We start from the raw sequence: 72,089 nt of genomic DNA, 5'->3' as shown, positions 1-72,089 counted from the left end.
GGGGGAATTTGGACTGACCACCATGTAACGGGGGATTTTACGCCCCCACCAAAAGAAAATAGGGATTTCTACACTGACACCAATGTAATAAGCCCATATACACCATCATTGTAAGGGGGACTTTAAACTGACAACCATTGTCAAGAAAATTTGTACTAACCACCAATGTTGGGGGGGATTTACACTAACCACCAGTGTAAGGGTAAGTCTGCACTTACCACCAATGTAAACGGAAATGTACACTGATCAGCAATGTTATTGAGAATGTACACTGACAACCAATGTAATGGGGGATTTTACATCAGCAGCCAATAAAGGGGAATTTCTACACTTGTCACCAATGTAAAGGGGATTTACACTTTCCACCACTTTAAAGGGGGCTTCTACATGGACCACCAATGTAAGGGAGGATTACAAACTGACCACAAATGCAAGTTTGGATTTTTTTAACTATTACCAATATAAAGAGGAGTTGCTACACTGACCACCAATGTAATGGGGATTTACACTGACCATTAATGTAATAGGACCATTCACAGTAAGCACCAATCTAAAGAGGGATTTACACTGACCACTAATGTAAGGGGGACCTTCACACAGGCCACTAGTGTGAATGAAAGGATTGTACACCAAGCCCCAATGTAATGAGAAGATTTACACTGACCACCAAGGTAACTGAGACATTTAGCCTGCGTTCACATTTGTGTGTGTCTGGAATACATGCAAAATCGCTTTCCTGAAACCACAGAAATATGCTGCTCTTTAGCAGATACACAGAAGTGCCATTGATTGATTCTTAATGACATCCTCATGCATCGGCCGAAATGTGCGTATTTACATGCACCAAAATTCAGGGTGCTGTGGCACTATGTTCTTTTGAAGAAGGGTTTCCACCTCTAATTTTCTTACCTTTCCAGAACAGGCTGATGTTAGGTAGGCTTAATGACTATAGTTATAGGCAAGACTTTCAAGCATGCTCCTTTACCCCCCCTTAGTGGGCAGCATTCAGTATAGGTGATTGTGGATGTGACCACAGGGGGACATGATATACATATGCCGTCGCTATTTACATAGGTTATTTACACGTAAACACAGGATCTGCAGGTAAGTCATCTGTATATGGCAATAGGGCAGAGCTGGGCAGCAGCAACAGAACTTTACACTGAGATATATGGACACAGCACAGGACTAAAACTTCAAGGGATAAGGGAATTTAATTCAATCTAGTTTTTTTTTGAGAAAGGAAAAAATGTTCACTAGACAGTTATGTCATTCAATAACACAAAAATAGAAATAGACATCATTGCAATACTGGTAACATATCGTCTCATGGTTTAGACAATTTGTGAGTTAGATTGATTTAGTTTGGTATATAAGCCTGTATAGCTATATCGTCTAACCTGACTTATTAAGGGTAGGTGAGCACCACTATCCACTCAACGAGTGGTGTCCACCTATTACAAACAAGTTAGGGCTTTTGTTGCTGTTCTAAACGTGTTTTCCCTGAGGGAAAAGCTCTGTGTGTGCCACACTACCGGTCTGATGAGACTAGAGATTATGATTCAGGTGATCGTGTAACACTGCAACATATAAAGGGAAAGGAAAAAAGAAGAGTGGGGATAGAGGGGAAAAGGTAGTAAGGAATATAGATATTAGGAGAAAGACATTCCACTCTGGTTACACAGTTGCGTTGGTGGAGTCCACTGTAGCCCATGGAATAAATTCCACGTAGTAACGAAACATAGACCACGAGGTCCAGGTCTTGGAGAATTGCTCCTCCTTACCTGTTTCCTGGGACAACATTCGTTCCAAGCTATTGATTTTGTCCACTTCAATTATCCAATCCCCCAGGGAAGGCATGCTCGTCGACTTCCAATGTCTGGGCAGAACCGTTCTAGCTGCCACCAGAAAGTGACGCAGAACATCTTTTTTGACTGATTTAAGCGGTCCAGGGAGCATAGATAGCAGAACTACCTCAGGAGAGGGTGTAACTGAGGTCACCATGAGTCTGCAGTACAAGTCGAGGATCTTTTTCCAGAACCTCCGAAACGGGGGGCATTCCCACCAAATGTGGAGTAAGGTTCCCTTGGATGACAAACAACTCCAGCAGGTATCCGGGAGTGCCGGGTTTAACCAGTGCAAAGTTGAGGGGCATCTGTACCAATGGGTCACAATCTTTTCTTGCGCTTTGGAGGCTAAGGATATTTTGTGAGTCAAAATGAAGTACTTTTGCCTATCTACAGGTGAAATGGAGTGACCCAAATCTACCTTCCAGGCCTGTGTGTATGGGGCAGTCTGGAGCAGCATGCTCTCCAAGTCTGTTAAGTCAGTAAGTATATCAGGCAAGAATGGGAAGGTTTGAATAAAAGATATCACCTGTTGCCTCTGCAGCCAATGCATCAAAGTATGGGAAGATGGGCCGGAGGGAACGTCTTGAATCAGAGAAGAATCTGAATGCAGGACTTGGGCAAGTTGTCTGTGGTCCTCCTTACACCAAGGGCCACAACTCACTCCCTGTAGGGCAGGTGGAAAAGCCAGAGTCCCAAACTGTGTAGTCATGGGTCCTTTCAGAGGAAATAGTGTCTTGGAGGAATTCATTCGGGTCCAAATTTGTATGGTTTGTCGGGTGAGGTCGCTCAGGGGTATCCCTACTTTCAGGAATTCAGTAGGCATTCATGGTAGGGCGTGGAGATATATTGAATTGAGATGGCTCTCTATTTGTACCCAGAATTTGGTGGAGGAATGACGGAACCAGTTAAGTATACGTGCGAGTACTGCTGCTCTATAGTATATAGAGTCATCTGGAGCTCCAGCTCCACCACGAATCTTGGGGAGCGATAGAGTCTCATAGCGTTTCCGAGGATTAGCCCCCCCCAGATAAAGGAGGAGAACAGTTGGCGGAGCTTCTTAACCACTTGAGCCCCGGACCATTATGCTGCCTAAGGACCAGAGGTCTTTTTCCAATTTGGCACTGCGTCGCTTTAACTGCTAATTGCGCGGTCATGCAATGCTGTACCCAAACGAAATTTGCGTCCTTTTCTTCCCACAAATAGAGCTTTCTTTTGATGGTATTTGATCACCTCTGCAGTTTTTATTTTTTGCGCTATAAACGGAAAAAGACCGAAAATTTTGAAAAAAAATGATATTTTCTACTTTTTGTTATAAAAAAAATCCAATAAACTAAATTTTAGTCATACATTTAGGCCAAAATGTATTCGGCCACATGTTTTTGGTAAAAAAAATGTCAATAAGCATATATTTATTGGTTTGCGCAAAAGTTATAGCGTCTACAAACTAGGGTACATTTTCTGTAATTTACACAGCTTTTAGTTTATGACTGCCTATGTCATTTCTTGAGGTGCTAAAATGGCAGGGCAGTACAAAACCCCCCTAAATGACCCCATTTTGGAAAGTAGACACCCCAAGGAAATTGCTGAGAGGCATGTTGAACCCATTTAATATTTATTTTTTTTGTCCCAAGTGATTGAATAATGACAAAAAAAAAAAAATATTTACAAAAAGTTGTCACTAAATGATATATTGCTCACACAGGCCATGGGCCTATGTGGAATTGCACCCCAAAATACATTTAGCTGCTTCTCCTGAGTATGGGGATACCACATGTGTGGGACTTTTTGGGAGCTTAGCCGCGTACGGGGCCCCGAAAACCAAGCACCGCCTTCAGGATTTCTAAGGGTGTAAATTTTTGATTTCACTCTTCACTGCCTATCACAGTTTCGGAGGCCATGGAATGCCCAGGTGGCACAAAACCCCCCCAAATGACCCCATTTTGGAAAGTAGACACCCCAAGCTATTTGCTGAGAGGCATGGTGAGTATTTTGCAGTTCTCATTTGTTTTTGAAAATGAAGAAAGACAAGAAAAAACTTTTTTTTTTTCTTTTTTCAATTTTCAAAACTTTGTGACAAAAAGTGAGGTCTGCAAAATACTCACTATACCTCTCAGCAAATAGCTTGGAGTGTCTACTTTCCAAAATGGGGTCATTTGGGGGGGTTTTGTGCCACCTGGGCTTTCCATGGCCTCCGAAACTGTGATAGGCAGTGAAGAGTGAAATCAAAAATTCACGCCCTTAGAAAGCCTGAAGGCGGTGCTTGGTTTTCAGGGTCCCGTACGCGGCTAGGCTCCCAAAAAGTCTCACACATGTGGTATCCCCGTACTCAGGAGAAGCAGCAGAATGTATTTTGGGGTGTAATTTCACATATTCCCATGGCATGTTTGAGCAATATATCATTTAGTGACAACTTTGTGCAAAAAAAAAAAAAAAAAATTTGTCTCTTTCCCGCAACTTGTGTCGCAATATAAAATATTCCATGGACTCGACATGCCTCTCAGCAAATAGCTTGGGGTGTCTAATTTCCAAAATGGGGTCATTTGGGGGGGTTTTGAACTGTCCTGGCATTTTATGCACAACATTTAGAAGCTTATGTCACACATCACTCACTCTTCTAACCACTTGAAGACAAAGCCCTTTCTGACACTTTTTGTTTACATGAAAAAGATATTTTTTTTTCCAAAAAAATTACTTTGAACCCCCAAATATTATATATTTTTTTAAAGCAAATGCCCTACAGATTTAAATGGTGGGTGTTTCATTTTTTTTTTCACACAGTATTTGCGCAGCGATTTTTCAAACGCATTTTTTGGGGAAAAAACACACTTTTTAAAATTTTAATGCACTAAAACACACTATATTGCCCAAATGTTTGATGAAATAAAAAAGATGATCTTAGGCCGAGTACATGGATACCAAACATGACATGCTTTAAAATTGCGCACAAACGTGCAGTGGCAACAAAATAAATACATTTTTAAAAGCCTTTAAAAGCCTTTACAGGTTACCACTTTAGATTTACAGAGGAGGTCTACTGCAAAAATTACTGCCCTCGATCTGACCTTCGCGGCGATACCTCACATGCATGGTGCAATTGCTGTTTACATTTGACGACAGACCGCCGCTTGCGTTCGCCTTAGCGTGAGAGCAGGGGGCGACAGGGGTGCTTTTTTTTTTTTTTTTTTTTTTCTTTATTATTTTTTTGCTTTTTTATCTTATTTTTAAACTGTTCCTTTCATTTTTTTTTTTTTAAATCATTTTTATTGTTATCTCAGGGAATGTAAATATCCCCTATGATAGCAATAGGTAGTGACAGGTACTCTTTTTTGAAAAAATTGGGGTCTATTAGACCCTAGATCTCTCCTCTGCCCTCAAAGCATCTGATGACACCAAGATCGGTGTGATAAAATGCTTCCTCAATTTCCCAATGGCGCTATTTACATCTGGCGAAATCTAAGTCATAAAATGCTCGTAGTATCCGGTTTCTTAGGCCATAGAGATGTTTGGAGCCACTCTGGTCTCTGATCAGCTCTATGGTCAGCTGGCTGAATCACCGGCTGCATTCTCAGGTTCCCTGTTGAGACAGGAGAGCCAGAGAAAAACACGGAAGACGGTGGGGGGGGGGCATTCCCTCCCACGGCTTGTAAAAGCAGTCTAGAGGCTAATTAGCCGCTAGGATTGCTTTTACATGAAAGCCGACCGCTGGCTGAAAAGAATGATACCAAGATGATACCTAAACCTGCAGGCATCATTCTGGTATAACCATTCAAAGTCGTGAATGGCGTACCTGAAGACAAAAAAATGGTTAACAATAAAGCACAGTAAACGGTAAAGTATAAATAATTACATACCTGAAAAACAAACATGATAAAACATAATAACAATAAAACATTGCAGAATAGAATACAGTAAAAAAGAGCAGAACAAGAGAGAGAGAATAGAGAGAGAGAGAACAATAAAACGACAACTATTTTTTTTTATTTTATATATATATTTTTTTTTTTTACACTTTTTTTGTAACTAACTTTTATAACGGTAACCGGTTCCAGGTTCGGGTCTCTCAAAATGCGATGGCATCTTGGGAGACCCTGTGAAAGTGTGCCTAGTCTGTGCAATGCTGTACCCTACGCTAATACTCAACTAGTGAATGGTAGCGTTCAAAACATTCACCAATGCAAAGACCAGGATTGTCAGGACAGGAGGGACAATAATACCGGGTGTCACGCCTATATCCGCGCTTGCTACAGACACAACATCTTTTTTGGGGGGCGTTGGGTAGGGGTACTCGGGAGGACATAAAGAAAATGCCTCTCATGCAGCCGACTGCATTTTGTTGGGGATGTGAATGGGGGAAGTACGGGCGCTGCAGAAGTGGTGGGTTCCCAATTAGGATTGGCGAATGCAGCAGGAAGGACACTATGGGCACGACGGGCCTGTGTTTGTCTTTTTGGTGGCAGCGGGACACTACTTGTGCTTGCCACCTCACCAGCTTGAACTGCACTTATGGGACTCGCCACGTCACCACGTGTTACTGCAGTGCTGGTTTGACTACGACCGGGGTGTACTAGGCCGCTGGCGCTTGCCAGTTCAATAAAAAGCTACCAAAAAAACTGTTAGCGATCGCAGGGATCAGGCCTGACTCTGCGAACGCTGCAGTTTAGTTTAGTGTTTTGTAAGTGACAGTGATAGATCGATACTGCACTTGGGTGGGCTGGGCTGGGCCGGGCGGAGGGGCAAAATGCAGGTGCTAGCAGGTATCTGGGCTGATCCCGCTAACACTGCGTTTTTGGGAACCCTAAACTGCTGGGGACGCTAGTATAGATCTGATCGGATCAGATATTGATCCGTTCAGATACTATACCACTAAGGGAGGCGTATGCTGCATGCGTGGGTGTTAGCGGTACTGGCGCTAATCTGACGCTGCTTGGGGCTGGTGCTTGCCAGTTCACCAAAATACTACCAAAAAAACTGTTAGCGATCGCAGGGATCAGGCCTGACTCTGCGAACGCTGCAGTTATGCATTTAGTGTTTTGTAAGTGTCAGTGATCGATCGATACTGCGCTTGGGTGGGCTGGGCTTGGCCGGGCGGAGGGGCAAAACGCAGGTGCTAGCAGGTATCTGGGCTGATCCCGCTAACACTGCGTTTTTGGGAACCCTAAATTGCTGGGGACGCTAGTATAGATCTGATCGGATCAGATATTGATCCGTTCAGATACTATACCACTAAGGGAGGCATATGCTGCATGCGTGGGTGTTAGCGGTACTGGCGCTAATCTGATGCTGCTTGGGGCTGGTGCTTGCCAGTTCACCAAAATACTACCAAAAAAACTGTTAGCGATCGCAGGGATCAGGCCTGACTCTGCGAACGCTGCAGTTATGCGTTTAGTGGTTTGTAAGTGACAGTGATCGATCGATACTGCACTTGGGTGGGCTGAGCTGGGCTGGGCGGAGGGGCAAAACGCAGGTGCTAGCAGGTATCTGGGCTGATCCCACTAACACTGTGTTTTTGGGAACCCTAAACTGCTGGGGACGCTAGTATAGATCTGATCGGATCAGATATTGATCCGATCAGATACTATACCACTAAGGGAGGCGTATGCTGCGTGCGTGGGTGTTAGCGGTACTGGCGCTAATCTGACGCTGCCTGGGGTGACGCATATCACCGCCGGGCGATCAGGGGGCTAAACCTTTATTCAGTAATAAACGGCGGGTGCCCTGATTTTGCCTGTCCGTGCCACCTTGCCGACGTAAATCGGCGTGAGGCGGTCGTCAAGTGGTTAAAGAACCAGGAGGGTATGGAAATGGGGATTGTCTGGAACAATTAGAGAAACCAAGGGAGGATGTCCATTTTTAGAGCATTCACCCTGTCTAGCCATGATAGGTGTTTCTTCGTGTAGTTTGGTAGATCTGTCTTGGTTCTAAGCAGAAAGGGAGCATAGTTCAGAGAGAACAATTGAGACCCTTCTGTGGGTATTTGGATTCCGAGGTAACGGATGGAAGTAGAACCTGTTTTAAAGGGAAACTTAATGGAGACTTGGCAGAGGGCTTCCTGGGACAAAGAGATGTTCAGGATTTCTGACTTAGTATGATTCACTTTGAAATTGCTCAGCTTCCCAAACCTCATTAATTCCCGCATTATATGTGGTAAAGATAGATGGGGTTGGGTTACAAACATTAACGGGTCATCCACAATGAGAGCCAGTTTGGAATAAGTGGGGCCTATCGATAAACCCGAGATGTTAGGGTTATTGCGCAAGGCAATTGCCAGGTGTTCCATGACAAGGACATAGAGAAGGGGAGATAGAGGACAGCCTTGTCGTGTCCCATTATGGATGGAAAATGTAGGTGACAACGAGCCATTCACCTGAATTCTAGCAGAAGGAAAGGAGTAAAGGGACATAATTCGAGCATAGCATTTTGGGGCCCAGACCTATCTGTTTCAGAGACATCTGGAGGAATTGCCAGTTGACCCGGTCAAATGCCTTTTCCGCATCGACCATCAAAAGGTATAGAGGGACATCATGGGTGTGGGCATAGTTGGCAAGAAGCAGGGTTTTTAGGGTGTTATCCCTTGCCTCGCGACCACTTACAAAACCCACCTGATCCAGATGTATGAGGCGGGGGAACAGCGGCTGCAATCTAGTGGCTAAAATTTTGGCATATATTTTCAAGTCCACTCCAATTAACGATATGGGCCTATAATTAGCGCACAAAATATGGTCCTTATCCGGTTTTGAGATAATGGTAATGTGGGCTTCAAGCGTTTGTGGAGGAAACGCAGAGCCTTCTGATAGGGAGTTGAACACCTTAGCCAAGAAGGGGGTCAGTAGAGGAGCAAATATCTTGTAGAATTTAGGGGTGAAACCGCCGGGCTTTTACCAGACGGGGTGGCCGCTATTGCCCCTAACATTGTCTATCAGTCTCAGGGGTAAGGGTGGGGCTAGAGGAGACTCCGGGCGATAAATTGTATAGTGTTTGGTAGAAATCTCGTAATGTTTGTGATAACTTGGAGGGCTCACTTAGCATTTCTCCAGAAGGGGCCCGAATCTGGGGTATAAATGTGGAAGACATGTTTGGGTGAAGGGTGCGAGCCAACGGTCTACCTCATTTATCTTGGAATCGGTAGTAATGTAATGCAAGTCTGTCCGCATAGGTAAGAGCCGAGGCCTCATACAAGTCCTTGAGTTGGGATTGAGCCATTGAGACCTCTGTAAGAGTCATCACCATTGGGGCTCGTCTGTGTTGGGTCTCAAGGTCTCAAAGCTTTTGCATTGCTGAGGTTATTGCGGCTGAGCGAACCTTCTTCAAGCGGGTCCCCATCTGAATAAAGATTCCCCGCAGGACAGCTTTAAGCACCTCCCATTGTAAGGGTAGTGAGGTAGTGTCCGATGCATGATCTATTAAGAAATTAGAAATGGTTTCTGAAACCTTGTGTGAACAGTCAGGGTTTGTGAGAAGCGAATCATTCAGCCTCCACATCCACTCCCTCACTGGGGTGGAAGGGATCATTAGTGTCAGATAAATAGGTGAGTGGTCATACCAGACCATTGAGTCTATCTCACATTCAGGTGACCAATCCAAACAGCTGTGGTCAAGAAGAAAATAGTCAATACGACTATAAGAGTGATGGACCTGTGAGAAGTGGGTATTGTTCTGTCTCTGGGACAGCTAGCTAAACCTACTTATCCCAATAACTGTAGATACCATATTTCTTTGATCTCAGTTTTATTAGAACAAGCCAGGTGAAACTACAAATAACAGAAATAGACTTCAATAAGTATAATATTGCATACAATACAGCATACATTGCAGAAACAACGATGTACAATACAAGATGTGATAGTAAAAACTTACTTTTTAAGTTCTCTAAGGGGTCATGACGATAGATTGAGAAAGACATGACTTTCTTCCTGCAATGTGTTGAAAAGAATGATGGCTGGCTCACTTCCTGTTAAGATTCTACCCAGAATTCCCTGCTTGCTGACAACTTCCTTAATTACACATACAATAAAACAATAAAACAGAACTGCAGCAATACCAAAAAGGAACGCTAGATGGAGCCTGCACACCACATATGATTGTCTTAAGTAAATTACACATTTTGCATGTAAATTTAACAACACAGGTACAAATAAGGTAAAAATAATCAGCAAGACATCTGGTGGACAGAACAGGTATAGTTGCGATTTTTTGGGAACAGAACCCGCCAAATGTCGATTAGACGGAGGTCCTAAATAGCCTGTTTGAATGCTCTTAGCTTAGTAAAGGAGATGGATGAGCAAGAGGTCGATGAGTCCTGGAGTGGATCCAGGGGGGGGGTTAAAATCCCCACCTATGATTAGTTTACCTTCTGCAAATTCCGACAAGATTCTCATGTACCACAGAGCAGGCGATATTTGATTAGTGTTTGGTAGGTAAAGGTTGGCAATACTGAATTTCGTGCCCCATAAGGAGAACTTTACAAACACATACCTTCCCTGGGGTTCCGAGAGCTGGTCTATCAGGTCAATTGGAAGCGTTTTGTGGAAGGCAATAGAAACACCTTTGGTTTTCTGAGAGGGGTTTGTACTGTGGAACTACCTGTTAAAGTACCTGTTGGAGCAGGAAGGGGTGGAGTTCATGTGGAAATGAGTTTCCTGTAACAGTAACACATTTACCTGTTGTTTATGCATTTGGTAGAGGATTTGCCATCTCTTAGATGCAATATTGAGGCAATTTACATTGTAGGAGCAAGATTTCAGTCGAGGACGAGATAGTACTGTGTGGGCCATAGTGGACTGAGAAAAAGAGAGTCAGATTATAGACAGCAGAGGGAGGAAGAGGGTTGGGGGGGAGCTTGTAAGGTGGCAAAAATATACCAGGACAAAACTAGGTAGGTGGGACACCTAAATAAGGAGCCTAACACATCTAAGGGGTCCATGAAAACGGGACATCATGTGAAAAATCACGTACGAAGGCACAGTTTGTACCAGGCCTATTGAGGGTGGGGGGGGTCAAGATGGAGAATCTGAGCCATGAGCCCAGTAGTATAACAGGCATATATATCTTAACTGAGGCACATCAGTAACAAAAAATAAGAGGAAAACCGCGCTAAAGAAATAGTTATATTCAAAACTTGTAGCTGCACGAATAGAACACCAATATCTGTGTAAAATAAATCAAAATAAAACAAAAAAACGTGCGCTCATAATCATTATGACAATGTCAAAACAATCTCGACCTGTGCAAATGGTTCAAAGCGATAAATATACAAAAATTATTTGAATCAATACAATTCAAATAAAACATAAAACAAAAAGTTATCAGTGAGTGATATATAGTGGAATATGTGCAAATGATCTTAGAACATATATCAGTACACTCCTTAAACTTTCCGCACCAGATAAGTGGTTAGAAAATCATTCCTCAAAAATCAAAAAAAGTTTTTAAGAGAAACAAAAAAAAGGGGGGGTTGTCCATAGAATGGTTAACAAAAGGAAAAGTCCCATAGATGAATAGCTGCTTCATAAGGGTATAGGGAGATATCCACGATCCATCAGATCAGACACCAAACAAATAAATGGAGATGAAGGGAACATGTAGACACAAATTAATGGAATCCAATAGCATTAAAAGGTGGACCCTTACCCTCAATGGTGGACCTCCCTTCTGGCGAGGTCTTACGAGCAAGCAGACTTAGCCCTCTGCAGGGACTGTAGGCAGATGGTCTCCGGATCCACTGATGTGCCGTGCGTCTCCGACCTGGCATAAACCAATTCGTCCACCTGAGGAGGGGTGACAAGCCCACTTAACCCAGAGGGAGGTGGGTAAAAAATAGAAGAGGGGCTCCAATGGTGAAGTATATATTAAAAATGTATTGTTAATAAAAACACCAGAGCAACACAGAGTACACTCCGTAAAAAGTAATTACAAAAATAGCCGGCATATAAAATAGCAGACACGGGACCACGGGACCCAAACGCCATGCCTTGCGCATAAGTTCTTCTTTAATAGTGTAATAATGAACCCTGCAGAGGACATCGCGTGGGGGGTCAATATGTTCTCTCCTTGGTTCCCCCACTCTGTGCATCTAGTCTAGTTCAATGGGGGATGAAGCCTCTCTTCCCAGGACTATGTTGAGGATGGCAGTGACAGAAGGCTTTAAGTCTGTACCCGCCGTGGCCTCCGGTATGCCTTGTAGCTGTATATATTATTCCTGTGGCTCCTTTTTTCTCCGTCTTCTATGCGCAATTGATGTTGTCGTATACTCTGCCCCTCATCCCACTCCCTCTGTCTCCTCACGTATCACTAATTTACTATCAGATATATCAGTCTGGATGTCACACCACTTCCTCAAACTCAATCTATCCAAAACCGAACTTATAATTTTTCCTCCCCCATATGCCCCTTCCCCTGATCTCTCTGTCAAAATCGATGGCAAAACTATAAGCCCATCCCCACATGCCAATGTTCTAGGTGTAGTCCTAGACTCTGAACTCTCCTTCAAGCAACATATCCAATCACTGTCCAAATCCTGCCGCCTCAACCTCCGCAACATCTCTGAAATACTCCCCTTTCTAACCAATGACACAACAAAGCTCTTAATTCACTCGCTGGTCATCTCTCGCCTCGACTACTGCAACTCCCTTCTCATTGGCTTACCTCTAAATAGTCTATCACCTCTTCAATCTATCATGAATGCCGCTGCCAGACTCATCCACCTTACCAATCGCTCTGTGTCTGCCACTCCTCTCTCTCAATCCCTCCACTGGCTTCCGCTGGGCCAAAGAATTAAATTCAAAATTCTAACAACTACGCAGAGGCGGCTCTAGACTTTGTGAGGCCTTAGGCAAAACTTAGACATGAGGCCCCACTCACACCCATAATGGGAAAAATTATTCAATCAATAAAAAATTAACGGTATAAATCGCCTACATTAAGAGCCTTAAATACTATGAGCTATGAATTCACAGTTTCTATAATTTTCTCTAACCAATTATCCTTTAATCAAATATCATTAAACATAGGGTATGTATATATTTTTTTTTATTACATCTACACAAATATAGATACAATTTGTGCAGCTGCTACTAGCAATGTGTTTAAGTTATAACAAAAGTCAAAAACCGTATTTCTTCATTTACATGAAGGTCAGGTTAATATAACCCAACACAGAGTTCCCCCTCACATCAGAGTCGGCAGGATTCCCCCTTACAGTGCAAGGGGAAATTTGATGTAAAGGGGAATGCTGCAGATCATGATGTAAGAGGGAATGCTGCAGACTAGTGTAAAGGGGAACTCCGATGTATGGGGGGCTCTGGTGACCAGAGATCACCTTCCACAGAGTGAATGCACTACGGTAAGGGGGGTTACTGATACCAGAGGGGACTTTTATATCAGTGCCACCACACCTTACTGTATTCACTCCCCCCTTACATCAGTGATCCCCCTCAGACTATCCTTGCAGCACTGTCCCTGACCTCCTCTCAGGTGCACCTTGCAGGGCTCAGTCAGACGGTCCTCTCTGGACTTCAGCTTGGTGGCTCTAGTTTCATCCTATATTATCCTCTCCAGAGTCTACACACATCTGACTCCTCACGTGACCCCCGTCCTGGCAGCGCTCTACTGCTCTTGACTCCTCTGTAGGCTCCCCCCCCCCAGAGACTGCAGACATGATACAAGAGATGGTCAGAGACTGTGCAGACATGATATAGGAGATGGTTAGAGACTCTGCGGATATGATACAGGAGATGGTCACAGACTGTGCAGACATGATACTAGAAATGGTTAGAGACTACAGATATGATACAGGAGATGGTCAAAGATTGTGCGACCATAATACAGGAGACAGTCAGAGACTGTGCGGACATGATACAGGAGATGGTTAAAGACTGAGCAGACATGATACAGAAGATGGTCAGAAACTGTGCGGTTATGATACAGGGGATGGTCTTAGACTGTGCAGACGGGCACCAAACACTAGAGCCATAGCCATAGATGATCCCGCCACACAGACAGGGTGCAGACCTGAATAAAGAGCTTGTGAGCTGGTCTGGAGAGAGCTCTGGTGACTGCTGGGCTGGGCTGAACACATCAGTGCAGTATGATGAACTTTCTAAACCTGCTCCACCCACCTCTACTGCTGCTCAGACTGTGCAAGCCTCGATCCAGCCAGGCCAACCCAGGAGGATCGTCCTTCTCCTGTATGTATACTGGTATGGCTGCAGCTACCGAGAGGAGGCCCGCAGTGTGCACAGACACAACCTCTGCTCAGGCCATTTCTACCGCACATAATGAGCATAGTGCAGCTCGCAATCCGACGCCCCTCCTTCCAGCTCTGGTGCCAGCATTCTGAAAAGGCCAGGAGGGTAGTGATCATGAGCTGTTCTCTGTGTGAGGGGGATATTACAGCTGGCCCAGGCTGGAACCTGCATGGCTTTACTTACCCTGCCAGCCTGGGGACACCGATCAGGGACATTCCCTCTCACACACTTTAGGCAAAGTTTGCCTAATTGGAGAGCTGCCTCTGATCACAACAGGTGTGTAGATTACAGTCAGGTGAACTATTTAGATGTGACCCCTGTGAGATTGTGAGACGAGCTGTGGATGGCTTTGCATGTTGTTGTTAGTATTTAGATTTTTTTGGTTAGGCCAGCAGAAGCCAGTGGGAAGATTGGAAAAGGGGGTAAGGGTGCACACTGAAAGAGTCCTAAATTGAAACCCCAGGAATTATCTTTATTGCCAACTTCCCTTGGTCCAGCTTGGCATAATGTAATTATCTATATTGCATATTTTACGGGCTGCTGGAGACGATGAAAGCCTACATACAGTTATACCCACAATATATCAGGTCTTGCTCAAGCAGCTTCCCCTCTGCACAATGAACACTTACGGTTGCTCAGCACTGCTGCCATTCAGAGAACACTTTGTATTTTGTGAATACAAGGCATCATTCACCCCTCCTCTCCACCTTGTCAAATCATAGAAAACTTCTTGTATTCATTATAAAAACACATTCTACAAGTCAGAGAAGAGATGGCAGCACCCATATTTCTATTTATCCTGACAGATTTATTTTTAAGGGGAAAGCTTGAAGTTTGCATTCTTTTAAATACTATAAGATTTACAAAACAAGACTGTAAAAGCATAAAGGGAGTCTGATCTGATAATCAAATACCTACCTTAACAAAAGTGCTGAAATCCAAACATCTTTTAGGTCTAGGCTTTACACATTAAGGTACTCCCTACCTGGAGTTGTCACCTTCTATTTCTCATTGCACACACTGTGTTTTGCGTTTTGCATGAATTTTAAAAGAATTCAGCACATCAAGCCATGCTTTAAAATGCAAATGTTCAATGCCAGCCTTACAGATCAACACACCCTGAGCCTGTCATGCTAATATATCTTGTAGTATGGAGTCTTGAGTAACAAGCTATGTACTATACCTGCTCCTTGGTCCCCTAGCCTACTAAAGGCAGCATGAGAAGCTGGCGACGAGTGATGTTGTCTTTGAGCTCCCTGCAGGCTGCAGTGCAATCTGGGAGTTGTAGTCTCTGCAGAGCACAGGCATCAGAGGGACAAGTCTGTTGTTTGTGCTGTGAAAAACTACAACTCCCGCCATGCACTGGGGCCGCCGACTTTGGGGGAAAGGCTAGGAGGGCGGCGCCACGGCAGTGGCGCCTGCTATTGGATGCAGCCGACTGAGCCGAGAGCCACCCGTGGAGGCTCATGAGCTCACACAGGCGGCGCTGGCATCAGTCGTGCAGCGCTCGCTCACCACAACGGCTTGCATGTACACACGATCATGGCTCACGGGGGATATTTCCTTCCACTCCCGAGTCCCCACACTTATGTCCTGTCAGGCAAATTAGACGGCCGCGGCCCGCAAGGCCCTTTTAGGGGGCGAGGCCTAAGGCAATCGCCTAATTTGCCTAATTAAAGAGCCGCCTCTGCAACTATGTACAAAGCCATCCACAATTTTGCCCCCAGCTACATCACTAGCTTAGTCTCTAAATACCAACCTACTCGTTCTCTTTGCTCCTCTCAAGACCTACTGCTTTCTAGCTCCCTCGTCACCTCCTCCCATGCTCGCCTCCAGGACTTTTCCAAAGCCTCTCCAATCCTATGGAATGCTCTACCCCAATCTGTCCTCTTATCTCCTACTCTATTAGCTTTTGGACTATTCCTGAAAACCCTTCTCTTCAGAGAAGCCTCCCCTACCCACACTTAACAACTGTATTTTCATTTTTTCCATCAGCTCATCCCCCACAGTTATTACCTTTTGTTTCCACTTGACCCTCCCTTCTAGATTGTAAGCTCTAACGAGCAGGGCCCTCTGATGCCTCCTGTATTGATTTGTATTGTAAGTGTACTGTCTGCCCTCATGTTGTAAAGCGCTGCGCAAACTGTTGGCGCTATATAAATCCTGTATAATAATAATAATATACGGTGCAAGTGCTCCCTGGAGGCCCGCACGAGGGATGTGATGCGGGCTGCATGGTCAGATTGAATGTCAGTTAGGGCAGACACTGCAGTCTTATTAGCTGAGACCTGCTGTTGGAGGGCCTGGAGGTCTTTGTGGAGTGAGGTCTCCATTTTGATCGCCCAGGACTCAAACTCCACTCGGAAGGCCGCCAGAAGGGTCGAGGCCTCAGATCTAGGCGATCCTCCTGAGGCTTGAGGGGCCATAACCCCAGGGCCCGTGTCCGGAAGCGGGGCAGCAGAGGTCCCAAACCTGGATGCCACAGGTGGTAGGTCTGAGTGCAGGACCGGGGAGCCATCCGATTCCTCGCTGCTATCTGTCGCCGGCTGAGCGGGGGGAGGAGGCTTGCCCTTCCCCGGGTTTTGAGCGTGCGCCATCTTGCCTTTGGGATTAGACTGAGATGTAGGTATCATTGGATCGTACCCTGTTGCAGATCCGTGGACGCAGTAGATCGAGAATCGTGTGCGGACATGCTTTTCAAAGATATGCGATGACTGAAGGATAGCCGGTCTGCAGCTCATTTCTTTAGCCATACATGGTCGGTCATGCTCCTCACAAAAAGCACACATTTTGTCTAACCACATCCATTAAGCCCCTCTCACTGCTAGGAGCTTGACCACGCCTACAATTTAGTACAACATAGCGTACCGCGGGTCTTTTCACTCCTCCAGTGTCCCTCATTCTGAAGTTCAAAAGTTGGGAGGTATGCCAGAACCCAGCAGATTGTGAAACGATGCCAGGTCCAAAGGCTTGCACATGCACAGGATATGTAATGCTGGGAGAGCAACTGTGGGACAAGAACATTGTGAGAGCGGAGTTCCTCTTTAAGGGTACTCCTTCTTAAAATTCACTCGTTGCAAGTCCTGTAAAACCAGTTCCTTAAATACAGTAATACTGGGAGCTGGTTTACCAGGAGGGTTGAACAGGGATGCATTTCTTAGTCCTGTTCCCCTTACTTGGGGTCCATCTTTTGAAGTATAATTTCTCATAATGGGGTTAGAGAGAAAATACCGTTTTATATTTAGTTTTCTGGTGTATTTTTGTATGTCCAAAAACATCTGGAATTTATTTAATGGCTTCTTGGGGGCATATTTTAAACCTTGATTTAATGTTAATTTCTCAGATCTAGTTAATTCTTCCCCACTGAGATTGAAGACACCCTCACATTTTATCTCCTCATTTTTTGGGGGGTAGTTGTGCTTCTCTCCTCGGCATCCTCTCTTAGTCTTCCTTTTCTGTTTTGGCCCCTTCCTAAAAAATTGTCCGTCTTAATTCGCAGGGGAGCCGCCCCTGGGGGAATATCTTGAATACGTGTCTGTGTATTCCCCAATGGTCTGTGTTCAGTATTGAAATATTGTCCTGTCTCTTCTGTGTTTACCCCATATCCCTGTAATGGGCCATATTGGTTCCTAATGGGTATGTCATACCCCCAAGGGGCTTGTGGGGAATATGGGGGTCATCTCTATATGGGTCCCTGGGGGGATTCTGCTGTGATCGGTCATCATAGTATCCCCAATGATCCATATCTGATTGTCTAGCACGGGGATGTGTGTATGGGCAAGAATAGTGTGGGTTAGTTGAGGGTAGATGTCTATTGCCCCTCCTACCTGAATTGTGACCTCTCGCCGGATTTTTAGTATACTGGTGGGTATATGGTGGATAGAAATTGTGTGATCTATTATTGGAAGGTCTATTAGTGTTATAGTTTCCACTCTTGGTAGGGTTAGAAGTTGCATTACCCCCCATTGGGCCTGGTCCTGGGTCTCTGGGGCGGGGGGTAGGTGGGCCTGGCAAGGATCTTAATGAGTCTATTGAGGAGGGTGCTGGTTCACTGACGGCCATTGTCTCCTCACTGGAATTGCACACATCAGATGCATTAACAAAGCTGTCACAACAGCTCTCCTACCATTTAAATACATTATGGGATTTATAATACTCCACATCCCTGAGGTATTTCTTTTGTTTTTTAATTTTCTGCTTTTCCTCTTCTTCTATCATAATTTCTTTCAGCTCTTTCATATAAATTTGGTATAATCCCTCTTTATTCAAGGGGGTTAATTTCTCTTTGGTGGTACCTATTTCCTGTTGTAATTTAGCTACTTTAGCTCTCTGTCTTGCGACCAAAAATTCAAGAAAAGCTATACCAGCATCATTAAAGTATAAAAACCATTCTTGAAGCTCGGTGTCACCTTTGTCTGGGTACACATGCCATCTGAGGCTCCTCGGGATCATTTTCTCCTTGAGATATCTCTCAAGGAAAACAATATCCCAAGTGGCATGTAACTCTGATATTAGCACATTTTTAAGTCGCATAAAAATGCCCCGTATCCCTTCCGTGGGTGAATTGGTTTGATCAAACACCTCTTCAGGGTTAATTTTCCTATTACAAAAGTCAAACACATCCATATTGCTACAATGTGACCACCTAAGAGTGTGTCAAAAAAATAAAATAAGATAAGATAAAATAAAGTGAATCTTTCTACAAACAGATACAATTATTTAAATAAACGAATTAAGCTGTGTCGGATGGGGGAAGCAGCGAGAAAGATATATTCAAAACTATGGGACAATATATGGTAAACGTTCCACGCTACCCCCAACTGTGATAAACCAATGTGAAATTCAAATTAGTGAAATTCTATTTTAAAAGTGCATAAAAAACACACAAAATCGCAAATATATGAAACATAAATAATCCTGAGTGCTGCAACTAAAAAACCTTGAACATGAGGTTTTGTACGGTATAAAGAAAAAAGTTCAGTGCGCTACTCAAATAATAATGTGAATATAAAGAAATGAAAAAAATGTTTTCTTTATTTTAACCTTTGATGGATTTGACAGAACCAATTTCAGTGGATGAGGTAGTTCATGCTATAGTGAAGCTGGCTACCAAAAAATCGCCTGGGCCAGATGGGCTGACAGCTGAATTCTACAAGTGTTTTAAGTCCATTCTGGCTCCCTTTTTAGAAGAGGTTTATATTAGCTGTCTAGAAGAGGGTTCGCTCCCTCCCTCCATGAGGCAATCCGCTGTGATTCTTCTGTCAAACGGTAAAGACCCCTCAATGATTGAGAACTGGCGCCCCATCTGTCTTCTCAATGTTGATAGAAAGATCCTGGCAAAGATTATTTTTTGGCGCTTGTCGTCAGTAGCAGGCGATTTGTTGTCCAGTCATCAGCACTGCTCGGTCCAAGGTAGAAGTACTTTTTCAGCGGTTTTAGCTGTCCGGGAGGCTTTGGAACGATGCAGGGTTGCCGGATGGAGAAAGTACTTGCTGGCAGATCAGGCAAAGGCTTTTGATAGAGTCAATCACGAGTACCTGTATTTGCTACTTGGTAGATACGGCCTGCAGGGGAGGTTTATAGATTGGCTGAAGACATTATATAGAGAGGCTGAGAGCTTCCCACTGGTTAATGGTTGGTGTCGCGGACACTGGCTGCAAGGACCTTTTTCTGTCCACATTCACCCTGTTATTTGGTATTTCTATATTAATCTTTTATTTTTTTTGAACTTGCCCAATACATGATTCTTGAAAGAGCTGATCACATTAACCTGCAGAGACGAACTGTCTGGTCACCAGGTCTGCCTTAAGTGTTGTGTTAATTAACATGTTAATTATATTATTGTCTTTTAAGTTTTTGCTAGAGGGGAGGGGGGAGTGTCCATGAGTCAGCCCTACCTCGTTATCTAACCCCTTGTGTTAAATGTGTATAAAAAGGCTGTGTTCTGTCCAATAAAGCAGTCAAGATTCTACAAGCTATTATCGACTAGACTTGTATTTACTGCAGCTATAATATTATATCTGTCTGATGGTCATACTGGAGTAAGCGGTGTTATTGACGGAGGCACTCAGTGGAGTGTGGGATAGGATCCGTCACAATTGGTGGCAGCAGTGGGATGCTCCTCTTGCCTAGGCACACCCAAATCACCACCGGGACCCCCTGCTCCTAACAGCAGATGGAACATCACTACGCCAGACTCAAGCGCAGCACCTTGAAGGATCTCTTGGAAGCCCGTGGAAAAGTCTCCAGCAACAAATCCAAAGCGACTCTCATCACCGAACTAATGGAGATTGACCAGGCCAGTAACCCACCAGCAGATACCTCAGAGGCGGCAAAGTTCCAGCGTGACGTCCAGTGGCGACTGGCCTTGTATGGTACTCACCCCCCGCAGGAGGTTATCAGTCAAGTGTTAACAGAGGTGTCCCAGCTGCGAATGGCTGAACTCCAGCGGGACCAAGGAGCGTCAGTTATGTTCAACCGGGAAGCTCCAGCGGCTCGCAAAAAGCTACCCTATGCCGCCTTCCGCATGTTTCAAGATGGTGAAGATGAGATGGATGTTTACCTGCAAATGTTTGAGCGTCAATGCGGTCTCCAAGGTGTCAATAAAGCAGATTGGGTCACGCTCCTGGTCAGCCGTCTCACAGGAAGGGCTGCAGAGGCGTACAATAATGTCCCTGATGAGATCAGCCAGGACTATGACCGGGTAAAAGAAAGACTATTGGCTCGCTTCGGCATTACTCCAGAGGCACACCGTTTGAGGTTTCGCAACCTCCGCCGAAAGGAGAGAGAGCCTTACACAGAATGGGCTCATCAAATGACCCGAGCAGCGGAGAGTTGGATGACCGGGCGCCAAGCTGTTACCATGGCAGATGCGCTCCAGCTAATCCTCCTGGAACAATTCTATGATCATACCCCACATGAAGTTAGAGACTGGGTAAAGGATCGGCGGCCAGTCACAGTAGATGAAGCTGCCACCCTAGCTGACCAATACGTGGATTCAAGGCGGACTGTACAACCAGAGCCTAAGACCCCAGCTCGGCCTGTCCCCAACATTCCACGGAGCGTTGCCCCTCCACACCAGCCGTCAATCCCCGGCCCCACTCAGCTACCATCTTCACGAGGAAAAGGGGACCTCTGCTACAGATGCAACCAATCAGGGCATGTTAGGAGGTATTGTCCGCAGAATGTTTCCCAGGACGCGCGGAACAACAGGCCCCTTGGACCTGCCCGGGCTGCTGCACACTGTCTGGAGAGAGATGATGTGACTTACCCAAGCGAGGAGAATATTGGAATTCTACATGAGGCAGACCCTGTGCAAGCTGCCACTACAGATAATCGTTTGCACCATCGACAAGCCGTGTGGATTAATGGTCGGGCTGCCCAGGGACTGCGGGACACGGGAGCTACTATTACCCTGATACAGTCCCGAATGATAAACCCGGCAGAGCAGACGGGACGGTCTGTGGCTGTGCGGGTGGCCGGGGGAAATGTTATGCGGGTCCCCACTGCCAGGGTTCACCTTGATTGGGGTTCGGGGGCCAAAGAAGTGGAAGTGGGAATAATGCAGAACTTACCTGCAGAGGTTTTGTTGGGCAACGATTTGGGACGTTTAAATTCAGCCTTCTCCCTGGATGTATCCCCGGAAGCCTATCCTGTTACCACCCGCCAGCAAGCCCGGATGGAGGTGCGCTCCCTCGAGGACGGGACCCAGGTAAGACCTGTCACCCCTGACCTAGACTGTACTACCCCAACTAACCCTATCCTGACTTGGGCTTCTCCCCAAGAATTTGCTCAGGCAACTCTTAGCGACCCTTCCTTAGCTAGCTATAGGGAAAGAGCAGGATTGGACCCTGGGGGGTTGGAGAGGGAGCGAATAGAGTGGGTCCAGGGATTACTCTATCGGGTTACTGAGGGAAAGACAGCCTCCCATCCACCCAAGCGGCAGCTGGTTGTGCCGCAGAAATATCGTCATGACCTGCTGCGCATTGGGCATGACATACCCTTAGCCGGACACCTGGGGATGTCCCGGACCCTCCACCGTCTGACTCAGTCGTTTTTTTGGCCGGGGATTACAGGGGATGTCCGACAGTATTGCCGGACCTGTGACACATGCCAGCGGGTGGGTAAGCATGGGGGCCCGCTGAAAGCTCCCCTACACCCTTTACCGATCATTGATGAACCCTTTAGCCGTGTTGCCGTAGACCTGGTTGGACCATTGCCCAGACCTAGTCCTTCTGGGAAGAGATATATCCTTACTGTGGTGGATTATGCCACCCGGTACCCGGAGGCCATTCCCCTGGCAAATATCCATGCAGAAACTGTGGCTGATGCTTTGCTCCGGATCTTTGCCAGGGTGGGTTTCCCTCGGGAAATCATCTCTGACCAGGGGACCCAGTTCACTGCTGAGCTCACTCAGCAGTTATGGAGGCTGTGTGGGATAAAGCCCCTACAGAGCTCTCCCTATCACCCCCAGACCAACGGACTGTGTGAGAGGTTCAATGGAACACTGAAACAGCTGCTTAGGACATTTGCAACCTCTCACAGGGATTGGGAGAGATATCTGCCACACCTTCTCTTCGCTTATCGGGAGGTGCCGCAGGAATCTACCGGGTTCTCCCCATTTGAGTTACTGTATGGGAGGCGGGTGAGGGGGCCCCTAGATCTAGTCAGAGCCCACTGGGAAGGGGGAATTGATCCCCAAGGGTCCTCTATCGTAGCATACGTTCTTGAGTTTAGGGACAGACTGAAGGAGCTCACGGACACTGTCCAGGAGAACCTTCGGGCTGCCCAAAGGCGGCAGAAACGATGGTACGATCGTACTGCTCGGAACCGCACTCTGGAGGTTGGGCAAAAGGTTCTTGCCCTCAGACCAACCAAGCAGGACAAGTTACAGGCCACTTGGCAGGGACCTTACCGGGTTGTGGCAAAGCTCTGTGACACAACCTACCTAGTGGCTAAATGTTCGGATGAAAGAGTCCGACGGACCTTTCATGTGAACATGTTGAAAGCATACTGGGAAAGATCAGGAGAGGTAGCCGCTATATGTGCTCCAGCTGTGGAAGATTCTGAGAATCTTCCCCTGCTGGTGCTCCCGGAGCTAAATAGAATTACTGCAGGGATAGAGATGATAAAGCTTGACGACCAGCTAGGGCCGACGCAGAGAGAACAAGCTAGACAGGTCCTTAGTCAGAGAAGGGAAATGTTCTCCACAGTCCCTGGGTACACTACTATGGCAGTGCACCGTGTGGAGACCCCGGGACAACTGCCACTAAGACAGGCAGCTTACCGGATACCTGACGCAGTGAGAGAGGGGATGCGTCATGAGATTAAGGAGATGCTTGAATTGGGAGTCATTGAGCCATCCAGCAGCCCCTGGGCTTCCCCGGTGGTCCTTGTACCAAAGCGGGATGGCACAACTCGCTTCTGTGTAGACTACCGCAGATTAAATGAGTGCACCACCACTGATGCTTACCCTATGCCCTGGGTCGATGATCTGTTAGATCGCATTGCTCGGGGAAAATTCCTGACAACCCTTGACCTATGCAAAGGATACTGGCAAATTCCTCTGGATGCGGAATCTATTCCGAAATCGGCGTTCATTACCCCATTTGGCTTATACCAGTCTAAAGTAATGCCATTTGGGATGAAGAATGCACCGGCGACTTTCCAGAGGATGGTAGACCAACTCCTGGATGGCCTCCAGGACTATGCTTGTGCATATCTGGACGACATTGCGATCTACAGTGATACCTGGGAGGACCATCTGGTTCATCTGGGTGTCGTGCTAGACCGCATCAAGGCTGCAGGACTAACCCTTAAGCCAGAGAAATGCAGCATAGGGATGTCCGAGGTACAGTACCTTGGACATCGAGTAGGCAGTGGACAACAACGACCTGAGCCTGCTAAGATTGAGGCCGTTGCCAAGTGGCCAACCCCCCGTACTAAAACCCAGGTCCTGGCGTTCCTCGGCACAGCTGGGTACTATAGGAAATTTGTCCCGCAATATAGTTCCATCGCTAAGCCCCTGACAGACCTGACTAAGAAGCACCTTCCCCGACAGGTACTGTGGTCCCCTGAGTGTGAAGCTGCCTTCCAACAATTAAAGAATGCACTAACTTCAGCTCCTGTTCTAGCTGCCCCTGACCCAACCAAACGTTTTTGTGTCCACACAGATGCCTCTACATTCGGTCTGGGGGCAGTACTGAGCCAAGTAGGACCTGATGGCGGTGAGCACCCAGTGGCCTACATCAGTCGGAAGCTGCTACCCAGGGAAGTCGGTTATGCAGCCGTGGAGAAGGAGTGTTTGGCGCTGGTGTGGGCTCTCAAGAAATTCCAACCTTATCTCTACGGACGATCTTTTACGGTGCTCACCGACCACAATCCATTAATCTGGCTTAATCGGGTCTCCGGGGATAATGGACGTTTGTTACGATGGAGCTTGGCACTGCAGCCCTACAATTTTACCATACAGTATCGGCCAGGAAAGCAGAATGGGAATGCTGATGGACTTTCCCGGCAAACGGAACTATAAAACTCTCCCGGACAGCCCCAAGCTGACCCGTGGTGGATCTAGTTGGGTCTGCCGGACTATGGGACAGGGGGGGGCACTGTCGCGGACACTGGCTGCAAGGACCTTTTTCTGTCCACATTCACCCTGTTATTTGGTATTTCTATATTAATCTTTTATTTTTTTTTTAACTTGCCCAATACATGATTCTTGAAAGAGCTGATCACATTAACCTGCAGAGACGAACTGTCTGGTCACCAGGTCTGCCTTAAGTGTTGTGTTAATTAACATGTTAATTATATTATTGTCTTTTAAGTTTTTGCTAGAGGGGAGGGGGGAGTGTCCATGAGTCAGCCCTACCTCGTTATCTAACCCCTTGTTTTAAATGTGTATAAAAAGGCTGTGTTCTGTCCAATAAAGCAGTCAAGATTCTACAAGCTGTTATCGACTAGACTTGTATTTACTGCAGCTATAATATTATATCTGTCTGATGGTCATACTGGAGTAAGCGGTGTTATTGACGGAGGCACTCAGTGGAGTGTGGGATAGGATCGGTCACAGTTGGGTTGGACGGCCTTTTGAGTTTGGCTCTGGTGTGCACCAGGGATGTCCTCTGAGCCCCCTGTTATATGTATTCGCAATCGACCCCTTCATAAGAAGGCTAGAGAGTGGATCTTTATGCGGGGTGCCTTTGGGCATTGCTGGTGTGCCGCCTTTGAAGGTCGTGGCCTATGCCGATGATGTGTCTGTTATTGTCTCTGGGACAGAGAAGGCGCAGGAGGCGGTCTCTATGATAGAGCAGTACACGGAGGCTTCTGGTTCTAAAGTCAACCATGAAAAGAGTGAAGTTTTCTGGATGGGTGAGGAGAGTGAAAGCTTCGAACTTCCAGGTGCCTTCCCAGAGCCCCAGCAGGAAATTAAAGTGTTGGGCTTCATATTTGGTCCTGGTGACTATGGTCATCGAAATTGGGAAAGCAGGTTGGTGTGTGCCAATGCCAAAGTAGCAAGCTGGAAGAAATGGAAGCTTTCCTTGAGGGAGAGGGTTGACTTGATCAAAACGTACCTGGTCCCAATCTTTTTATATGTCAGCTTCGTCTGTATCTTGCCAGCATCTCTCTATGAAAGGATGTACAGCTGTTTTTTCCAACTGTTATGGGGAAATAGGCTGAACCTGATCAAACGCAATGTAACTTTCCTGTCTAGGCGGGAGGGTGGCCTAGGAATGGTCAACCCAATAGTTTTTTTTTCTCTGCTCTTTTTAAAGTACAATCTTGGTAACATGCTAGCAGAGAACCCGCTGGGATGGGCATTTTTCAATCTTGTTTTAGGCCTTTTCTGCGATGCTGGGAAGATGGTGGGCCAGTGAAAAGTCTGAGTCCGACATGGCAAGCTCCCGGCTTATTATGCCCCGTGTCTGAAAATACTTTGGCAGTGGCAGGTGACAGTGGAGGATATCAAGTCCCTCCCCAGGAAGCTTCTGAAGAAGAGGATTTTGAGCTCTGCTTTCAGTGTGTCACTGGCCTTAAGGGATTGCCCAGGCTCTGTAATGAGGGAGGGGTTGCGTTTAATCAAATTAGAAAAAATCCCCTTGAAGTTTAGGGATCAAGCCTGGCTTGCTTTCCATGGAAGGCTCTATGTCAGAGGGACATAGGGACAGAGGTCCCGACTCGCTGGGATTTTGATTTGGATACACTGTTTTTTGTTAGTATAGTTTTCCGTTACTTCACATGGAATGCATGGTGCCAGATTACCCTGCGGAAGAAAGTCCTCTCTGTTGAGGTGGTGGTGCATGATATTCTGGGTGAGGTTGGGACAATTCAGGGTCTTGAGAAGGGCAGGGATCCTCGGGCGGTCTGGAAAAGGGCGCGGAGGAATATCAGACCTGCCTTTGGTGAACGACCCATCTCTGGGTGAGGAGCTCTTTTATTTTTCTGTTTATTTCACTCCCTTAGCTTTTGTTGGTTAGTATCTTTTTTTGAAGAAGGGCTGCATGCATAATGGGTGCGGGTTTGTTTCTTGACCTCACAGTTTTGATGTCTGGTGTAGTGGTGTGAGTTGTAGTAAGATTATCCCCAATAATGACATGTTCATGATGAGTTTTGTTTTTGCTGTAAAGTCATTTTTTGTTTGAGAGTAGATTTGCTATATTTATTTCCATTTATGTAAATATGTATATATTTACATATATTATATATATAGATATATATATCTATATATATATAGTGATTTTATGCTTATTGATTGCAAGACTTTTATTAAAGAAAAATTGGGAAGAATGTTCCTTACATTGTTGATCAGTGAGAAGAATGTTCCTTACATTGGTGATCAGTGAGAAGAATGTTCCTTACATTGGTGATCAGTGAGAAGAATGTTCCTTACATTGGTGATCAGTGAGAAGAATGTTCCTTACATTGGTGATCAGTGAGAAGAATGTTCCTTACATTGGTGATCAGTGGGAAGAATGTTCCTTACATTGGTTATCAGTGAGAAGAATGTTCCTTACATTGGTGATCAGTGAGAAGAATGTTCCTTACATTGGTTATCAGTGAGAAGAATGTTCCTTACATTGGTGATCAGTGAGAAGAATGTTCCTTACATTGGTGATCAGTGAGAAGAATGTCCCTTACATTGGTGATCAGTGAGAAGAATGTTCCTTACATTGGTGATCAGTGAGAAGAATGTTCCTTACATTGGTGATCAGTGGGAAGAATGTTCCTTACATTGGTGGTCAGTGGGTAGAATGTTCCTTACATTGGTTATCAGTGAGAAGAATGTTCCTTACATTGGTGATCAGTGAGAAGAATGTTCCTTACATTGGTGATCAGTGAGAAGAATGTTCCTTCCATTGGTGGTCAGTGGGAAGAATGTTCCTTACATTGGTGATCAGTGAGAAGAATGTTCCTTACATTGGTTATCAGTGAGAAGAATGTTCCTTACATTGGTGATCAGTGAGAAGAATGTTCCTTACATTGGTGATCAGTGAGAAGAATGTCCCTTACATTGGTGATCAGTGAGAAGAATGTTCCTTACATTGGTGATCAGTGAGAAGAATGTTCCTTACATTGGTGATCAGTGAGAAGAATGTTCCTTACATTGGTGATCAGTGAGAAGAATGTTCCTTCCATTGGTGGTCAGTGGAAAGAATGTTCCTTACATTGGTGATCAGTGAGAAGAATGCTCCTTACATTGGTGATCAGTGAGAAGAATGTTCCTTCCATTGGTGGTCAGTGGGAAGAATGTTCCTTACATTGGTGATCAGTGAGAAGAATGTTCCTTACATTGGTGATCAGTGAGAAGAATGTTCCTTACATTGGTGATCAGTGAGAAGAATGTCCCTTACATTGGTGATCAGTGAGAAGAATGTTCCTTACATTGATGATCAGTGAGAAGAATGTTCCTTACATTGATGATCAGTGAGAAGAATGTTCCTTACATTGGTGATCAGTGAGAAGAATGTTCCTTACATTGGTGATCAGTGAGAAGAATGCTCCTTACATTGGTGATCAGTGGGAAGAATGTTCCTTCCATTGGTGGTCAGTGAGAAGAATGTTCCTTACATTGGTGATCAGTGAGAAGAATGTTCCTTCCATTGGTGGTCAGTGAGAAGAATGTTCCTTACATTGGTGATCAGTGAGAAGAATGTTCCTTACATTGGTGATCAGTGAGAAGAATGTTCCTTACATTGGTGATCAGTGAGAAGAATGCTCCTTACATTGGTGATCAGTGGGAAGAATGTTCCTTCCATTGGTGGTCAGTGAGAAGAATGTTCCTTACATTGGTGATCAGTGAGAAGAATGTTCCTTACATTGGTGATCAGTGAGAAGAATGTTCCTTACATTGGTGATCAGTGAGAAGAATGCTCCTTACATTGGTGATCAGTGAGAAGAATGTTCCTTACATTGGTGATCAGTGAGAAGAATGTTCCTTACATTGGTGATCAGTGAGAAGAATGTTCCTTACATTGGTGATCAGTGGGAAGAATGTTCCTTACATTGGTGATCAGTGAGAAGAATGTTCCTTACATTGGTGATCAGTGAGAAGAATGTCCCTTACATTGGTGATCAGTGAGAAGAATGTTCCTTACATTGATGATCAGTGAGAAGAATGTTCCTTACATTGATGATCAGTGAGAAGAATGTTCCTTACATTGGTGATCAGTGAGAAGAATGCTCCTTACATTGGTGATCAGTGAGAAGAATGTTCCTTACATTGGTGATCAGTGAGAAGAATGTTCCTTACATTGGTGATCAGTGGGTAGAATGTTCCTTACATTGGTGATCAGTGGGTAGAATGCTCATAGTGGCTCGTATTGCACAAGAGTTCAGGAGAGTTTATAAGTGTTTTTTTTTTTTCCCGAAGCCTTCCCCTCTTCTCTTTTTTGACTATAATCAATGTACACTTGAAAACAGGCTGAAGAAAAAAAAAACGTCAAAAATCTTTTAAGCAATATTTTATATGGACACTAAAAAGTCTTGTCCTTCCCCCAGCTGATGAGTAGAAGAAGACTAAGCAGCTCACTTCCCTGTCACTCTGCTCTCTCCTTCTATGAGTATACCCCATGTTACTTAATGAGCAGCACAACTGATTGGTTCCATGTGCCACGTCTCCCTCTCACCATCTGAGCTCTGTTGTATCAGGTTTTCAAGAGGGTGATACCATGTAAAATTCTGTCACTTAAACTGCTCGTATATAAAAAAATAAATCCATTTGTATGTCACGGCTTCATTGCCTGTTTAACCCTGAAAAGGCCAAACCAATGTACAAAGTTGTAGGGTGGATGTGGATTCACCTGAATGGTCGCTGAGTGACAAATGTGACGGGGGGGGGGGGGGATACATTTTTGCTGCAGCATGTGTACAGCCCTGAGCACCTGTGTGTTTTTCTTTAGGTGGGCGGTCGGGGTAAGCGGGGGGTGGTAAAACCAGAGACCTGCGTGCCACCCTCAAATTTACCTCCAGGGTTCCGCAGGTTGTTTGTACCATTCCATTGATTTAGTGGGGGGGGGAGTATAAAAAATAATTATCTCAGCACAGACTTTGTTGCAGCATTCACAGGATTTGTGCTGTCATGTCCAAAGTCCAGTGTCCAGTTTTCTCCTGAGAATGTCACCCCCCCCCCCCCCCCCCCCCCCCTCTGTGGAATGGTACAGTCCTCAGGTATATAAGTCCAGGTACTGGCTGATCTACTCAGTCTGCTGAGAACTTTGTGAAAATGAGCAACCTTGGTGGAAGTGAGCATCAAAAATGTGGGGGATGGACTGACCCCAGGAAGCCTGATCCAGAAGATCAAGCTATACTTGACAAGGTAAGTAGTTGGGGATCCAATCCTAAGGGCTCGTTACCACCAATCATCTTCTGTCTTCAGCTCGTTCAGTTGAGTTTTAACAATGAATGTTAGAAGCTGATTGGCTGCCATGCACAACTGCTCCAGTTTTGATAAATTCCCCCTCCTATGTATTTTACATAATGCTTTATTTTGCATGTAACTTCTATACCTCCTGTGTTTGCTGTTCCATATTTCTGATGTATTAAATAAACAAATGTGTAGAGGGACATCTCTGTCTATACGGCAATCACTCTGCCTTCCTGATGGGAAAAGGCCATGTATTGTTTTCATTGGGACAGACCGGCCCCTAGAGCTGGACACACAGCTTACAATCTGATTGTATATTCTCCTCTGAGTATGAAATGTGAGAGCTCAGCTGAACCCCGTCCATTCATATTGTATTCAGTCTGACGCTACGATTTTCAGTTGGCTAAAAGTACAATCATATTGTATTATGTGTGGTCAGATTGAGGGTGGCGGCTCACTGAGAACAAAGGGGGGGGGGTATTTAGCTGAGCGGCACTGAAGCACAATGGACGTTACCACAAAGAAGTGATATGAAAGTGACCCTAAAATTGTATTAAACCAAAAATATGTATTACTGTATATTGCAGCCAATCCCTGGGTATGGTGGCTGCATTAGATTTTTTTTTTTTAGGGTGTGTGTGTGTGTGTGTGTGTGTGTGTGGGTTTTTTTTTTTTTTTTTTTTTTTTTTTATCACTGCCTGCAGCTATAGCCGCCAGCAATGATCATTGTGTTCTGCCAGTGGGGAAGGTTCTCTGCCGGCAGAACATTTTAGCACTGCAGGAGAGATTCCACCATCAACACTGCTTGTATTGATGGGAGAAATTGGCAATTTTCTTTCCTTTCCATCCGTTGTTGAAAATCAAATCCTCTATGGCTTGCCTTAGCAGGTCTTAGTGCCAAAAGCAGAAGGGTGAGACAGAGGAAAATTGCATAGTCTATGGGTGGCTCTACACAACCCACTATCTGGATTGACAATGCTGCTGTCCAAGGGTGCCTCCATTGCTCATCCATCCAGAGTGGAGACTCCCTATGTAATGTAGCTGGCAGGATCACCAGGTAAAATATTAAAGGAAAGAAGGTTAAAAAAACAAATGTAGCCACCATATTTAACCACCTCCTGCCTGCGCTATAGCCAACAGACAGCTACAGCACGGGCCCTAATTGCTGGGAGGGAGTCCATGTATGTCCTCCCGAGAATGCGCCGCCTGCACACCCCCTGTGATCAGCGAGTCAATGAGAATCGGCTTACCACAGATTGGTGCAAGGGGCCAATTCTGGCCTCTTACCATGTGATCAGCTGTCAGCCAATGACAGCTGATTACATGATGTAAACAGACAGGGGCGTAACTAGAAATCACAGGGCACCATAGCAAAATGTTGTATGGGCCCCCCCACAAAAAAATGAACTATGCCATTGAACAGATTACCACACCCATGTGGCACAGTACCCAGGCAACAGCGTATATTAATTTTGTACAACAAAGTATGCAGTATACTGTATGCAGTAGAGCTGGGCGATTTTGTCCAAAAAAAAAAAACTCGCTTCACGATTCGAATCGTGTGTGTGTGTGTGTGTGTGTGTTTCTCCCCTCCAGTAGTGCAGACCCCCCCCCCCCTTACATACAGCGCGGACAGTCTCCACTCCAGATACACACAGCGGTGTCCTTCAAAGCTCCAGCGCAGGCTCCTTATCTGTGGATGTAAACAGAGGAGGGGAGGCGGCTTCGGTCCGCGCTGCTGAGGGACGGCGAGCAGTGTTGGTGGTGCAGCTGCCGCTACGCTGCCCAAGGGTGTCACCCCCTCTGGCGGGTGTCACCCGGTGCGGCCCGCACCCATCTGGCAACACCACTCATGCGGGCCCCAACTCGGCTGCGGGCCCCATAGCGACCGTGTCGCTATGGCGGTAGTTCCGCCACTGTAAACAGATTGTAATTAGCGGCTTCTGTGTCAGAGGGACATCAGTCCTGATCACCGAGACACTGTTGCTATGCAGTGCCTACCAGTGCCCCTATCAGTGTAGTCTACCAGTTCCCATCAGTGCCGCCTCAATGCACATCAATGAAAGAAAATGTATGTTTGCAAAATTTTAGAACAAACTATGAAACCTTTTATTTTTTTTATCAAATTAAAAAAAATAGCAGTGATTAGCCACTTCAGCCTCGGAAGATTTTACCCCTTCTTAACCAGAGCACTTTTTTTTTTTTTTTTTTTTTTTTTTTCGCAAAAGATTGAAAAGAGTGCTAATTGTCAGAAACAAACTAGACTAGCCCCAATACTTGTTTCACACCTCATTAGCCACCTACCCTATTCAAAGTCCCATTCAGAGGAAATTTCCTTTCAATTTTATAACAAAAGGGTGACAATTTTGAGAAACACTTTTTTTTTTTTTTTTTCTTCTACTTTTTGCTATAATGAATTTCCCCCAAAAATGTATAAACAATTTTTTTCCTCAGGTTTAGGCTAATATGTATTCTTCTACATATATTTGGTAAAAAATTGCAATAAGTGTATATTGATTGGTTTGCACAAAAGTTATCGTGTCCTACAAAATAGGAGCTAGTTTTATGGCTTTTTTTTTTTTTTCGTGACTGAGGCGACACTTTTTTTGGGACATTGGCATTTATACAGAGATCAGTGCCTATAAAAATGCATTGATTACTGTCTAAATGTCACTGGCAGGGAAGTGGTTAAACACTAGGGGGCGATCAAGGGGTTAACTGTGTTCCCTAGTGTGTGTTCTAACTGAAGGGGGGAGGGGACTGCATTGGGAATGACAGATTGCTGTTCATACTCTGTATGAACAGAGGATCTGTCTCTTCTCCCCTCAGAACTGGAAACTGTTGACACACAGGTCCCGGTTCTTCGTGTGTCAGCGATGATCGCGGGAGCCTGGTCGTGATCGCCGGGCACTGGTATCGGCTCCGGGGGCGGAGCAGCGCAACGCCCTTAGTGGCCACAGGGCGAAGCGATGTAACCTGTTTCGCCCAGCTGTACCATTTTGCCACAGTACAACTGCGGCAGATGCTTGGCAAGTTTTTTTTAAATGCCACCAAAAGCTTTATTTGTTTGGAAAAAATGATAAAAATTTCATGTGGGTACAGTGTTGCATGACCGCACAATTGTCATTCAAAAGTGTGAGCAAGAAAAGCTGAAAATTGGCCTGGACAGGAAGGGGGTAAAAGTGCCTGGTGTTAAGGATTGTAAGCTGAAATATGACGTTTTGGGGTTAAATGGCACTTTAATGAGTTGTATGGAGTTATGAAGCCATAAAAGGGGCAATAAGCTGTCTTCTATAAAGCAGGAAACTTATCTTTCCAATAAATTACAATCACAACCAGGGAAATGTGAGAGGAGCAACTTGTCTGCAACCAACATAATTCAAAGCTTCCTTCTATCTGGCCACAGACCCCATCCCATGCACTGATCATGAGTGAATACGGCTCCATTCTCCATGGCCAACTGACCAGTATGTAGGGATAATAATTAGAGTAGGTGGGAGGAGAGACCCTCTAAAAGTAGGACACTAGATGTCTGGTACCACATCCTATAACACAAATTGAACAAAAAAAAAAATTGAGGACTTTAACAGTACCACTTGAATAAAATGTCAAATTATATTTGTAAGGAATTTAATGTTGAATATAATTTTTATTGAGTTTTTCAGAAACCTAGCAATATAAGAACTTCTATCAGGGGGGGATAGGTAACAGAATAATGGAAAGGGAAATGGGATAGATTAGAGGAGGAGGTCCACTCCTTCCCCCCCCACAGTACAAAAAGGTACAATTTAAAGTAAACTTAAGTGCTTAAAACAGTTTTTCGTAGAAAAATGTCTCTCTGTGCAGTGTCTTCTCACTCTGGACACCACCAGGAACTTGTCACCATCAATCAAACTGTCGTGGGGGGGTATAGTCGGATGGGGGAGCTAAGAAAAAAAAAAAATTAGAAGCAAGTCATCAGCGTAGAGACAATTTACGAGGGGGCTGAGGGTGTGGGGATTCTGTGAATAGAATTGTTACAGCGAATGTCTTGGGCCAAATGTTCAACAATGATTGCAAATAATGACGATAAGGGGAATCCCTGCCTTGTGCCATTTCTTATCCCAAAGGTCTCCGAGGCCTCACTATTGATGACTGACCGATACTTTTGCTGAAGTGTTTGAGTATAATAACAACATTATTTCTCCAAGCGTCTTCCAGGACAGCCCATGAGACCTTGGGCTCCTCCTACCAGGACAGGAAACACGTCACCCCCACCAGATAAAAGGGCGGTCCTCCAGGCCCATGTCAGTTATGTGTTTCCTCCGGACGGGGGGTAACATGTTCATGGAACCTGCTCCCATAGGCCTTATAAGCAGGGGCTTTGTATGGCCTTTTTCTGGGGCATATCACTTACCTCTTCCTCTGCCAGAAGCAGCACACCACTGGGGAGCTTGGCTGTGTTGCTGTTCTCTGTCCTCAGTGCCTGGAGAGGGCCAGGACCTGTGTGAGGTCGTGCCCCTAGCGCAGTGCATTGCACTCTAGCTCAGCTGAGCTTCGGTTGTCCTTCCCTGCCGACAGCCTGGCTGATCTGAGCAAGGAATGGAGGAAGCCGCAGCTTTCGAGGGGGCGGAGCTATTGCGCTCCAAGCTGGCCCACAGGAAGTGCCTGGAGAGGGTTACTTCTGGGGCATATGACATCATCGGGCGCCGGAGACGAGGTTCCAGTCTTCATAAACGGCGCGAACAGAGAACGCTGGCTGCTGGTGTTTCTTGGTGTTAAGCAGCCAGGCTGTGGATGACCAAGAGGGGCAGAATGGATCCTCCTGCAGTACCTGCACAGGCAGCGGATGCAGTTCCCAACACCAGCACCTCACAGGTAAGCCTGGGGTGTTCTGTCACCACCTTGCTATCCCTGTGAGTGTTCCCTCCCCCTCCCCCCTCTGTAGTAGTGGGTGTAAGGGGACACATTTCCTCCCTCCTGCACGTGGTGTTACGAAGTGATTGTGTGGCTTTAATTACATTGTGGGTCATTTATTTTGTCTTGCAGACCAAGACTCAGGACAAGGCCAAAGCGCAGCCACTTAAAAGGAAATGTGCGGTTTGCGCAAACAAATTGAGCTCCTCATGGAGCAAAGCAGTTTGTCGCACCTGTATAGAAGGCCTAGTAAAGGATGACCCGGTTGCCCTCTTGCCAGAAGATGCTTACTTCTGTTGGGGATGAGCTTGCGTCCACCTTCAGTTCCTTTAGAACGCTTATTGACAAGCTCCAGACTCCAGCAGAGAGTCCGTCTTCACTGAAGGCGTCAGTAAGCACTCCGCAGCAGGCAGAGAGTGAAGACTCTGAGGCTGAGGTCAGATCTACCCGTTCTTCTCTGGAAGAATCAGGGTCAGATACAGAGCCCAGAGATAGAGAATCCACTCGAGGCTCAAGATTTTAAGTTATCTGTTGAGGATGTAGATGACTTATTAAAGGCTATCTATACTACCCTTGAATTAAAAGAGGAAGAGGTTCAGTTATCCAAACATGATCTTATGTATAAAGGATTACATAAGAGAAAATCAAGAGTGTTTCCAGTTCATAGTTCTCTGGTTGATACTATTAAACTGGAATGGGATAATCCTGAGAGAAAACCATTCTTCTCTAGTAACCTAAAAAGGTTTCCTTTTGATGAGGACACTGCGCAGCCATGGAATAAGAATCCCAAGTTAGACGCACCTCTTTCAAAAGTTTCAAAAAACTCGGACCTGGCGTTTGATATGGGTACGCTTAAGGATCCGATGGACAAGAGGGGGGATATCCTTCTCCACAGAGCCTGGGACTCAGCAGTTGGAAACCTGAAACCAGCTTTGGCTTCCACTTGTGTGGCCAGAAATCTGGAGGTTTGGTTGACTCAGATTCAGTCACATCTGTCAGCAGGTACCTCCAGAGAGCAAATTTTAAAGTCTTTTCCTCTCCTATTTCAGGCAGTGGGTTTTTTGGCAGATTCTTCCGCTGAGTCGGTAAGAATGTCAGCCAGGACTTCGACTCTAGTGAACTCGGCCAGGAGAAGCCTTTGGCTTAAGACCTGGTCAGGGGACTCGGCCTCCAAGTTGCGCCTTTGTGGCCTTCCTTTAACTGGCGATCATTTATTTGGCCCAGGTCTACAGGAGGCACTGGAACGCATGGCTGATAAGAAAAAGGCGTTTCCAGAGAAAGAGTTCAGACAGCCAGAAAATTTTTTCGTGGCCAAAACGGGCAACAGAGTCCTAGAGAAAAGGACAGCAGGCCGAAAAAGCATTGGACTGGGCACAAAGGCAGAGGCAAAGGGGAGTGCTATTTAACCCTCCTCAACAGCCTGCCAAGCCGCAGTGACTTGTGTTCCCCGGTGGGAGGGAGATTGAGGGCCTTCATCCCACAGTGGGCAGCAGTCACTCTGAGCCCCTTCGTCCTGGACCTAGTGACCAACGGGTACAGGCTGGAGTTTGTTCACCAACCACCAGAACGTTTGTTGGTCACATCTCCTCCACAAGATCGGGAGAAAGCGAGGGCTCTGGGTCTCCAGATCGGAGACTTATTAGATCAAAAAGTCCTGATTCCTGTTCCGCGATTGGAGCGGGGCAAGGGATTCTATTCCCATGTATTTGTGGTCAGAAAGCCAGCAGGAAAGTTTCGACTTATCCTGAATCTCTGGACCTTAAACAAGTCCATCAGATACAAGCATTTCTGTATGGAGACGGTTTTTACAATCAAAAACCTACTATACCCAAACTGCTTTATGGCCACGTTGGACTTAAGGGATGCTTATCTTCACATCCCTATCCATCCAGCCTTCCAAAAGTTTTTGAGATTGGCAGTGAAGACGGGTATGGGGACCCGACATTTTCAATTTCAGGCCCTCCCCTTTGGTCTTTCCTCAGCCCCACGCATCTTTACGAAGGTGTTGGGGGAAGTGCTGGCTCCTCTAAGATTAAAGGCAATAACGGTTATCCCTTACTTAGACGACCTCCTGATAGTGGCAAAATCATACCAAAGGCTGTTGGAAGATCTCCAGGCTGTACAGGACTTCTTACAGTCCCTAGGCTGGCTAATAAACAAAGAAAAATCGTCCTTGATTCCGGCCCAGAAAGTAACTTATCTGTGTTACGATTTTTGCTCCGTGAACCAAAGAGTTTTTCTTCCTCAGGAGAAGATTACCAAAGTGTTCCAGACTATGTCAACATTGCAGACCAACCAGTCGGTCTCTCTGAGACAGGTGTTGAGGGCAGTGGGTCTTATGACCTCATGTTTTCCCGCAGTACCATGGGCGAGACTCCGTCAGCGTCCGTTACAAAGGTTTCTTTTAAGAAACTGGGACAGGGACGTAAGGTCCCTGGAGTCAAGGATCTGGCTTCCCGACAGGATAAAAAGAAGCCTGTGGTGGTGGAGAGCTGGTCAGCACCTAGCAGGAGGTCTCCCATGGTCCTTTCCCATTTCCCGAAGGATTACCACGGATGCGAGTTCCTGGGGATGGGGGGCCCACCTCAGCAATGCAGTAGCACAAGGAGAGTGGTCCCCAGAGGAGGCAAGGGCCTCATCCAATCAAAGAGCTGCTTGCAGTCCAGAGAGCCCTCCAGTCTTTTCAGATGGAGATCAGGGGTCACAACCTCCAAATCCTGTCAGACAATATAGCGACAGTCGTGTATATCAACAAGCAGGGAGGCACGAGAAGCCGGAGGCTTCAGTCCATTGCCCAGGAGATCCTTTCATGGGCAGAGGGGAATCTAGCCTCCATTTCTGCTGTACACCTGAAGGGGAAAAACAATTGCCTGGCAGATTATCTCAGCTGTCACAGGATAGACCGAGACAACTGGTCCCTTCATCCCGAAGTCTTTGCAGACCTCACCAAGAGATGGGGTTATCCGGTAGCGGATTTGTTCGCAAACCGAAACAACCGCAAGACGGAGATATTCTTTTCCATGAACCCGGCAAACCAAGCCTTGGGGATCAATGCTCTGGCGAAGCCGTGGCCTCCAGGCCTATGTTATGCCTTTCCGCCAATCAGGCTGATTCCAGAAGTCCTCCGGAAGTTTCGGGTGGAAGAGACAGATCTGATTCTAATTGCCCCGTTTTGGCCCAAGAGGCCATGGTTTTCCCTGCTACAGTCTCTGGTTTCAGAGCCTCCGTGGAGACTTCCGAAAAGGGAAGACCTATTATTGCAGGGTCCTGTATCACACCCTCAGGTGGTTTCCTTAAACTTGACGGCCTGGTATCTGAAGAAAAGATACTGAGCGCCCAAGGGTTCTCTGACAAAGTAGTCAGGACTCTCGTTAATTGCAGGAAGCCAGTTACTAGAGCCATATATTCCAAAGTTTGGAAAAGGTTTAACTCATGGTTATCTGAAAATGATAGATTAACTCATATTCCGTCTATTTTGGAATTTTTCCAAGAGGGTGTCGACAAAGGTCTTTCTGTTAGTACCTTAAAGGTACAGGCGGCAGCTATTAGTGTGTTCCTCCAGTTTTCTCTCCTGGAAAATCCCACTATAGCCAGATTTTTCAAATCTATCTCTAGGGCCAGACCAGTAGTAGTGAGAAGTTGTCCAACGTGGGATCTGTCCCTAGTACTTCAAACTCTGGTAGAATTTCCGTTTGAACCTCTGGAAAGTATGTCAGTTAAGTTACTTACATTAAAAACTGTTCCTTATAGCGGTTACCTCAGCTCGTAGGGTAAGTGAGTTGCAGGCCCTATCAGTTAGGGAGCCCTTCCTCACGATTTTTGAGGATCGAGTTGTGTTACGAACCGATCCAGGTTTTTTGCCCAAGGTGGCAAGTACATTCCACCAATCTCAAAACATTGTATTGCCAACCTTTTGTAGTTCGCCACAGGGCGACTTAGAAAGAAAATTTAGTTTTCTAGATGTAAGAAGGATTCTCTTGGTCTATCTTGAGGTCACGAAGACCTTTAGGAAAACTGATGCCTTGTTTGTCCTCTTTTCTGGAGTTCACAAGGGGAATAGTGCATCTAAAGCCACATTGGCTAGATGGATAAAGCAAGCCATCTTGGAAGCTTACAAAATTAGGGAGGTCCCTACACCTTTTTGTTACTGCACACTCAACTAGAGCCTTGTCTACGTCTTGGGCTGAGAGGGCTGGTGCCTCACCGGAACAAATTTGCAGGGCTGCCACTTGGTCCAGTTACTCGACCTTCATTAAACATTATCGCCTAGATCTCCTATCAGCTCAGGAGCAGGCGTTTGGTCGTAAGGTCCTTCAGGCAGTTGTCCCTCCCTAGACTGGTAAGTTCTGGCTCATCGTCTCATGGGCTGTCCTGGAAGACGCTTGGAGAAAAGCTGAGACTTACCGGTAACTCCTTTTCTGAGAGTCTTCCAGGACAGCCGGATTCCCACCCGGTATTGTCTGAAGTTATGTGTATTATGCATATGTTTTGCAGGTTCCTACAGTTCTTGAATACTGACATGGGCCTGGAGAACCGCCCTTTTATCTGGTGGGGGTGACGTGTTTCCTGTCCTGGTAGGAGGAGCCCAAGGTCTCATGGGCTGTCCTGGAAGACTCTCAGAAAAGGAGTTACCGGTAAGTCTAACTCAGCTTTTTGGTCATTGTCTGTGGGCCTATGCCTATTTGTTGTAGGAAAGGCCAACTCACTCTGTCAAAAGCTTTCTCAGTGTCGCACCAATAGGCAGGTGGGGATGTTTTGGCGTATGATATGAGGTGTAGGGTTTTTGTGGTGTTATCCCTAGCTTCCCGGCCCAGAATAAACCCTACTTGGTCAGTATGGATTATGGAGAGCAACAGGTGGGCTAGACATGTGGCTATAATTTTGGAGAAGAGCTTTAGATCTATGTTCAATAGGGATATGGGCCTATAGTTGCTGTATTGTGAATGGTCTTTTCTGGGTTTGGGTAGTACCACTATCTGGGCTTGAAGGAGTTGTGATGGCAAAGGATGTGTCTCATCCACCTCAAATGCTCTTGCCATGATCGGGGCTAGTTTAAGACTTTTAATCGTGAGTAAGAAGTCAGAGGAGGTTATGGTTTGTTCCAGAGTGTCTGCCCCCGAAGGAGATATTCTAGATAATGCCGTATCCTGTATATATTGATGAAGGTCTGAGGGTAAAGAAGTCTGTATCTCGGGAGGTAGTAAAGCGAAGAATGGAAATCCTTGAATTCTGAAACTATTGCGGAGTTCTTGTATTTCTTTTGTTGGGATGGGGACATGTGGGGAATGTTTTTTGTCTGTCTAGGGTGGACAACCTGTGCTAAATGTTTCCCACATTTATTAGCTTGTGAATAGTAAGTGTGATGTCCCTTGTTAAAGGCTGTCAAAGACCTTTCTGCAAAAAGATGCAGTAGGTCCCGCCTTCTATTGGAGAGTTCTACTAATGTTTTGGGATCTACGGTGCGTTTGTGTGGTTTCGGGGGAAGCGATGTATGTCCTCTGTGCGGGCTTTTTTCAGTCTGGGGCCATGTTGAACGAAAATCCCATCGCAACACGCATTTCAAAGTTTCCCATTTGTTCATGGCAGATGTCTCATCCTGTATGTGGGTCTGGGCAAAGTCTGTAATAGCTTTTAGACACAGCAGCAGTGCATACAGTGTCATTCAGTAGGTTATCGTTCAATCTCCAGGTGTTTCATCGTGTGTGTTGTGGTAGCCTACCAAGGGTGATGTGCACCGAGGCATGGTCTGACCATAATTTTAGACTGATCCCACAAGCAGGGTCTAGATCCAATAGTGTTTATGAAAGGAAAATTTAATCTATCCTGCTGTAAGATGTATGTATGTAGTTGCCCCCCCAAGATCAAATTGGGAGTCCCAAAGGCCTTCAGGCGGGCTGTCACGGAGGAAAAGTGGAGCTGGTCTTGATTTGGAAGATAAACTTTGGCAATTGTGAAAACAGTCTGCAAATATTGCAATTTCAAAAACCGCAACCTGCCCTTTGTGTTTGTCGGTATCTAGTACTTCTGGGGTAAAGGAGCTGTGGAAGGCCACTGAAACCCCTTTCGTTCTAGACATGGGGTTAGTGCTGTGGAATCATGTTGTAAAGTGTTTGTCTGGAAGTGGTGGGACTGTCTGAACGAAAGTTTCCTGTAATATTTGTGTCTTGGCTTTGTGAAAGTGAGGTAGTATCTGCCTGCGTTTTTTCGGGTGTATTAAATCCTTGACAATTTAGTGAGGATATCTTAAACTCTATGGTGGTCGCCATAGTGTAAGGATCGCAAAGTGGTGAAACAAATGTCTGTGGGTCCTGAGGTGAAGGGGTCTAATGTTGAGTTGTAGAGCTGAGATAAGAGGGGGAGAAAAGGGGAATATGTAAAGAAACTAAGGAAAGGTATGGGATGTGTGCACTGAGACAGTAATAAGTATGTTAATACTCTGTATATGTTGAGTGCAAAAGAGATTTGGAAAAGGGGTCTTACAGAGCAGTGCATCAGTTTGAGATATTGCTTATGACTAAGCATGTTGTTGCTATCTATAGGTAGACTGCTCCCTCTAGTGTCCATTTTAGGGTAAAGAGAGTGGGCACTACAGATTAAAACTAAACATACCAGATACATTAAAGACGCTGTGAACCCTATTGTGGGGAACGTGTTTGGTCTAACTGGGGGTGCTCCTCCCCCCCATCCTAATCGTGTTTAGTTTTGCTCAAATTTTTCACATGGCACTGTAATCTGAATCGCTATTAATCGAGCTAAAGGTGGTTTTCACAGGGTCAACAAATATCTGACAACTGTGCATATAACAAAGATAAAACCTATAAAACGAGTAACTGATAACATGTTCAGAACATTTAAACTAAACCCTGAGTGCAGCTGCAATAACCACTACAGCTGACGTGGTCATCTCTTCCTCCCTCCTGGAGAGAGCAACTGTCGATGGGGTCACCCGGAATCCTGGGTCAGAGGTGGGAAAGAACAAAAACCAGGGGAGAAAAAAGTCAAGTCCCAATTAACTTGAGGGGATAAGATGGCTGGTGGGGAGGGTGGTATTTCATCCCAAGGGGGATTTGGAAGTGTGGGATCGAGTTTTTTTTTTTTTTTTTTTTTTTTTTTTTTTTTTTTGACAGACCTAGCCGGGACAGAGGCTGTTGGAGAGGACTGAATGCAGGCCTCTTGCCTTTTGATTATGGGCCCTGGATTTTCAATGGAACAATACTCTTTGTGAGGTGAATTAGAAATCCAGTCTGAACTGTACTAATCGGACTCAGTCGTGTGTATATATTGTATGTTTGATTCTGTTGGGGACTCCTTGCTGTGGTCAGTCCATGTTAGCAACAAGCAAGTGTCGCCTTGTTTTCTGCTCAGAGGTTGGAATATCTGATATCTGTATCCAGACTACAAGGAAGTGGTATGATGGAAGGACTCAAGCAGAGTGTGGGACGTTCCGTGACAGATTGCTTTTCCCATCCAGAGGAGATGGGGAGGCCTGGAGTTGCTGATCTGAGGGGCCATTGTGGAACCTGGATTTGTGGAAGTTCAAAAGTACCTAAGAAGTTAGCCAGGTCCCCAAGTGTACAGAAGGTAACAGACTAGCCATTATGGGATGCGGAAAGATGGAAAGGGAACCCCACCTGTATTTGATCTGCTTGGCTTATAAGGCATCAGTTACCGGTTTCAGAGCTTTCTGCATGAGCAGGGTCTGTCTCGAAAGATCCGTCAGGAGCATTACAGGGGTGCCATTGAACAAAATGGATTCCTGGGAACGAGCTGCCTGCATAGTATCAGGTTTCACATTGAAAAAATGTATGTGGCAAATGACATCACTGGGTTAGGGTTGCGGGGTCCCGGGGATCTGTGGATCCTGTCTATTTCAAGTGGTGTCTCTTTGGGCTTAATCAGCAACTGGTTAAACATAGAGGTGGCCGCCATTGCTAAGTCTTCGTTTTCCACCGACTCTGGCACTCCGCAGATGTGGATATTGTTGCAACGGCTTCTGTTCTCTTGGTTGTCCAGATCATAAAACAGTTGTTGGATTTGATTAGTGTGTTCCTGCAAGATGTGTTCATGATCTGAGATTCTGAATACTGATTCCTCTACAGTGGACTCAATATCTTCTATGCAGTGGCCTATGTCCTTGCGGAGATCACTGATCTCTCTCCTGTATGATCTCTCCAGCCTGCTGTTGTAGGATTCAAGGTCTTGCTTTGTAGGTAGGGCCTTACTGTAGTTCTCCATGTCCCATCTGTCCCCCTGACTGATGAGGAGAGGGGCTTCTGGAGTGCAAGGGACTCCTTGGGCCATGTGTTTCTGACTCTTGGGACCGGGGTGAGAGAGGGGGTGTGCGGCCTGTACCTTAGAGGCAGTGTGTGCTGGCTGTCCGGTCCCCTCGCAGGGAAATAACTGCCGATTTCCCCTGGTTTCTGGGTCCCCGGGGTGCAGGGGGTGTTGCAGCCTCTCCTGCTCATATGGGAGGCCGATGGTTGCTCTGGTGGCAGTGCTGTGCCATTCTCAGGGCAGTCGCCAGACTATTAGGCGTCCTTCCTCTCCATGCGCCAAGCCACACCCCCTCTACGGAATTTAAAATCATGTAAACAAGGCATAGTGATACATAATTTTTACAAACAGACATGTAGACAACATTAAGAAACTAAGGCCTCTATTGATTGCATACAAACTGAGTATGGTGTACCATCATCCAATTGGAAGGGAAAAGGCTGGGAGATCGGTCCCCACCCGGTCACCCATACAAAGGAAATTTTAAAGGCCTATCTTGGTAACAGTGTATACTCAAAGTTTTGTCCCCCCCAAGTCTTTATTTATACAGAACTATAAACAGGATATGCAGGTACTTAATGAAAAGAATCATAAAAGGTGCATGGTAACAATCCATGTATATCACTAACATTCATGTCCCCTGCTAAGGGCAATCGGGATATGGTGGCTTCCCATGGATATCATTGTTCTCAACATACTTTGCCAAATTCTACAGCTTCATCAGGAAAATATCTGTAATCAATTCTAATAATTACCAAATGTCAAAATATCATAATGTATAACAAAATATTCAACAAAGTAAAAAGGGGGGGGGGGGAGCGATGTCACTTACCCAGGACCCAAGCCTAGCCAGAGTCAGAGCACCACCAGAGTTCCCGCACGGCGGCTATGGGGGATGTGCAAAAATGGACGAACGTCTATTTTGGATAATTGGATGGTTTTCAGTATAAATAAATATTTTTATCAAACTTGAGTATACACTGTTTTAAGTTGGTACCAATATAGACAATATTATTATAATACTCTATATAGGATTTCCACATCACCCTACTAAAGCCAGGTGATGGGTAGCTTGCTATGACTTCGACGCAGACATGTTTCACGGGTCCCTGCCCGCTTCTTCAGGAAGAGAACTACAGCCCAGCTCCAAAATGGGGAAACATAGTTATCAATTGTAGTACTGTAAATGTTATACAGATTATCACCCCAATTAAGTACTCTACATACCTCCCAAATATAGAAGCATAAACAATCAAACCTAACGATCATCCTACGACCAGCTGTTGCCAACTTCCTCGATGGATGGAGTATTCCACATGGGTGTTTTCCATAGACATCAGAGGCCCAATTTTGCCACTATTTGTGTTTAAATAGATGGATATCTAAAATGGCCAGCAGTCAATTTAGTAGAATATGTAGGAATTGTGTATTAGAATCTGATTATATTCACCAGACCAATAGACTTATAGAGATTCCTTAATCAAGCTTTCAAACAAACCTTCTTGCTAGCTGAAAGGGACAGGCAGGATCTTTGCCAAAGATAGACACAAACTTCTATATAGAAATAAAAAAAAAAAAGATGGTCCTGCCCTTCAGACTATAACTAACAATCAAAGGAGATAGGAAGAGTAACATGCAAACATTGGCCTATTCTCCTGAAGGACAATGTTTTCAACAAAATTTTGCCATCTCATGCAAAGTTTGTTTATAGGAAAAAACCATGCTATACATGGAAAGCTTGAAAAGAATATCATAAATCTGCCAAAAAAAGTAAAGCTGTTTGGAGATTTGGAAGGTTTCTTCAGATGCAATAAATGCAAGGCATGTAGACACAAAAGGAGGGTAGAAGAGAAAAATTAGATTTTACCTCATTTGCTGATGGTAAACATCATAAAATTAAATTTTTGATCACTTGTGACTCCACCCATGTGGTATACGTACTGGAGTGTCCATGCCAGAAACAGTACGTGGGTAGGACCACAAGAAAGCTAAAGACAAGGATCAATGAACATGTCAGCAATATAGTGAGAGGATTTGAAAAACCTAGCGTGTCATGACACTTCAGATTGAAACACAATGGCGACCCTAGGCAGCTTCTATTTTATGGGAATGATAGAATTTAAATTGCTTTTTAACAAATTTTTTTTAAATATAGATCATTTTTTGAGATTAACCTCTTAGTAGTTTAATGTAGACAGAGTGGTCTCATCCATCATCAATGGTAATATTAATATCATTTCCTGGTTAGTCTAGAGTTACCCTTTTTATAGTTGACGCTTGGCCCTTTAAAAACATTCCCCGTGCGTGATATTACTTTACAATAGTCGGTCATGGCATGGTGTAGGAATAAAAATAAGGATGAAACCTATGCTGATGGTTAGGGTCTATAAAAATATAACAGATGACTTAGTAGTTAGGCTTTTTAATGTTTGTTTATGTTCATTGCTGAGGGTTCATCAGCTCGTGTACGGCTTCAGACGTTCTGCCGGCCTGGCAGGATGTCGTATGAGGAAACGCGTAGGGTGGGGTCAGGACACTGACGCCAACATGCTGTCCAGGATTATACTCACCGCTTGCATACGAACCTCAGTGGCTGGAGACTATTTGGATACATTACTATGCCAAAAACTTTTAATGGGGTTTTTTTAAAATCTTTTTATAAATGGTATCACACTTTCAGAGCTTCCTCCTTCCTTCCCTTATACATATGGATATCATGGCATGATTTACTGGGGAGGACCTGGTGCACTTGCTAACAAATACCTCTGATTTAAGCATTGATTGCAAAAAGGCGCAGCTGCTGGTTTATAATTTGACCAGCTATTGGATCTGGTGGAGGATCACATTCGGGTGCTATTGTCAGTTTTGATCACACAAGTTTCACTGCATGATATTGTTGCGATTGATATTTGAAGAATTATCTTTTATATACAATTTTTATCTTTTACATTGTCTGACATCTTTTTGCTCATGCACTTATATATATTTTATGGACTTCATTGTCCACACTCCTTTTTTGTTTGTTTTTTTTTTTCTTTTGTGGTTTATTCACAAGCTCTTTGCACTTTAATGTTTTGCATATACAGTAAAACCTTGGATTGTGAGCATAATTTGTTCCAGAAACATACTTGTAATCCAAAGCACTTGTATATCAAAGCAAATTTCCCCATAAGAAATAATGGAAACTCAAATGATTCATTCCACAACCATTTATTCGCAAGTCCTTCAGTTTTATAGTCCATATAAAGATTATAGCAATGTGATTTGGTTGTGTAACCATAAAATGTCCACCCACAAATGGAAGCCTCCACAAGGGGATTAGAAGCAAAATCCATCAGGAGCTACAGACTATAAAAGAGGCACCAATAATGCCCCGTACACACTGTCGGATTTTCCGACAGAAAATGTGTGATAGGACCTTGTTGTCGGAAATTCCAACCATGTGTGGGCTCCATCACACATTTTCCATCGGAATTTCCAACAGTTTGAGAGCTTGCTATAAAATTTTCCGACAACAAAATCAGTGATCGGAAATTCCGATCGTGTGTACACAAATCCGACGCACAAAGTGCTCAGAATAAATTAAGAGACGAAAGCTATTGGCTACTGCCCTGTTTATAGTCCCGACGTACGTGCATTACCTCACTGCGTTCAGAACGATTGGATTTTCCGATAACTTTGTGTGACCGTGTGTATGCAAAACAAGTTTGAGCCAACATCTGTCAGAAAAAAAAAATCCATGGACTTTGTTGTCGGAATGTCCGATCGATCAATGTCCGACCGTGTACGGGGCATTAGTGTAGAACTAGGTTGCTAAATGTTGTACCTTCATTAAATGTAACCGTATTGCTACACTTAGAGGCGCCACTCTTCTCTTTTACATTCAGTTGTGACGTGACAACACTCTTATATCAAGACATTGCTTGTATATGAAGTCAAAATTTATTTAAAAAATTTTGCTTGTCTTGGAAAATGCTCTCAAACCAAGGTTTTACTGTATATGAATTATGTCACTAGTAGGTGTGTGTTCTCACTATAGGATATATTTTGTAGTCTGATCTGCGCTGCTTTATCAAATCTTTACTAGTTTTTGGTCCTGCCATTAGAGCAGCTGCGATCCACAGGCCATCGATCATTATAGTTTCCAAATTTAGATGTCTTTGGCGCTATATTGCACTTTTCTTCACTGGATCAACTTGGGTAAGACAGTAGACCAGTGGAGGTCCAGGTATTACTACCTTGCCCCTAGTAGCATTAATGTAGTTAGTGGATCATCTGGGTAACACCAAAACCTCCCACTGGTCTACAGACTTACCCAAGTAGATCCAGTAACTGGATAGCAATGGTAACACCTGAACCTCCACCGGTCTACTGCTGCAGTAGAAAACACAGGAACCTCTGTTCTAATGGATTCTATTTCTGTCTGCAAAAAGTCTGAGCTTCATGCAGTCATGCAACTCTGACTCCAAATAAAAATTTTTACAATTATACAACGACTAAATACCTAACATTTTTGAAATCCTGAGAATTTAGAAAAAAACATGTTTTCTTTGCAAAATTTTATAACAAACGGATCTTCAAAAATACAAATCATCCAGTAAATTAAACTGCTCCCATATATGTATTTCATCTGTATATTTAGGTGTAACATTTTAAGTCTAATTTATGTTAACTGCTTCCCGACCAGCCGCCGCATTTATACTTTGGCAGGTTGGCTCCCCTGGGTGAGCCATTGTAGCTGTACGTCAGCCGCTTTAAGACCACTAGGGGTACGCATGTGGCGTGACGACTGGGCCGATGCGCATGTCCGCCGGGCACCCGCGATCGCTCCACACAGACAGAACTGAGGTCTGTCAATGTAAATAGACAGATCTCCGTTATGTCAGGGGTAAGGAGAGCGATAAGTTGTTCCTAATGCTTAGGAACAACAATCTGTCTCCTCCCCCAGGCAGTCTCATCTTATCCCCCCCCCCCCCCCCCCCATTAGAAACACTCCCTAGGACACACACTTAACACCTTAATCGCCCCCTAGTGTTAACCCCTTCCCTGCCAGTGACATACAGTAATCAGTGGCTATTTTTAGCCCTGATCGCTGTATAAATGTCACTAGTCCCAAAAAGTGTCAAGTGCCGGATCTGTTTGCCATGATATCGCAGTCCCGGTAAAAATTGCAGGTTTTAACAAAAATATGTAGACTACATATCGGCCTAAACTGAGGAAGAAATTTTTGTTTTTTTAAAAAATGTTGGGGGTTATTATAGCAAAAAGTTAAAATGATAGTTTTGAAGAGAATTATTTGCTTTATAGTACAAAGAATAAAAATTGCAGAGGTGATCAAATACCACCAAAAAGCTCTATTTGTGGGGAAAAAAGGACGCAGTGCCGTATTACAAAAAATGGCCTGGTCATTAAGGGGCCAAATCTTCCGTGGCTTAAGTGGTTCAAGTCTTAAAATCTTAATTGTTAAATCCTCTGTTGCACTTGAAGTGAAGACATACCTGGGGGCACAGTAGTGATGTTGGTCAGCAGAAGGATCCACAGAGCCAGCTAGGGACCAGGAGATCGGACACTCCCAGGAGTAAGCAGAATGTTCTTTCCTCCTGGGAGATGAGAGGAGTAGTATGAATGTACTCAGACCCTGCTGTGAGCTGCACTGTGCAGGACCTGCAGTGACTATCTGGTTCATCTGATCTTCTGCAGCAGTGACTGTATTACAGCTGCTATTGAGTGCAGGTCTATATTTGAGTCCTTCCAATCCTAATGACTTTTTTATTTATTTTTTTTTTATTTTCAGGTAAAAGAACAATATGTGGAAAAGAGCGGGATGAACCCCCTGCAGTTTGTGGCAGTCCTCGTCCGTACTCAAGTTGTTAATGGCATAAATTACCTCTTTGAGGTAAGGCTTTGGGTTTTGAGCAATATTGTCAGCTTGGCAGAGGTGTAACTAGAACCTTCAGGGCCCCGGTGCAAGAAACCATGAAGGGACCCCCTGACTCTGGCAGGGGCCCTTTTCTCAGAATCCGGGGGCCCTCAATCTCCATTTCTGCAGGACCAGCTGCACGGAATTAATGGAGATGAATAGCTCTGTACAGGGCTTCCTGTTCATTCATATACTGAAGAATTGTAAACACAGTGAGTGCTGTAACAATCATTCACTGTGTCCATTCAGAATAGGAAGGAGCCAGAGGGGGGGCACTGTGAAAGGAGGGGGAAGTGTAACAAGATGGGGGAAGTATGACAGGGATGTTAGTGTGGTGGGGAAGGATGACGGTGGTGTTAGTGTGGTGGGGAAGCAGTATGATGGGGGGTATTGTGACAAGGGGGCAGTATGCTGTGACAGGAGGGGTATCTGGGAAGTGTGAAAGGAGTTGGACCCTAAAAAGGAAGGGGCAGTATGATGGGGGGGGTTGTGTGACAGGAGAATGGTACCTGGGAACTGAAAGGAAGGGAGCCGTGTGATGGAGCACTGTGGAAGGAGGGGACAGTGTAACAAGAGGGGAGCAGTATGACTGGCAATGTGACGAGGGGGCAGAATGACATGGGGTATTGTGACAGACGGACAGTATGATATGGGCAGTGTGATAAGAGGGGGGGCAGTGGGACAGGTGGGGGGATTGTATGATAAGAGGGGGCATTGTTACAGTAGGACACACAGTATGCTCAGGTTCCAGGCTTACCTTATGGATGTTCCTCCGGTTAGCAGTTCACTTCCTGAGTGTATACAGTGGAGGGGGGAGGGGCCTCTGACCGGTGCATGTACAAGCAGAGCGACTCACTTGTGCACTGAGGGACACTTTTTTTTTTTTTTTTTTATGAATTTGAGCATCTGTCCACAGGACAACTATTAGTTGTGCACTCCACAAATCTGGCCTTTATGGAAGAGTGGCAAGAAGAAAGACATTGTTGAAAGAGAGCCATAAGAAGTCCCGTTTACAGTTTGCGAGAAGCCATGTGGAGGACACAGCAAACATGTGGAAGAAGGTGCTCTGGTCAGATGAGACCTAAATTACACTTTTTGACCTAAAAACAAAATGCTATGTGTGGCGGAAAACTAACACTGCACATCACCCTGAACACACCATCCCCACTGTGAAACATGGTGGTGGCAGCTTCATGTTGTAGGGATGCTTTTCTTCAACAGGGACAGGGAAGCTGGTCAGAGTTGATGGGAAGATGGATGGAGCCAAATACAGGGCAATCTTAGAAGAAAACCTGTTAGAGTCTGAAAGTCTTAAGAGGTTCACTGCAGCCAGAGCTACAATGGAATGGTTTAGAGCAAAGCATATTCATGTGTTGGAATGTCACAGTCCAAACCTAAATCCAATTGAGAATGTGTGGCAAGACTTAAATTGCTGTTCGGATGCTCTCCATCCAATCTGACAGAGCTTAAGCCATTTTGCAAAGAATGGGCAAAAAATGTCCCTCTCTAGATGTGCAAAGCCAGTAGAGACATCCCCAAAAAGACTTGCAGCTGTAATTGCAGTAAAAGGCAGTTCTACAAAGTATTGACTCAGTGGGGGCTGAGTACAAATGCCCCCCACACTATTCACATATTTATTTGTAAATTTTGAAAACCATTTATAATTTTCCTTCCACTTCACAATTATGTGCCACTTTGTGTTGGTCTATCACATAAAATTTATGTTTTTGGTTGTAACATGACAAAATGTGAAATTTCAAGGGATATGAATACTTTTTCAAGGCACTGTATATAGCTTACACAGGACTGTACAGATAACATCGCAGCAGCCTCACCAGGGAAGCTTGCACTCAAATGTCCTTGTGTCAATCCTTGCTCCACAAGAGCTTGCAATCTAAAGTAGCCCCCAGAGTATCTCAGAACTGTTATTCCTGATAGAATGCTTACCAATATAACTAAAACATCAGTAAAATATACGATTAATGGTGGAATTGTTTTCTGAACTCTCGATCTTTTCAGGTTGAAGTTGGAGAGAACGCTTATAAGCGCCTTTTAGTCTACGTACCTCTGCCTGGACAAGGGGAACCGCATTTGGTGGCTATTCTGCCGGATAAGACACCAGATGATAAGCTGGAGGGTTTCTAAGATGGAGATGAGAATCATAACAGAGAATGAAGATGAAGAATCCTCATAGGACAAATATTCCCCAATTCACTTTTTGGTCATCACAAAATTCCTAATTATATTATATCATGGAGAATAAAGTATACATCTCTACAATACATGTATTCCATATGTTTATCTCTATAACCTCTTCCCACTGGTACAGTGAGTACACCCCTCACATTTTTGTAAATTCTATCTTTTCATGTGACAACACTGAAGAAATGACATTTTGCTACAATTTAAAGTAGTGAGTGTACAGCTTGTATAACAGTGTAAATTTGCTGTCCCCTCAATAACTCCATACTTTACATTGTAGCAAAGTGTCATTTCTTCAGTGTTGTCCAATGAAAAGATGAAGAAAATATTTACAAAAATGTGAGGGGTGTACTCACTTTTGTGAGCTATTGTATGTGCACACAGCCAATGGGGTCTTAACTAGGGATGAGCCGAACACCCCCCCACCGTTCGGTTCGCACCAGAACTTGCGAACAGACTGAAACATTGCATGAATGTTAGAACCCCATTGAAGTCTATGGGACTTGAATGTTTGAAAATTAAAGGCCAATTTGCATGGTATTGTCCTAAAAAGGGTTTGGGGACCCGGGTCTTGCCCCAGGGGACATGTATCAATGCAAAAAGTTTTAAAAACGGCTGTTTTTTCAGGAGCAGTGATTTTAATGATGCTTAAAGTGGGGGGAGTGAAATATTCCTTTTAAATACCGTACCTGGGGGTGTCTATAGTATGCCTGTAAAGTGGCACGTGTTTCCCATGCTTAGAACAGTCCCTGCATAAAATTGACATTTTTAAAGGAATTTAAATTCATTTAAAACTGCTTACGGCTTTACTGTAATGTCCGGTCCTGGTAATATGGATGAAAATCAGTGAGACAAATGACATGGGTACCCCCCAGTCCATTACCAGGCCCTTAGGTCTTGTATGGATATTAAGGGGAACCCCGCACCTAAATTAAAAAAAAGGAAAGGCTTGGGGCCCCCAGACCCTATATACTCTGAACAGCAGTATACAGGCGGTGCAAACAAGAGGGGGACTGTAGGTTTAAGTAGAATCTGTCATTTTGAACTGGTACATTTTAAAGTGTAGCTCCAGCCAAAAAATATATATTTAGCTTTTTGGAAAACCTAGGAAAGGGTTATCACCCCTGTGACATTTGTTTTGCCATCTGTGCTCCTCTTAAGAAGATTTCACCTCACTTTCTGTCCCAATGACAAATGTTTTTTGAAAATTTTTTTTTTTGTAAAACAAGGATTGGTGATAAAGCATCAGTGGAAAGGAGAAATGTTTTTCCCATATTTAACTATTACAGGAGAGAATTTCCCTTCCTAGGGGTTGATTTAATCTCACTTCCTGTTGTCCTTCTGTTTGCAGGTAGGAGTCGTTTGTAAGTTGGATGTTTGAAAGTAGGGGCCTGCCCTATATACTCAGCAGAAATTGGGGCCTTAGGTGTTGCCACAACACTGTAAGCCCTCAAAGGGCCCTGCTGTGAAATATTAGATCAAGAATTGTAATTACATGCACCTGTTGCACAGGGGCAGAAACACTGGGCCTTAGCCACTGGTGGTGGCGCCCAGAACCAAAAATATTCTTGCAAGCTATTAGCATGATCATTGAGGAGGCAGAGGATAGTTGCTTAGCATAACAGGATAGTCACTCAGCATCAGCATAGGGAGTCTTGAAGGAATCTGACATTTCAAAAAAAACTATTTGGTTACATCAGCATCAGGTGCCTGGTAGCTGGTGGTGATCCAAGACTGATTCATTTTTATGAAGGTCAGTCGATCAACCGAGTTGGTGGACAGACGCACCCTGTGATTGGTTACAAAGCCTCCAGCAGCACTGAATGTGCATTCTGAAAATGCTGGATGCAGGACAGGCCAGTAGCTCACTTGCATACTGTGCAAGCTCTGGCCAGTGCTCCATCCTCAAGACCCAGTAACCCAGAGGATTTTCGGTGGGAAAGGTGTCCAAGTCAGATCTTGCCCCTAGGTATTCCTGCATCATGTAAAACTGACGCTGGCAATGGTTGCTGGAACCAATCATACCTTGGGGCTGCAGACTAAAAATTGTCTGAACGCATCGGTCAGACGGCCACCTTCTCCACCGTGCCTTCTTTGACTGACCGAAGCCTCAGCAACACATTGTCCAGGAACAGGAGTTTGTAACCTTCCAGTCTCTGGGAACGTGTTGCACAGACCTTTCTGCAAGGCCTCCTGACAATATTTCATCCACTGATCCCTCTGCGACAGCAAGATGAGGTCCACAACCTTACCCTTTTAATGTGGATCAAGGAGGGTTGACAGCCAGTAACGATCCCTCTTCTTGATACCACAAATACAAGGATCCTTTTGCAGGATCAGGGAGGTCATGCAGCATAGGTTTGCTGAGGCATTTGGTCCGGAGTCCTCTGGGTCACTAAGTATGACATGATCTGCAGCCACCTCCTCCCAGCCACGTACAAGTCCATGGGTTTCTTGGGACTGTAAATGATCCCTTAAAGGCTGCTGATGCTGACTGCCAGGCTCCACCTCCATGCTGACACAATCCTCCTCCTCTCTTCCTGTGTGATCGGTGGGCATGCAGGAACATTGTCTGGGTAAAGGGGGGGCCTTGAGAGCTAAGGAAGTCCTCCTTTTCCTGCCCTGTCCATTATTATAAGCAGCATGTGCTCCAACAGGTGGACAAGGGACAGTATCACTGATGCATGCACTGTCACTGCTCACCATCCTCGTGGCCTCCTCAAATAGTGACTGGACAGTGCATGCATCCCTGATCATGGCCCACTGGCGTGGGGAAAAACAAACAAGCTCCCCTGACACTGTCCTGGTGCCATAGTCGCACAGGTACTCATTGATGGCTCTCTGCTGTGTGGGCATGTCACAGATTAGGCGGTTCTTGGGCAGGTTAAATTCCTTTTGGAGGTCAGCCAAGCACTGGCATTATATGACCGGCGGAAATGCGCACAGGCTTTCCTGGCCTGCCTCAGGACATCCTGTAAGCCCGGGTACCTGCCCAAGAACCGCTGCATCACCAAGTTAAGGATGTGAGCCAAACAGGGCACATGGGTCAGTTGTCCCTGTCGGAGGGCAGAGAGGAGGTTGGTGCCATTGTCGCAAACCACCATTCCTGGCTTAAGCTGGTGTGGTGTCAACCACCTCTGAACCTGCCCCTGCAGAGCTGACAGAATCTCTGCCTCAGTGTGGCTCCTGTCCCCCCAAGCACACCAGCTCAAGCACCGCATGGCATCTTTTGGCCTGTGTACTTGCGTAGACCCTTGAACGCCTACGGAGCACAGGAAGAGGCCATGGTGGAAGAAGAGGAGAGGTGTGGAAGAATCACCAGTAGTAGCATTTTGGTGGCGGAACAACCTCCAACATTACTGCACCTTGTCCTGCATCTGTCCCAGTTGCCAGCAGGGTCACCCAATGTGCCGTGAAACTTAGGTAACGTCCATGCCTGCTGGATCATGAGTCAGCGGTAATATGCACCTGACCGCCCTGTCCAGCGAGGCCAAGACATTGCCTTCCACATGCCGGTAGAGAGCCGGAATCGCCTTCCGTGAGAAAAAGTTGCGTTTGGGAACCTGCCGCGGAGGAACTGCACATTCCACAAACTCACGGAAGGGGGCAGTCTAAAAGGCAGCAGTTGAAGTGCTCGCAATTTTGCCAAGCTAGCATTCAACCGCTGGGCATGTGGATGGCTGGGAGCGAACTTCTTTCTATGGTGCAGCAGCTGGGGAAAGGAAATTCTGCCTGCTACAATCTGACATTGGTGTACTGATGGCAGATTGCACACAAGTACTTGGCTGTGACACACCTAATTCTACACCTTCATTCCTCTCAGTGCAGGTCTCAGAGGACTGAAGGTATAGTGTGGTTGGAGATCCCAGCTGATGAGGAGCAAGGAGAGGTCCTCTTTGGTGTGGGTCTTTTAGGTACGCAGGTCAACATATGTTTGGTCAAGCATGTGGTGCCCGAGCGGGAGATGTTTTGGCCACGCGAGATACACTTGAGACATATGTTGCAAATAGCAGTGGTGGGATCTGATGCACTCATCTCAAAAAAGGCCCACACCAAAGAACTTTTGGAATAACGTGCAGAGACCGCAGCGCCCTGCACATGCGGAGCTCTGTGGTGTGATGCAGTCAGTGTGCTACCCTTAAGCTGGCCCCTGGAGGGCATCCTGCCTCTTTGGTGATGTGCCTCCTCCTCTCTCCTATCAGGCACCACATGGAGTGACCTCATCATCACCTCCCTCCTCATCACTGGAGCAAACCTGGCAGTATGCTGCAGCAGGGGGAACATGACTGCCAGATTGCTGTTCTTCTTGGGCACCCTCTCTGTCTGGGCTCATGTTACTGCCTTCCTCTAGCTGAGTACCATCATCAGAGCCTTCAAAACGCTGGGCATCCTGGAGCATGTACCTAACACTGTGGTCAAACAGTTAGGAGGACTCCTCAGGAGGACATTGTGGGGCTAGGGAAGGAGAGACTGATGCCATTGAGCCGAGGGAAGAGGCCCCATTGGCAGCTGCTTTGCCAGACAAAGTTCCCTGAGCCTGGGTGAGAGAGGATGAGGATGGCTTGGTCATCCACTCGACCAAGTCTTGCGCATGTTGCAGCTCAACATGGCCAGCTGCCGAAAAAAATGCCAAGCGTGTCCCACGGCCACGTGCTGATGATGCACCGTGTCCACAGCCAGCACTGTTGTCTCTAGACACAGAGCGTGCTTGCCCTCTTTTATTGGCTTGTGACTGTCTCTCCTTGTTGGCCTTCCAGACATACTATTGGCCTACAGTGAGATGTAGCTGCACAAAATTGGGATGTGTGTATATATACCAATTATACTGCAGCTAGCAGAATCAACTGCCTGCCTGTAGTATTATTAGTATGAGAACATCTGCACTTGTCTTCAGGTAGCTATACTGTAGGTACAACTGTGCAGGGTACACAGTACACTAACTGGAAATACTTCAAGAGCCTGCCTGTGCTATTAATAGGATCAGAAGAAGCACACAAGCACCTGGCTTCAGGTAGCTATACTGTAGGCGCAACTGTGCAGGGTACACTAACTAGAAATACTGTAGAAACGCCTGCCTGTCAGTATATTAGGAAGAGAATAACAGGAACTGATCTAGCTAAACTGAGTACAGTGTGTGTGTATATACATACACACACACACACGACCTGGGATGCATATATGTACACAATACACTGTAAGTTCAGCTAACTGACTTGACCTGCCTACTCTAACTTAAATCAAATGACCCTGTCTCTCTCTAAACCGCAACACACTACACAGGGCCGACATGCAGGCGGCCTTATATAGTGTGGGGCGTGTACTAAACCCCCTGAGCCATAATTGGCCAAAGCCTCCCTGGCTTTGGCCAATTACGGCTCTCTGTACACATGGCGCTGTGATTGGCCAAGCATGCGGTTCATAGTGCATGCTTGGCCAATCATCAGCCAGCAATGCCGCAGTGAATTATGGGCTGTGACACGCCGCTCAAATTTGGCGCGAACGGCCCATATCGTTTGTAATTCGGCGAACGACTGAACACAGGATGTTCGAGTCGAACATGAAGTTCATCCCTAGTCCTAACGCTTATTGTACAAATGTCAGTCGGCTCCAGTGTTCTCTGCAGTGACCGAGCTGTCACCAACAGCTCTCCCTCACTGTTAATGAGTGGGAGCAGGTGGGTGGGGCTTATGATCATGTGACTGTTGCAGCACCTTAAAGGGCCAGCAGGAGCCTGCAAAAAGGGTTTAAAATTATATTAAACCCAAAACCAATTAGCTGTGGTAGCTGCATTAGTCGTTCCCTTTTTTGGGTGCACCTGGTGATCTGAACACTAACGCACCTCAATTAGTGAGACACAACTCTGGATGAATGAGAACAGGAGGCACAGCAGACAGCAGAATTTTCAATATGGGGGAAGAGAAGTGTTAGATTTACTAGCAGATTTAGCTACACTAAGAAAATGAAGCATTTTAGTCTTTTACATGTTTAATGAAGCAATTTTTGTAAATGTATATATTTGTGCCTTTAAAATCCCTGCGACCTATTTCTTTTGTTTTATAACAAAATGCAGTCAAACTCCAACTCACACTGCAGTTACACAAACAGTTGCAACATTTTTTTTTTCTTTCGGGATAAAGGTTTTACATGACTAAATAAAAGCTGATCATCATAAACACCCCTGTCGGTGGTAAATGGTTTGTCTCAATACTCAAACCTATACATCTGCAGAACAACTTGTTCTGCTGAAAAACAAGTGACTTACTGGCCAGATCACCAGATGAAAATAAAGGAAAGAGCCTAAAAAAGAAAACAAATGCAGCCATCATGTCTAGGAATTAGTAAGCTGCAATGTTTGCTTTTGGTTTAATACCGCTTCAAAGGTCCTGAAAATAGCTAAAAATCTGATCTGCCAGAAATGCGCTTAGCTGACAACGTACAACAATTTTGTGTACTGAGGTCTCCTGACTTTAAACCTGAACACTACATTGATAAATGTGCTAGACATGTGCACTGCCGAAAAATGTGTTTTGTTTGTGTTTGTTTTTTTTTGTTTTTTTTTTTTCCCCCTTTTTTGGATCATTTGTTATGATCAAAATTCGTAAATTTGAAAATCCGAAAATAAGAAAAAATTCTAAATAGCTAACTATTAATAACTATTAAATTATAGGTATTGGAATTTCCTTTCAAATTTGGCTGTTAGTGAACGTATCGAATACGAATTTATCCGAAGTTACGAATTATCCGAAAATAACGAAATGCCGCATCTAAACAAATGGAACGGAACAAGTTAATAATAATACATTTTTAAAATTATTTATTAATAATTTGTTACGTTCCATTTGTTTAGATACGGCATTCGTTATTTTGGTCATTTGTATTTGTTACGTTCACTAACAGCCACATTTGAAAGGAAATTATCAATACCTATAATTTAATTAAATTATTATTATTTAGTTATTTCAGATTTTTGAATTTTTGGGTTTTTGGATTTTTGTTCTTTTGAATTTTCATTCTTATTTCCAGATTTTTGAATTTCCAATCTTCCGAATTTATAAATTTTTGATTATCAAGATTTTCTCATTTTATTTTTCCTAATTTTCGAATTTATGAACTTCTCGAATTTTCAAATTTACTAATTTTTAAGTCTACAAATTTATCAAATTTTTCCAAATATTAGTAAACGGGTTTTCGGTTTTCCGAAATAACGAATTTGTCGAAATTTGTTAAACTAATTCATAACGAAGCGAATTTCACATGTCTAAATTGTGCTTACAGTGGAACTTTGGATTACGAGCATACTCCATTCCAGGAGAATGCTTGTAATGCAAAGCACTCGCATATCAAAGCGAGTTCCCCCATAGAAGTCAATGGTAACGAAGATAATTTGTTCCGCATTGACTTTATTGCATGCAATACCGCATGTGGCCAGAGGTAGGGGGAGCGCCGGAGAGCCTCGGGGATAGCTCGGCTGAACTCGGAAACCCTCGAACGGAGTATTTCCGAACGGCTCCGAACCGTTCCGAGTATCAGCGGTGCCCTCGCTCCTCTGGCCAAATGCGGTACTACACACCCCATTGGCTTGAATCCTGCTCGTTTTGCAAGACAACACTCGCAAACCTAGTCAGGATTTAAAAAAAAAAAAAAAAAAAAGTTGCTCGTCTTTCAAAACGCTTGTTAACCGCGTTACTCGTAAACCAAGGTTCCACTGTGTATTTGTAAAATCCTGTCCAATGTTATTGTAACAGACTTCCGTCCTCAACAGGTCTAGGTCCGCCGTAAATGCTTCCTCTGTCCGGTACCACACGATCCAAGACCCTTTAGCCCACCCAGTCACTGGCTGTAACTCAGTGTAGGGTAAAAACATCAGACCCCTTATTAAAACATGAGTAACAACAAATATACAACTCAGCGAAACACCCCCACCTCCCTTGGATTCAAGGCGGGGTTAACTGTCCAATAACAACAATAGACACACAGGTCAGGTGTATTCAAACTACCCATCAGTAAACAGTCTTTCCAGCAGGGAGGGGCTGCTGGAGGAAACCCCCCACCCCCCTTCCACCTAGACATACAGCCCATAATATACTTTTCTCCCAAGGCTGACAGACACAACAGAACAATGGAATACAACCACACCCAAAGTGACTCCCATCACAGTGACACTTGGCGCAAACACTTGTAGGGCTGGGGAACAGTAGGGCAATGAGGGGAACTAGGGTCCCCGTGACAGTTATATCTTCTTCACTGTAATAAAAACTCTGAGAGATACAATAAAATATTTGAAAAAAAAATGTTTTGTTTCCTACATCTAAAAATGCATGTAAATCCGCACTGTGCATCAATGTCCCTCTAAAAGTGCAAATCCTAACCTAAACTATCTGAGCCCCCAACTTATTTATCCTGGTTCCTCCCCCTTACATAACTGAAAAATGTTCCCCTTTTTAAAAATATTTGTTACCTTTTTAGAGCTGCGGGACAGATCTTCTGGTTTTCTTGCCTAGACCCCCCCAACTACCGCCTGGAAAGTCCACATCCAGGAGGTCATGTTTTGCTAAGGGACACATACACCTGAGATCCCACCAACAAGCAGATGTTCCTGGCTGGGACCTGTGGTACATCCACAATTGCTGATAAGGCAGTAGAACTGGCCCTCCTGTACCAAGCCCCATTCGTTTAACAGCGGGGCCCACCATACTAGGGCCAATTTTAGACAGGATTTGATTAACTTACTATGTAAATAATTAATGTTGGGGGGAGGACTATATGGGCCCCCCTCCTTTGCTTCATGGATTTATTGGTACCACATCCTTTACATTAGCATATAGAAAAAATAAAACGCTGAGAAGAACAATGCCAAGTAGGACTTTACTGGTACCACACCATAGATAAAATAAAAATCTTTTTATTATTACAACATGCAAAAACATATTAAAAATCCCACAGAAAGAATAAATTGCACATTTGACATGGACATCGTCCTCACAAGTTATAAACTCCAGTTAGAATGTTATATAGTGATATGACTCCACAGTAGACGATTAACAGTATATCATCTTGACCATTTATTCAATGCGTTTCTTCAGGAAGAACAAAGCTTTCTAAATGTCTGAAAGCATGGAAATAACATCAACGTGTTTTAAATACAATTTAACAGTTGTACAATGTATACATAGATAATCCATTTATTGTATAATACTACCTGTTATGGGTATAGATTAGGGTTGTACCTATACCGATATTAGTATCGGTATTGATGCCAATACCGAGCATTTGCACAAGTACTTGTACTCGTGCAAACGCTCCAATGCTTAATCAGATACCTGGGAAAGAAGAGCCATCGCTCCTGGAAGTCAGTGGGTGGAGAGGGCGTCAACAACATGCTGGCAGCAGTAAGCTGGCCAGGGCAGGGGTGCAGGATGCAGCAGCTATGTTCCCAATGCCCAGTGTTCTGTCAGAATTGGTGACCTGTCACATTCAGTAATGCAAGGGACGTTCCGTCAGAACACCGCAACGCCCATCTTGGTAAATCCTGCACTCGACCGCTGTAGTCAGAAGGTGGCAGTGGACATCGTGTTACATCCAGCCCATACAGTTCACTAACTGTATGGGCTGGGTATAACAAGATGTCCACTGCTACTTTCTGACTGCAGGCTTACTATGGCCCAGTGCAGGGTGTACTAAGATGGGCGTTGCAGTGTTCTGACGGAACATCACTTCCGTTACCGAATGTGATGGGTCGAACGGGCATTTGTCTTGCTAGCAGAATTGAATCCTTTAAATATTAGTTGTCTCCATTATGCCAGCCAATTGTCAATCAGTGCTGCCTTTCAGTGCCTGCCCATCAGTGCTGTGCTGCCCATCAGTTCGGTGCCACCTATCAGTGCTCATCTGTGCTGCATATTAGTGCCACTTATCAGTTCAGTGCCCATCAGTGCTTTATAATAGTGCCTCCTCATCTGTGCCACGCCATCAGTGCCCTTCAGTGCTGCCTCATCAGTGCCTATCAGTGCCACCTAATCCTATCAGTGCTGTATATTAGTCCCACCCCATTAGTGCAGCCTCATCAGCGCACATCAGTGATGGAGAAAAATTTACTTATTTACAAAAAATTTTTACTGAAACTTTCACATGACATTAAAAAAGTATCGGTAATGGGTATCGGCAATGACTTGAAAAAAAGTATCGGTACTCGGTCCTAAAAAAGGTGGTATCAGTGCAACCCTAGTATAGATAAAATGTGCAAAATGATTTGAAAAAAAAAAAAAACAGTGTAAAACAGAGAGCTCCATGGGCGAATGGACTTCAACACCCACCGTCTCCTGTCAGTGGACAATACCATACAGTCATCCAGCTTTCTAAAAAGTTAAATAGTCAAGCTGGTACCCCTGGGAACATCTCTGCCCACATAAAAAAGGGCAACATAGTATCCTACTATTGGCAATTAGGGATGAAACCCTCACAGATACTCTTATTGGGTGCAGGAACGGGCCCTGCGTTGAAATATTAGATCAAAAATTGTAATTACATGCCCCTGTTAAACAGCGGCAGAAAAATTGGGCCTTGGGTAGTGGTGGTGCCCTTAACCTAAAATATTGTTGGAAGCTAGCATCATCAAGATTGAGGAGGAATAGGATAGTCAGCATAGGCAGTCTTCAAGGGATCCCACATCCATAGCAAATTCAATCAGTTATATCAGCATCAGGTGCTTGATAGCTGCTGATCCAAGACTGTGTAATTTTTATGAATGTGAGCCTATCAACGGAGTCTGTGTACAGGCGCATTCTTTGATCCGTTACAAACCCTCCAGCAGCACTGAATGTGCATTCAGAAAGCACGCTGGATGCAGGTCCGGCCAGTAAATCAATTGTATATTGAGCAAGTTCTGGCCAGTGGTCCATCCTCAAGACCCAGTAACCCAGTGGATGCTCTGTTGGAATGGTCTCCAAGTCTGCTCTTGCGTTTAAGCCTGAAGAGCCAGAGCCAGTGTTCCAGCCTGAAGAGCCAGAGCCAGCATTCCAGTCTGAAGAGCCAGAGCCAGCGTTCCAGTCTGAAGAGCCAGAGCCAGCGTTTTAGTCTGAAGAGCCAGAGCCAGCATTCCAGCCCGAAGAACCAGAGCCAGCGTTCCAGCCTGAAGTCCTGGTGTCTGTTTCCCGGTCTGAGGTTGCGATGCCCATTTCCCGGTCTGAGGGTGCATTGCCCATTTCCCGGCCTGCGGAGCCTGCTGCCCAGCCTGATGTGTTCCTGTCTGCTACCCAGCCTGATGTGTTCCTGTCTGCTGCCCAGTCTGATGAGCCTCTGTCTGCTGTCCAGCCTGATGAGCCTCAGCTGCCCAGCCTGATGTGCCACTGTCTGCTGCTCAGCCTGATGTGCCACTGTCTGCTGCCCAGCATGAAGTGCCCGTGCCTGCTGCCCAGCTTGAAGTGCCCGTGCCTGCTGCCCAGCTTGAAGTGCCCGTGCCTGCTGGCCAGCTTGATGTGCCCGTGCCTGCTGCCCCACTTGATGTGCCTGTGCCTGCAGCCCCGCTTGATGTGCCTGCTGCCCTGCTTGATGTGCCTGCTTCTAGCTTGACGTGCCCATGCCTATTGCCCAGCTTGAAGTGCCCATGCCTGTTGCCCAGCTTGAAGTTCCCGTGCCTGCTGCCCAGCTTGAAGTACCCATGCCTGCTGCCCAGCTTGAAGTGCCTGCTGCCCAGCTTGATGTGCCCGTGCCTGTTGCACAGCCTGGTGTACCGGTGCCTGCTGCCCAGCTTGATGTGCCCATACCTGCTGCCCAGCTTGATGTGCCTGTGCCTGCTGTCGCACTCGATGTGCCTGTGCCTGCTGTCCCACTCGATGTGCCTGTGCCTGCTGCCCCATCTGATGTGCCTGTGCCTGCTGCCCAGCTTAAAGTGCCTATGTTTGCTGCCCAGCTTGAAGTGCCTGCTACCCAGCTTGATGTGCCCGTGCCTGCTGCCCAGCTTGATGTGCCTGCTGCCCAGCTTGATTTGCCCATGCCTGCTGCCCAGCCTGATGTACCTGTGCCTGCTGTCCAGCTTGATGTGCCCGTACCTGTTGCCCAGCTCGATGTGCCTGCTACCCCGCTTCATGTGCCTGTGCCGACTGCCCCGCTGGATTTGCCGGCTGCCCAGCTTGATGTGCCCATGCCTGTTGCCCAGTTTGTTTTGCCTGTTGCCCAGTTCATTGTGCCTTTTGCCCAGTTCCATGTGTCTGCCGCCCAGCTCGATGTGCCTGCTACTCAGCTTGAGGTTCCTTTGCCTGCTACCCAGCTTGACATACTTATCGCCCAACCTGATGTGACTTTGCCCACTGCCCGGCTTGACGCTGATAGGGAAATCCTAGATCTTAGGGGTTTACCAATAACATGTTGGCTGCTGAACCACATTCAAAAAGATGTACTTAATATTCAAGCATGTAGCTAACCACAAGCATGGAGAACAAATTTGTACATGGTATACATTCAATATAATTGTTCTAAAGAGGCTGGGGGCCTCAGTACATTTTATACTTTCTACAGGGGGAGGCACCTTGAATGAGAAGTCCTGATCAATTTGTTGGTTATTTACATTGATGGTCATTTAGCACCTATACATCACTTCCAGAGTTCTCTGGGAAAAATGCCTTTTCACAGCTTCTACATACATCCTGTGCCTGACATTTGTAACTGTCAGAGCTGGGCTCAGCCCTTCCTTCTCTGAGCTGGACGCTCAGCTGTCGGCTAATTGCCAGCTCCAATCTCTCTCCACAGTTACCCAGCTGTTGTTGATTCTGCTCGTCAGTCCTGTGACCATAAGGCTGGGTTCACACTGGTCCGACAAATGCTCCGACATTGGGAGCTCATGTCGCATGGCTTGTGAAATTCAATGTTTTCCTATGGGAGCCGTCTTAACTGGTCCGACACACGTCGTTCCGACTTTAGAAATGCTCTGTGTACTACTTTGGTCCGACTTTGATCCTACTTCAGCAAATTGACTATCATTGAAGTCGGATCAAAGTTGGATCGTCGTCTTGCATGATCCGACTTCGGCATGCGACTTGTGCTCAGATGATCTTGAGACGGAACTCCGTGCCAAATTTTAAATATAAAACCGGCATGGGTTCCCCCTCCAAGAGCATACCAGGCCCTTGGGTCTGGACCTGAAGGGGAACCCCCTACGCTGAAAAAACTGCGTGGGGGTCCCCCCAAATCCATACCAGACCCTTATCCGAGCACACAGCTCGGCCGGTCAGGAATGGGGGTGGGGATGAGCGAGCGCCCCCCCTGAACCGTACCAGGCCGCATGCCCTCAACATGGGGGGGTGCTTTAGGGCAGGGGTGGCGCCCTGCGGGCCCCCCCACCCTAAACCACCTTGTCCCCATGTTGATGAGGACAAGGGCCTCTTCCCGACAACCCTGGCCATTGGTTGTTGGGGTCTGCGGGCGGGGGGGCTTATCGGAATCCGGGAGCCCCCTTTAATAAGGGGGTCCCCAGATCCCGGCCCCTCACCCTTTATGAATGAGTATGGGGTACATTGTACCCCTACCCATTCACCTAGGGAAAAAAGTGTCAATGAAAAAACACAGTACACAGGTTTTTAAAGTAATTTATTAGGCAGCTCCAGGGTCTTCTTCTGACTCCGGGGGTCTTCTTCCGACTTTGGGGGTCTCTCCGGCATCCTCTCCCGGTGCAAAAGAGCGGCAGAAGATAGTGGAGGATCCGGCAGAAGATCAGGACACCGGGAGAGGACGCCGGAGAGACCCTCGAAGTCGGAAGAAGACCCCCCGAAGTCAGAAGAAGACCCCTGAGCTGCCTAATAAATTACTTTAAAAACCTGTGTACTGTGTTTTTTCACGCACGCAGCATACACCTCCCTTAGTGGTATAGTATCTGAACGGATCAATATCTGATCTGATCAGATCTATACTAGCGTCCTCAGCAGTTTAGGGTTCCCAAAAACTCAGTGTTAGCGGGATCAGCCCAGATACCTGCTAGCACATGCGTTTTGCCCCTCCGCCCAACCCACCCAAGTGCAGTATCGATGTATCACTGTCACTTACAAAACACTAAACACATAACTGCAGCGTTCGCAGAGTCAGGCCTGATCCCTGCGATCGCTAACAGTTTCTTGATACAGTCGCTGACAGTCAGGAGGTTTTTTACCTGTGAGTCTCACTAATGTACCACTAAATTTAGAGCCCAAAATGACAAATCGAAGGTACACTAGTGAAGAGGCCTACACGTTTCTGAGCATGACAGATAGTGAAGAGGAAGTCATTAATCTGTCAGATTCAGGCTCAGAATACGAACCTGTAGACAGCAGAGGCTCCATGACAAATAGCTCTGATGACGGAGTTGTGGTCCCTGCCAAGGTCAGGCGTACCAGACCCCAATCTTCTTCTGCTGTTGAGGTGCAAGAACCGCAGGGCTCTCGTATGGAGCAAAGAAGTACTAGCGCTGCTTTTCCTTCTGGTGAACTGGCAAGCACCAGCGGCCTAGTACATCCTGGTCGTACATCCAGCACTGCAGTAACACTTGGTGACGTGGCGAGTCCCATAAGTGCAGTTCAAGCTGGCGAGGTGGCAAGCACAAGTAGTGTCCCGCTGCCACCAAGAAGACGAACACAGGCCCGTCGTGCCCATAGTGTCCTTCCTGCAGCATTCGCCGATCCTAATTGGGAACCCACCACTTCTGCAGCACCCGTACTTCCCCCATTCACTGGCCAACCTGGCATTCAGGTGGAAACAGTTGATTTTATGGCACTTGATTTTTATTCGCTGTTTTTCACCGAAGATCTCTATAGATCTATTGTGGACCAAAGCAATTTGTATGCTGGTCAATACATCGCCACTAATCCCCAGTTCTCCCTTGCCAGAGATTGGAAACCAATTACGGTTTCCGAATTTAAGATCTTTCTGGGCCTATCCCTCCTCATGGGCATAACCAAAAAGAGTGAGTTGTGGTCATATTGGTCCGATACCACGATACCAGCAGATGTTGCGGTTCATGCACTTCAACAACAATGAACTCTGTCATCCTCGTGGAGACCCTGGATACAATCGGCTCTACAAAATTCAGCCCCTCGTAAACCACTTCAACTAACGTTTTGCAGACTTGTTTACTCCCCATCAAGTTGTCTGCATTGATGAGTCCCTGATTAAGTTTTCTGGCCGCTTGTCATTCAAACAGTATCTTCCCAGCAAGCGTGCCAGATACGCGGTCAAGATGTATAAGCTCTGTGATAGGGCCACATGCTATACATGTAGTTTTATGGTTTATGAGGGAAGAGATAGTCACGTAGAGCCGACAAACTGCCCTGAATACATAGGAAGCACTGGCAAGATAGTGTGGGACTTGGTGTCACCCTTATTCGGAAAGGGGTACCACTTGTACGTGGACAATTATTACACGAGCGTGCCACTTTTTAGTCACTTGTTTGATCATCAGATTGGAGCATGTGGCACAGTGCGATCTAATGCCGTGGCTTTCTCCAGCAGCTTGTAGATTCCCGTCTTAGGCTGGGGGAGAGAGCCTGCTTGAAGTGTAATAACTTGCTCGCTATGAAGTGGAGGGATAAAAAGAATGTTTTCATTCTTACCTCCCTTCATGCAGACACGACGGTCCAAATTACTACGGCGACTGATGTTGTGGAGAAACCCTTCTGTGTCCACGAATATAACCAAAATATGGGAGGGATGGACCTTAATGACCAGTTGTTGGCGCCGTACCTAGTTGCCCGTAATGCTGCATACACACGAGCGTACTTTGTTTTCATTCTTACCTCCCTTCATGCAGACACGACGGTCCAAATTACTACGGCGACTGATGTTGTGGAGAAACCCTTCTGTGTCCACGAATATAACCAAAATATGGGAGGGATGGACCTTAACGATCAGTTGTTGGCGCTGTACCTAGTTGCCCGTAATGCTGCATACACACGAGCGTACTTTTCGACTGGACTGATCCGACGGACCAAGTCCGGCGGACAATTTGACCATGTGTGGGTTTCATCGGACCTTTTCGGTTGAAAATCTGACGGACTTTAGATTTGTAAAATGTTTCAAATCTTTACGTTGGAACTCCGCCGGACCCAGTTCCTATCGAAAAGTCCACTCGTCTGTATGCTAGTCCGATGGACGAAAACCGACTCTAGGGCAGCTATTGGTTACTGGCTATCAACTTCCTCATTTTAGTCCGGTCGTACGTCATCACATACGAATTCGTCGGACTTTGGTGTGATCATGTGTAAGCAAGTCCGTTTGTTCGGAAAGTCCGTCGGATAAACCGTCGGACCAGTCCAGTCGAAAAGTCCGCTCGTGTATACGCTGCATAAGGCCAGACGCTGGTATAAAAAAGTGTCTGTATACTTATTTCAATTGGCTTTGCTGAACGCTTATTGCTATGCAGAGCTTCAGGACGGACTGGATCCTTCCTTAAATTCCAGGAAGAGATCGTCAAAGCCCTTCTCTTTCCAGACGGTGCTCCATCTCACCTTCCCAATCCAAATGCAGTAAGCCGGCTGCATGAGAGGCATTTTTTGAGTTTTAGCATAGGGTACAGCACTGCACAGACTAGGCACACTTTCACAGGGTCTCCCAAGATGCCATCGCATTTTGAGAGACCCGAACCTGGAACCGAACCATTACAGTTACAAATAAAAGTGTAAAAAAAAAACAAATAAAAAAAACAAAAATAGTTGTTGTTTTATTGTTCTCTCTCTCTCTATTCTCTCTCTATTGTTCTGCTCTTTTTTACTGTATTCTATTCTGCAATGTTTTATTTTTATTATGTTTTATCATGTTTGCTTTTCAGGTATGTAATTGTTTTATACTTTACTGTTTACTGTGTTTTATTGCTAACCTTTTTTTGTTTTCAGGTACGCCATTCAGCTGCAGCACTGATTTATTTATCTTGACAGCAACAGAGTTTGCTCCCACGATACATAAAGCCGTGACTCCAGTGCTGTCGGAGGTGATTTCACCACCACAGTTAAAAAAAAAGAGCATATATGCCGAAGCATGGGGGCAGTCGGGGCAGAGGAGCGATTTGCTCCTAACTTTTGGGGCAGATGCCCCCATGCTTCGGCATATATAAATGGTGCATGTATGCCCATCATTAGAAGTGGGTGGATGAAGGGAGGTATTCTAATGGTGGGCATACCCACCGATCAATCTCTTTTTTCGTTCAGCCCTCAGGCTGCATGAAAAAAAAGATTATAATATATGCCAAACAAGGACCAGCAACGTACTGGTATGTTGCTGGGACTTTGAGTGATTATACAAGAATGATGCCTGCAGGTCTGGTATCATCTTGGTATCATTCTTTTCAGCCAGCGGTCAGCTTTCATGTAAAAGCAATCCTAGCAGCTAATTAGCCTCTAGACTGCTTTTACAAGCAGTGGGAGGGAATGCCCCCCCCACTGTCTTCCATGGTTTTCTCTGGCTCTCCTGTCCCAACAGGGAACCTGAGAATGCAGCCGGTGGTTCCGCCAGCTGACCATAGAGCTGTTCAGAGACCAGAATGGCTCCAACCATCTCTATGGCCTAAGAAACCGGAAGCTACGAGCATTTCATGACTTTGATTTAGCCGGATATAAACAGCGCCATTGGGAAATTGGAAAAGCATTTTATCACACTGATCTTGGTGTGGTCAGAGGCTTTGAGGGCAGAGGAGAGATCTAGGGTCTAATAGACCCCAATTTTTTCAAAAAAGAGTACCTGTCACTACCTATTGCTATCATAGGGGATATTTACATTCACTGAAATAACAATAAAAATGATAAAAAAATATATAAATGAAAGGAACAGCTTAAAAATGTTAAAAAATAAAAATAAATAATTAGAAAAAAAAGAAAAAAAAAGCACCCCTGTCCCCCCCTGCTCTCGCGCAAAAGGTGAACGCAAGCGTCGGTCTGGCATCATATGTAAACAGCAATTGCACCATTCATGTGAGGTATCACCGCGATTGAGGGCAATAATTTTAGCAGTAGACCTCCTCCGTAAATCTAAAGTGGTAACCTGTCAAAGCCTTTAAAGGCTTTTAAAAATGTATGTAGTTTGTCGCCTCTGCACGTTTGTGTGCAATTTTAAAGCATGTTGTGTTTGGTATCCATGTACTCGGCCTAAGATAATCTTTTTTATTTCATCTAACATTTGGGCAATATAGTGTGTTTTAGTGCATTCAATTTTAAAAAAGTGTGTGTTTTTCCCCAAAAAATGTGTTTAAAAGATCGCTGCGCAAATACTGTGTGAAAAGAAAAACTGAAACACTCACCATTTTAATCTGTAGGGCCTTTGCTTTAAAAAATATATAATGTTTGGGGGTTCAAAGTAATTTTCTTGCAAAAAAAAAAAATGTTTTTTCATGTAAACAAAAGTGTCAGAAAGGGCTTTGTCTTCAAGTGGTTAGAAGAGTGGGTGATATGTGACATAAGCTTCTAAATGTTGTGCATAAAATGCCAGGACAGTTCAAACCTCCCCCCCAAATGACCCCATTTTGGAAAGTAGACACCCCAAGCTATTTGCTGAGAGGCATGTCAAGTCCATGAAATATTTTATGTTTTGCCACAAGTTGTGGGAAAAAGAAAATTATTTATTTTTTTTTTTTTTTTTGCAAAAGTTGTCACTAAATGATATATTGCTCAAACATGCCATGGGCATATGTGAAATTACACCCCAAAATACATTCTGCTGCTTCTCCTGAGTACGGGGATACCACATGTGTGGGACTTTTTGGGAGCCTAGCCGCGTACGGGACCCTAAAAACCAAGCACCGCTTTCAGGCTTTCTAAGGGTCTAAATTTTTGATTTCACTCCTCACTGCCTATCACAGTTTCGGAGGCCATGGAATGCCCAGATGACACAACCCCCCCCAAATGACCCCATTTTGGAAAGTAGACACCCCAAGATATTCACTGAGAGGTATGGTGAGTATTTTGCAGATTTCGCTTTTTGTCATAAAGTTTTGAAAATTGAAAAAAGAAAAAAAAATACATTTTTCTTTTCTTTCTACATTTTCAAAAACAAACGAGAGCTGCAAAATACTCACCATGCCTCTCAGCAAATAGCTTGGGTTGTCTACTTTCCAAAATGGGGTCATTTGGGGGGTTTTGTGCCATCTTGGCATTTTATGGCCTTCAAAACTGTGATAGGTAGTGAGGAGTGAAATCAAAAATTTACACCCTTAGAAATCCTGAAGGCGGTGCTTGGTTTTCGGGGTCCCGTACGCGGATAGGCTCCAAAAAAGTCCCACACATGTGGTATCCCCGTACTCAGGAGAAGCAGCTAAATGTATTTTGGGGTGTAATTCCATATATAACCATGGCATGTGTGAGCTATATATCATTCATGACAACTTTTTGTAAAAAAATTTTTGTTGTTGTTGTCATTATTCAATCACTTGGGACAAAAAATAAAATATTCAATGGGCTCAACATGCCTCTTTGAAATTTTCTTAGGGTGTCTACTTTCCAAAATAGGGTAATTTGGGGGGGGGGGGGTTGTACTGCCCTGCCATTCTAGCACCTCAAGAAATGAGATGGGCAGTCATAAACTAAAAGCTGCATAAATTCCAGAAAATGTACCCTAGTTCGTAGACGCTATAACTTTTGCGCAATCCAATAAATATACGCTTATTGAGATTTTTTTTTGCCAAAGACATGTGGCTGAATTTGGCCTAAATGTATGACTAAAATTGAGTTTATTGGATTTTTCTTATAACAAAAAGTAGAAAATATAATTTTTTCAAAATTTTCGGTCTTTTTCCGTTTATATCGCAAAGAATAAAAATCGCAGAGGCAATCAAATACCATCAAAAGAAAGCGCTATTTGTGAGGAAAAAAAGGACACAAATCTTGTTTGGGTACAACATTGCATGATCGCGCAATTCCCAGTTAAAGCAGCGCAGTGCCAAATTGTAAAACGTCCTCTGGCCAAATGGTCCGGGGCTGAAGTGGTTAAAGAGACAGATTTTTCGCCGTGAAACATAGTATATTTATTTATTTATTTTTTATTGTCTTATGCTACTGGTATGTTTTAAAGAATATCATTTTTTTCTCTTGCTGTTGATATACGTTATATGTTAAAATTTGTTATTTTAATCTTTAATAATTTTTGCTGTTTATCTATCGAACCATTGTGCTGTTGCTTTTTTTTTTTTTTTCAGGAATCTTTGGTTTCCAATCACTGGCTGTCAGGTCATTTACATAATTATTATAATTATTTTTTTTTTCTTTTATTCAAGTTATCTTCCTTTTCCTTTTTATAAGGAATAATATTGGCCAGATTTCTGATATGTTTTTTAAACGTAATTTTTATTTTTAAATTCATAGCCCCCCCACAGGTTCACATTTACATCGCATTCTTTAGCTCCTCCTGTGTCATCTCGCCTTTAAAACATGTACTCTGACATCCCACGCTGACCTCCAATCCCAAAGAGGATGACTGTTATGGAGAAACGCATAGGGTGGAGCCAGAGTGTGACGTCCCACGGCCGTGATTTTGTATACCACATGTCTTTTCTCTTTACACGTAAGCACAATATATTTTTTTTAAAAGAAGCTTATTTGCTATGTGGCTTCTCTGTTTTTGTGCCTAATGTATATGGTTACTGGAGATTCTTGGGTGAAGTAAAGATCAAGGCGTGTATCCTTGTTGTGGAGATGCCACTGTTGTATCTTACTCACAGGGGTCCCTGAGCTTCCTGGATGCTTGATGGTGAGACCGTCGGTCATCCTGGAGAGATAAAGCGCATATGATCTCTATAATTGGAGATTACCATGCCTGGTAAGAGGCTTGGATTTTCTGAGGAGCACCTTCTTTGCTCTAGAGAACCTCTATATTTTTGGAGTACAGAGCACTCTTAAGGCACATGG

At 45.1% G+C, this 72,089-nt stretch overlaps 1 protein-coding gene across 1 annotated transcript; it reads left to right on the top strand.

Moving 5' to 3' along the window:
- The first annotated feature begins 29,793 nt into the window (after window positions 1–29,793).
- Window positions 29,794–51,290, top strand: LOC141130131 (cystatin-A8-like). The gene is made up of 3 exons (XM_073618084.1): window positions 29,794–29,903; window positions 48,916–49,017; window positions 51,061–51,290. Exons 1-3 carry the CDS (start codon window positions 29,811–29,813, stop codon window positions 51,184–51,186), a joined length of 321 nt encoding a protein of 106 aa, XP_073474185.1. The 5' UTR covers window positions 29,794–29,810; the 3' UTR covers window positions 51,187–51,290.
- Window positions 51,291–72,089: the final 20,799 nt, after the last annotated feature.

The sequence above is a fragment of the Aquarana catesbeiana genome, linkage group LG02 (assembly GCF_042186555.1).
Source record: "Aquarana catesbeiana isolate 2022-GZ linkage group LG02, ASM4218655v1, whole genome shotgun sequence".
NCBI classification, from domain to species: Eukaryota; Metazoa; Chordata; class Amphibia; order Anura; family Ranidae; genus Aquarana; species Aquarana catesbeiana.
The sequence above is the reverse complement of the archived record's forward strand: the minus strand, read 5'-3'. Positions and strand labels throughout refer to the sequence as shown.

Excerpts from the sequence above, each read along its gene's own strand:
- LOC141130131 (XM_073618084.1), top strand. The coding sequence starts at position 29,811 with ATGAGCAACCTTGGTGGAAGTGAGCATCAAAAATGTGGGGGATGGACT. Across the intron at positions 29,904-48,915 it reads ATCAAGCTATACTTGACAAG|GTAAAAGAACAATATGTGGA; the intron begins GTAAGTAGTTGG and ends TTTTATTTTCAG. Across the intron at positions 49,018-51,060 it reads GCATAAATTACCTCTTTGAG|GTTGAAGTTGGAGAGAACGC; the intron begins GTAAGGCTTTGG and ends CGATCTTTTCAG.